This window comes from Puma concolor, chromosome A3, assembly GCF_028749965.1.
Source record: "Puma concolor isolate L17-30 chromosome A3, mPumCon1.1.hap2, whole genome shotgun sequence".
Taxonomy (NCBI): Eukaryota; Metazoa; Chordata; class Mammalia; order Carnivora; family Felidae; genus Puma; species Puma concolor.
The window spans coordinates 113253729-113323882 of NC_141669.1; the positions used below are offsets into that span (position 1 = coordinate 113253729).

General features: G+C 55.1%; 1 protein-coding gene across 2 annotated transcripts; it reads left to right on the forward strand.

Annotated features, from left to right (window-relative positions):
* Positions 1-20952: 20952 nt before the first annotated feature.
* ANGPT4 (angiopoietin 4) lies at positions 20953-60459 on the forward strand. Of its 2 annotated transcripts, XM_086701879.1 has the most exons (9): positions 20957-21435; positions 43322-43477; positions 44682-44803; positions 47592-47824; positions 49889-50004; positions 52707-52808; positions 54313-54479; positions 58959-59089; positions 59933-60459. In XM_086701879.1, exons 1-9 carry the CDS (start codon positions 21124-21126, stop codon positions 60091-60093), a joined length of 1500 nt encoding a protein of 499 aa, XP_086558005.1. In that variant the 5' UTR covers positions 20957-21123; the 3' UTR covers positions 60094-60459. The 2 variants fall into 2 exon arrangements, with proteins under 2 accessions (XP_086558006.1, XP_086558005.1); XM_086701880.1 differs by lacking the exon at positions 43322-43477 and having other exon boundaries at positions 20953-21435.
* Positions 60460-70154: the final 9695 nt, after the last annotated feature.

Genomic DNA, 70154 nt, shown 5'->3' on the forward strand with positions numbered 1-70154 from the left:
GGTAAAATGATGGTAATGGCAGTGACCGCTAGCAGTTATGAGCACCAGCTGCGTGCGGTACCTCTGGTCCACACCATAACCCCGGGACTGGGCCATCTTCACTGTGCAGATGAGGAAACTGAGGCACAGGAGGTTAAGTAGCTTGTCCAAGGACAGCGAGCTGGAAAGCAGGGGAGCCAGACCAGCCCCTTCCTCAAACAGAAGAGAAAAGGGAGGCCCAGAGACGGGCCGGGACCAGCCCCAGGTCACACAGCAAATTCGAGGCAGGGCAGGGGCTTGCACGGGGCCCTTTCTCTCAGCGCTGTCTGTCCCTTGCCTCTGCTCCACGTCAGGCTCTCCAGGAGGGCAGGGGCGTGCCTCCATCCTTCCAAGGGCCTGTGGACTCAAGCCTGGGCCTCATTCTCCCAAGGGATACAGCCTCCCCTTGTGCCAAAGAAAAGAGAGTGACAAGACGAGCGAGGAGAAGCACGGGAGTTAAATTTGGGCTGAGACCCTGTCTTCTTTCCTCCTTTGGACACTCTGCCCTGGTGCCCTCAGAACTGGCGCCCGGATGAATCCTGGTAAGGAAGTCCTCCTCCCCTCCCGCCGTTGCCCACCCAAACCTGTCCTTTGTCCCATCCCGGTCCCCTCTGCAGCCCTCACGCCCCGCCCCTCCCCCCTGTCCTGCCCTGCTCCGTTCCCGGATGACAAGCTCATTCCAGCCGCGGCACCTTTGTACTCACACTTGGCACATGCTATGCCCTCTGCCAGGAGCAGCCTTCGTCAGACCCTCGTGTGGCTCACTCCTTCCCCTCTCAGCTCAGCGTCGGGGGGGGGGGTTCCTCCGACACCCCAATTCAAGGCACCACCCGGTCCCCTGGCCCACCCGCAGCGTCCTGACTTACTGTCTTCACGTTACTGGTCCTCATCTGAACCCCTCGTGTTTATGTGCCCACGTGTCCGGTGCCCACGTTCCCCGCTTGAACATCAGCTCCACGAGGCTGGGGACTTCCTCCTCCTCTGTTGGCCGCTGTGCCTGCAGCCCCCACCGTGATGCCAGGCGCATAGTGACATATGAAGGCACAGCCCAAGAAACGGCAGAGGTTGTTCTCAGGGAAAGGCTGTTCCCCCAAAGATTCTGCCCTCGGGGCGCCTGGGTGGCCCAGTCCGTTAGGCCGCGCGACTTCGGCTCAGGTCATGATCTCACGGTCTGTGGGTTCGAGCCCCGCGTCGGGCTCTGTGCTGACAGCTCGGAGCCTGGAGCCTGCTTCGGATGCTGTGTCTCCCTCTCTCTCTGCCCCTCCCCTGCTCTCATTCTGTCTCTCTCTCTCTCCCTTAAAAAAGTAAAATAAACATTTAAAAAATTAAGAAAAAAAAAAAAAAAGAAATGAGGCACCACCTCCTTTGGATGCGTCTGGAGTCTTGGGAAGCCTGACCACCCTATGTCCTCCTGCAAATGGAACCTTGAGGGCTTGTTTGGAGATTCTACGGGGGAAGCATGCACTCTCTCTCTCTCTCATAAATATACATTAAAAAAAAAAAAAAAAGATTCCACCCTTTGGGAAGCATCCTCAGTTTTCTCATCCGTAAAATGGGGCCGAAACCAGCAGTGCCTTCCTGGCTGGGTCATCATGAGGATTCGGTGAGAGAGACCAGGCCTCTGCAGGGATCAGCCCGGTGCCTGCCAAGTGGTAAGTGCTCTTGAATATTAGCAGCAACTCGCATTATTATTATCGCTTGTTAAACCTTTTTTAATGTTTATTTATTTTGACAGAGAGAGAGAGAGAGAGAGAGAATGCACGTGTAAGTGTGGGGAAGGGCAGAGAGAGACGGAGAGAGAGAATCTGAAGCAGGCTCCAGGCTCAGCCTGGAGCCCGACGTGGGGCTCGATCTCACGACCCACTGTGAGATCACGACCTGAGCCAGAATCAAGAGTCAGACGCTTAACCGACGGAGCCACCCAGGCGCCCCCGTTAGGATTATTGTTGTCATTAGTCTCTTACCCTGACCCCAGGATTGATGTCACGGCCGCCGTCTGGTGGTCCAATGAGGAGGGCTCCAGGACAGTATCCTCACCCCCCACCGTCTGCCTTTGCTGACGCCCATATGGAGTGCCTTCCCTGGCCGGACATCCCTTACCCATCCTGTGAGCCACCCCCGGGCAATGGTTAAGTTAGGGCAACGTTAGCAAGCCCAAAAGGTGAACGCACCCAACACCATAGAAGTTCGCTCCTCGCTCACCCAAAGTCCGACACAGGGGCGCTCAGGAAGTGAGAAGCTCGCTTCTCAAGCAATGATCCCAAGACCCAAGCTCCTTCCATCCCACAGCCCTGCCATCTTGCCCTGTGGCTCCGAGACCTCCACGCCTGTGTGCGCCAAGCCCAGGGAAGAGGGAGGTGCGCCGCGGAGTGGAACTCGATCACGTGACCACTCCTACCCGCCGGGGAGGCTGAGGACTATGGCCCAGCCGCACGTCTGGGTTCGCTCACCACCGGCTGGTTCGCGCTCAGGTGGGAGCGGACTTTCTACCTGGGATCCTCGGATCATCCGGGAAGGGTTTGCAGAGAAGGTGTGGGCCAGATGCTTGGCCCGCTCTTTCTTGCACCGTCCTCCCCCGTGGAGGGTCCTTGTGTCCTCTCTGTTAGAGACGCAGGCGTAGGGAACCAAGATAACAGTCTGAAGCCGCCCACCTGCTTGACGGGTCGGAGGTGGGTTCCAACTCAAACTTGTGCGGAGCCAAAGTCTTACAGGAGAGGAGAGGACGGAGAAGGGGGAGGAGAGGTCTGCCTTCCTGTTCAGGGCGGCGAGGACTGAGAGGTGACAGGATGAGCTTAGGCAAGCTCGTGGCCTCAAGGACCCTGTGCACCCTGCATTTAAAGCAGTCTTTGCGGCTTGTCCCTGATGCCCAGGAAGGTCCCCTAGCTGGACAGTTCCCCAAGCCTCCCCTCCGCCTCCCCCGTGAAAAGCCCAAACGATGAACAAGGCAAATGACAATGTGGTGCCTCCACAGGGTTTTCATGGGGACTTGACAGAGATGTGTAGAAGCAGGAATGTTTTCGGCTACAAGTAACGCGAGAGTGAATGCCTGGGCTTGAACAGCAGAGGCTTATTTTTCTCTCTTAGGAAGGAGTCCAAAGATGGGGGTTCAGCAGCTTCCCCGGGTCAGGGATGATGACCCCCACCCCACCGCACCCCCCGCTCCCTCGTGGTTTGCAAGACTCTCCACCACCATGCTGTGTTCAAGACGAGATGAAGTGAGGAGAGGGGCAGTTCCAGCCACAGCCGGAACGAAACTCTCCTGCCAGACGACTTTAGTTTGTCTCCTCAGCTAGCGCTGGGTCAGGAGTCCCCCTTCCCCGGCTGTAGAAGAGCCTGCAATTTCGGTCAGTATTTGGCCAATTGCGGGAGGAGGCTGATGCAAATGGGCGCTGGATTAGGCAACCCCAAGGCCTGCATTAGGACATTCTTTTTGCCCTCAAGACTTGGTTCTTTGAGGCTAATGGGGAGGGGAGGGCAGGCATTAAAGGCAACCTCTTGCCACCATGACTTGAGAGGTCCTCTGGTCATGGAGCCAATTCTACGATGTTGCTTGAGATCCTAGATCCAGCAGTGCCTGAAGGCTGCTGATCTTCTTGGATATAGCTCATACATGAGCAAATAATAATAATAATAATAAACTGTTCCATTTATATTTTACATTTTGTATAACTATAAAACGTTAAATGCAACTATATATTGTATTAAATACTTGATGGAGTATCTTATATATACAATGTCTATAATTTTATTTTATACAAAGCTATAGATATAGATTTTTGTCTGGGCCCCCCTAGGCCAGACTGAACTTCTTTCTCTTGAGCAAGAGGGGCCTCATGGAAGAGGAAATAGAACTCAGCTTAGTATCGGGCCGCCCAGGTTCCCATCCTGCTGCCGCCACGAGTTTGATTTGGGGGCGAGGCATCTCACCCTATGATTCATCTGCAAAATGGGCTCTTGTGAGGACCGAGCCAGATGTGAGATGCGAAAGGTCCTATCACGGCGTAGGCCCTCCACACACACTCACTGCCTCCCTCCTTCCTTCCGCTCACGTACGTGAAGTTTGAAGAAGCCAGACGCAGACTCCCCAGTGATGGCTTGCTGTGGCTTTGGTCAAAACCTCTCCTTCCTTTATGCCGAGTGCTCTTTGAGGCCAAGGACGGTGTCTGATTTATTTCCATATCCACAGCTCACAGACCATAGGTGCTCAGGAAACGTCTGAGTTAGGGCGTAGAGCACTTCACTCATCCACTTGAGTACTTATTGAGCACCTTCTGTGTGCCAGGTACGTTTTAGGCAACGGGGATGTGAATGGCTTGGAGACCGTCAGTGCCCTCAGGGGCTCACGATCTAATGGGAGAGACAGAGAGCGCACAGGCACCTTTAAAACACAATGTCAGGGGGCGCCTGGGTGGCGCAGTCGGTTAAGCGTCCGACTTCAGCCAGGTCACGATCTCGCGGTCCGTGAGTTCGAGCCCCGCGTCGGGCTCTGGGCTGATGGCTCGGAGCCTGGAGCCTGTTTCCGATTCTGTGTCTCCCTCTCTCTCTGCCCCTCCCCCGTTCATGCTCTGTCTCTCTCTGTCCCAAAAATAAATAAAACGTTGAAAATACATAAATAAATAAATAAATAATAAAAAAATAAATAAAACACAATGTCAGATAGTCAAAGCGCCACGAAGAAACCACAGTGGGGAAGGGGATAGAGTTTATTTTACAGGGTGCCCAGGGAAGACCTCTCTGAGGGCAGGTGTTTGAGCCTAGCTAGAATGCTAAGAAGGTGGCCACCGGGGGGAACAGTGATCCAGACGGAGGGAACAGCAAATACAAAGACCCTCAGCTCAGGCTGGCCTTACGTGACCCGTGTGCGGGAAATGCCTGAATAAATGAATGAGCCGAATACAGCAACTCCTAGGCCAAGAACATTCCTCTCACACCAGTGTGAAATGAAAAAATACCCCACTTAGAAAACTAGGCCGATTTGAGATTTTTCTGTCACCCGTCGAACTTCATCTTGCTGCCAACCCTCTGCGAAAGGTTTCTGCCAAGGATGTGAAATCGGGGGCCGGGGGGCGGGTAGGGAAACGTGCTTGCCCTCCAGAACTTCCAGGCTTGGCCTTCTTGCCTCTACCTGCCCTGTCAGCTCCACGGGGCACTAGGCCTTGGGCTCTGGCTTCCCCCCAACCCCCGGTTCCTCATCGATGCCCCCATGGCCCCTGTGGGGCAGGGACTATGTATGATCTCGGCTTCCAAAGGCAGACGCTGAGCTCAAGAAGGTGAAGTGGCTGGCCCAGTATCTCTCGGTGGGAAGGAGGAATGAGCCCTGGAGGTCCAAGGCCACAGCCCGGCGAGCCTGGCGCCCCTCCCCCACCGTCAGTGTGCACAGCCGTGCACCCTCGGGGGCTCAGAGTCCGCTCGGTGAGGGCCCAGGCCTCGGTGTCCCCGCATCTTCAATTCACTGCTAGCTTTGCCTGCCCCACCTGTGGGACCTGGAGCCCATCACGTGGCTTTGCTGACACTCCGTTGTCCCAACCTGCAAAAAGGGCGCCAGAACACCTTGTCGTTGGTGTGGTCCCAGAGGCAGCGGCCTGGCCTTGGGGTGAGTCCTTGCTCAATGGCCCTTGTAGCAGCAACAGGAAGAATAGTGACAATTCATGCCCCGGATTAAGCCCTTGCTCTGAGCGCTAAGGATGATGTGTGTTGGTCTGAGATCATCCCCCAGCAACTGCATGAAGTAGGTCGATGCCATATTAAACCCATTTTGCAGATGAGGAAACTGAGGCTCAGAGAGGCCGGATGCAACTAACTCCAGAGTCTGTTTCCCACGCCTCTCAATCTCCCTGCCAATGTCACGATTACTGGAGAGAGGGTGCTGCAGAGAGGGGGTCACGTACGGCCTCTTGAAGGAGATCCCCCTGCTCACCACCTCCTGGTCAGCTGCTGCCCCCACCCCCCATCACAAAGGCAGCAGCATCACAGGGCCAATGAACTTGTGAAAAGCAGGTTTCCGGCCAAGGGCAGCTGCCAAGTTTACCTGAGCCGGAGGCAGGAAGCTCCGTGTCAGGAAGTACAACATAGCCTTGGGCGTGAGGAAGGCCTCAGACAAAAGGGATTTGAATTGGGCTGTTCAGAGGTCTGGACAGGTTTCTAAGGGAAAGTTTCAGTTTTCAGTGTGGGGCGGTGGGGGAGGCCAGGGCCTAGGAAAGGGGGGGTGAGGTGGGGTCTCCTGTGGCCAAGATGACCAAACACCTGTGGCTTGCAGTCCAGGCTGGGCTCCCCCTGCTCTCAACCCCAGCTCCCGCACCAGGAGGGAAAGTCATTCATGCAAGGCGAACAGAGCTGGAAGAGACTGTGCAGCCAGCAAAGTGTTCCTTCTCCATGGCCCTTCCCTGCTCCGGGCCTTTGCCTGTGCCATGACCCTGGGCCTGAGTGACTCCGCACCACCCCTGAGGGCCACCTCAAACGGTCCTTTACCAAGGAAGGGTCTCCTGACCCTGACTGGCTTAAGACCCTGTTACACTGGCCCATGGTTCCCTGGAGCCCCCTTCCCAGCATTTGTCACACTGGAATTCATCTTCTGTCTACTGTTTGCTTGGTATCCTTTTCTTGCCCTGAAATGTAAGCCCACAGGATAGTACTTCTTCTTCTCTATTGCTGAATTCATAGGGTGGAGCACAGTGCTGATCACATAGACAGGTGCTGGATGCGTGGATGGGTGCGTGGATGGGTGCTTGGGTGCGTGGATGGATGAATGGGTGCGTGGATGGGCGCGTGGATGGATGGATGGATGGGTGCCTGGATGGGTGCGTGGATGGGTGCTTGGGTGGTGGATGGATGAATGGGTGCGTGGATGGGTGCATGGATGGGTGCATGGGTGAATGGATGGGTGCATGGATGGATGAATGGGTGCGTGGATGGGTGCATGGATGGGTGCATGGGTGAATGGATGGGTGCATGGATGGATGAATGGGTGCGTGGATGGGTGCATGGATGGGTGCATGGGTGAATGGATGGGTGCATGGATGGATGAATGGGTGCATGGATGGGTGCATGGGTGCATGGGTGCATGGATGGATGAATGGGTGCGTGGATGAGTGCATGGATGGATGCATGGATGCACGGATGGGTGCGTGGATGAATTCTCAGTAGATGGAGAGAGGATGCTAAGACCGCTTAAGGAAACTTACCCTTCTTTATGATTATTAAAAGTAACAATCATTACCGTCATGTACTATGATCTTTTGGGGTCTCTCTCTGAATCACTTCTAATGCTCACAAGGGACCGCACAATGAGGCGGGTGGTGATTCTTACTTGGTGAGGAGGTATAATGACTTGGACCTAGTCTTACAGGCAGGCAGTGGTCTGACACTTTGGTGCTCACCAAGAGTCAACCATTTCCCTGAGACCTGATGTTGTTGCTGTTGTTTTAAAGTTTTTATTTCTTTATTTTGAGAGAGGGAGAGAGAGAGGGAGGGAGGGAGAATCCCAAGCAGGCTCCACACGGATCGCGTAGAGCCGACGTGGGGCTTGAACCCATGGAAACTCAAGATCATGACCTGCTCCAAAATCAAGAGTCGGATCGTTTAACTGACTGAGGGGCCCCAGATCTGTTATTGTTTTAATCAGTTTAATCTGTTATTGTCGTACTGAATACAATATAATTCATCCATTTTATGTTTATAATTTGTTGCATTGTAACAAAGTTAACACACCCGTGTAGCTACCCCTCTGGTCCGGCAGAGAACGCTGGCTTCCGTCACCCTCCAAAAACTTCCTTTGTGTCTCTTCCCAGTCAAACCCTTCCCTTCAGCTTCCCGGCCCAGGTACCCACTGGTCTGCCCTCTGTCTCTATAGATTAGATTTGCCTCTTCTAGAGTTTCGTATGATGGAACCACTCAGGAGGAACTCGTTTGCTTCCTTTACTTAGTATAAGGTTTTTGAGACTCATCTGTGTTGTTCTTTGCATCTATCACTCACTCCTTTTTACGGCTGAGTAGTATTCCATCCACTTTGTTTATCCATTCACCTGTCAATGGGCATTTGGGTTGTTTCCTGTTTGGGGCAATTAGGAACAACGCTGTTCATTAAGAATGTGCGCACACATACAGGTGGACGTACATCTTTCATTTCTTTTCGATAAATACCTAGGAAGAGAATCACTGAGTTGTATGGTAAATATACGTTTAATTTCATAAGACACTGCCACACGGGTTTCCAAAATGGCTGTAGCATTCTGTATTCCCACCCGCCACGAATGAGAGTTCTAGTTGCTTCGAATCCTCACGGCACTCGTTGTCAATCTTTCTTATCATAGTCATTTCGGTGAATGTTGCTATCTCACTGCTTTTACATCTCCCTGACGACCGGTGATTCTGAATACCTTTTCGTGTGCTTCTGTGGCATTTCTGTCTTTTCTTATTTTTTTTTTAATTTTTTAATGTTTATTTATTTTTTGAGAGACAGAGACATGGCACGGGTGGGGGAGGGGCAGAGAGAGAGGGAGACACAGAATCCGAAGCGGGCCCCAGGCGCTGAGCTGTCAGCAACAGAGCCCGACGCGGGGCTCGAACCCACGAACCGTGAGATCATGACCTGAGCCGAAGTTGGACGCTCAGCCGACTGAGTCACCCAGGCGCCCCTTCTGTCTTTTCTTTTGGTGAGAATTGATTCACAATTTTTGCCCATGTTTTTATTGGGTAATTTGAGAGCTTCTCTATATATCGTGGATAGAAGTCCTTGGTTAGATATGCATATTTTTTAAAGATTTTTATTATTTTTTTTCAACTTTTTTTTTTTTTTGAGGGACAGAGAGAGACAGAGCATGAACGGGGGAGGGGCAGAGAGAGAGGGAGACACAGAATCGGAAACAGGCTCCAGGCTCTGAGCCATCAGCCCAGAGCCCGATGCGGGGCTCGAACTCACGGACCGCGAGATCGTGACCTGGCTGAAGTCGGACGCTTAACCGACTGCGCCACCCAGGCGCCCTGAGATTTTTATTATTTTTAAGTAATGTCTACATCCAACATGAGGCTCAAACTCACAACCCCGAGACCAAGAGTAGCACGCTCCTCAGACGGAGCCAGTCAGGGGCCCCTAGATACGTTTTGCAGACATTTTCTCCTAGTCTGTGACTTGCCTTCTCATTATCTTTTTTTTTTTTTTAATATAATTTATTGTCAAGTTGGCTAACATACAGTGTATACAGTGTGATCTTGATTTTGGGGGTAGATTCCCATGATTCATCGCTCCCATACACACCCAGTGCGTATCCCAACAAGTGCCCTCCTCACTGCCCATCACCCATTTCCCCCCCTCCCCCGCTCACCTCCCATCAACCCTCAGTTTGTTCTCTGCGTTTAAGAGCCTTCTCATTATCTTAATCGTGCCTTTGGAAGAATAAAGGCCATACATCTCGATGAAGTTCAATTTGCCAGTATTTTCTCTTACGATTTCTGTATTGTGTCCTCTCTGAGAAATCTTGGCTAAAGCTGTTTTTTTTTTATTTTTTTTAATGTTTATTTATTTTTGAGACAGAGAGAGGCAGAGCATGAATGGGGGAGGGTCAGAGAGAGAGGGAGACACAGAATCTGAAGCAGGCTCCAGGCTCTGGGCTGTCGGCACAGAGCCCGACGCGGGGCTCGAACTCATGAACCGTGAGATCATGACCTGAGCCGAAGTCGGACGCTTAACCGACTGAGCCAACCAGGCGCCCCTAAAGCTTTTTTTTTTTAACTCAACAACATATCACAAATCTCTTCCCCCTGCAATTTCATTTTTAATAGCGCCTTGATTTTCCAGCCCATGAACTTGGGTACTTGGGACTTGGTTTCCCATTCCCCTTCTGGAAGAGGAGTCCAGGCAGAGGGCCACTAAATCTTCAAGGCTGGACCTGTGGGGCCTCCTTCCGGTCTCTGTCCAAATTCCACCTTCTCGGTAAAGCCAAACACACATCCACGTGGCCATCCTGCTCAGTGTCTATCCCTCTAGCCCCGCCAGCCTGCCAGGGGGGCATTTGGTTCCCTGTGCTTCCCCGGGGCTTTAGAGGAAAGTGCCGGGGCACGTGGTTGGAACCCAATAAAGTAGAGGTAAACGATAAAGAACAAAAATGAGTGAAACGATATTGCACGTGGAGCGCTGGGCATTGAGCCTGGTGCATGCAGAGTGTCACTAAACGACACCGGGGTGACCGAAAGAGGTCGCCGTGGTCGACTGTTGCATCAGCCAAGGTACAGTCAGGGTATTCGTTTCCTGGGGCTGCCGTCGCCAAGCCCGGAAGACTGGGTGGCTCACAACAACAGAAATGGATTCTCTCACAGCTCCGGAGGCATCGGCGTGGGCATGTGCCCTCTGAGACTCTGGGTAGAAGGCTCCCTTGGCCCTCCCTGGCTTCTGGTGATCGCCCCCAATCTTGCAGCTCCTTGGCTCGTGCCTGCATTGCTCCCATGCCTGCCTCTGTCCTCACATGGCGCTCTGCCCTCGAATCATCATGCCTTCCTCCTGCAAGGACACCAAGCGTGTTGGATGGTCTCAGCTTAACTAATTACCCTTTCTCCAGACAAGGCCGCATTCTGGGGGTTAGGATTTCCGCATGTGTTTGGGAACAGAGCTCAACCCAGAACAGTGGGGCTCTGCTGCTGTGACAATGGCCAGCACGATACAAGACGGAAAGTTTTTTCTTTCTCATGCATCTAGTCCAACGTGAGTCATCAGGGAAGCCCATCGAAACTTCACGGGGGACCCAGAATTTCGGGACCACGTGACGTTGCCACGCTCTTAGCACGAAGCTCCGGGTTCTCTGCGGTAGGGGAGGGAAGCACACGGCGCCACGCGACCGTTCTTCAAAGTTACCGTTCACGGGGCACCTGGGTGGCGCAGTCGGTTAAGCGTCCGACTTCAGCCAGGTCACGATCTCGCGGTCCGGGAGTTCGAGCCCTGTGTCAGGCTCTGGGCTGATGGCTCAGAGCCTGGAGCCTGTTTCCAATTCTGTGTCTCCCTCTCTCTCTGCCCCTCCCCTGTTCATGCTCTGTCTCTCTCTGTCCCAAAAATAAATAAAAAACGTTGAAAAAAAAGTTAAAAAAAAAAAAGTTACCGTTCACATTTGAGTGGTCAAAACGAGTCACGTGGCCATGCCTGACTTCAAGAAGGAGTGTCTGGAGGGACCAGAGACCTGGAATCCAAGCACTAGAGATCTTCACACAACTGCCATTACATACTTGAGTCCGCACGATTATGTTTACATTTAAATGCTGATAGTTCCAGAAAACCTGAAGGATGAGTCCACTTGGGATACGGAGGGACGGTAGGGAGAACCAAGGGGAAACAGGATAAGTCACAAGTCACATTGCGACCACCAGGATGTGAAAGGGGATCCCCTGGATATTGAGTCCTGCCTGGGATGCTGACATAACATCTCCTTGCATCTTCGCAATGACTTTGAGGGATAAATAGCCCAACGTTCGTAGCAATTAGCTGAGCGAAAGAAAAGAGCCGACCTGAAGCTGCATCAGCTCTTCCTGTGTAACAAACCATTCTCGAGCTTCAGTGGCTTCAAGCAGCAAACCTGGATTATTCCCCATCTTTCGGTGGGTCGACCAGATGATTCTTCTCCTTTGGGCTGGGTGGTCCAGGATGGCCTGACCAGGCATCCGCGGTTGCTCCCACGTCAGCTGGAATGCCAGGATGACACGACCACCTGGCTCATCACCCCGTAGGCTAGCAAGGCTTGTTCCCACCCGGGTCCCCCAGGGTCCCAGGTGAGCCAGAGAGCAAGCCCCAGCCCACAGCCCCTTTCCAGCTGCCTCACATGGGAAAGGGTTGCATTGGCCAAAGCAAGTCACATGGGCAAACCCAGATTCAAGAGACTGAGAAATAGACTCCGCCTCTTTGTGGGAGGAGCTGCAAAGTCACATTGCAAAGGAGCGTGCTCGCTCCTGGGGTGGGAGGAATCTACAGTCAGTTTTGCAATCTACCGTGAAAACAAAGCCCAGCGTCCCAACAACAAGGAATCGGTTAAGAAAATCCTGGCAGCGCTCCAGCAGCGGCTTTTGCTACCATTAAACATGTGCTTCTAAGAGAAATGTCTGCAGAGGAAAGTCGTTCATACTGTGCTGTTAGGTAGGAAAAGCCGGCTATAAAACAGGAGTATCATTTCACAGCCCTCGGATTCTACAGAGTGAAGCCTCATGACACCAAGGGGTGGCAAGAGTGTGGAGCAAAGAAACCCTCATGTCCTGCGAGCGGGGAGGTAACCCGGTGCAGCGGATTGAAAGCACAATTTGGCCATCTCTTCGTAGGCACACGGGCTGGTGGATAAGATAGCGTCAGGAGACTGGTTAGGAGTGACAGAGAATTGAATGGACCCACATGTCCATCCGCCAAGGGCTGGGGAAATAAAAAGTGATACAATTCTAGGGACGCCTGGGTGGCGCAGTCGGTTAAGCGGCCGACTTCAGCCCGTGAGTTCGAGCCCCGCGTTAGGCTCTGGGCTGATGGCTCGGAGCCTGTTTCCGATTCTGTGTCTCCCTTTCTCTCTGCCCCTCCCCCGTTCATGCTCTGTCTCTCTCTGTCCCAAAAATAAATAAATAAACGTTGAAAAAAAATTAAAAAAAAAAGTGATACAATTCTAGGCTGCAAAGCTGCATAGCAGTGAAAAGAAAATGACCTAGTCACAAGATCTGTATGTGTAATTTAATTTGGATAGATCTGGAAACCATAAGGTGCAGGCGGAAGACTACGTACATCTTACTGCCATATATTTTAATTCTGAAGGCACAGAAAGAGTGTATATTATTTCTGGACACGTATATATGTGCTGTCAGCATGGAGTCAGATGCGAGGCTCGAACTCAGAAACCGTGGGATTATGACCTGAGCGGAAATCAAGACCCAGATGCTTAACCGCCTGAGCCACCGAGGCGCCCTAATATTTTACTTCTTTAAAAAATCCAGAACTGGGGCGCTTGGGTGGCTCAGTCGGTTAAGCGTCCGACTTCAGCTCAGGTCATGATCTCGCAGTCCGTGAGTTCGAGCCCCGTGTCAGGCTCTGGGCTGATGGCTCAGAGCCTGGAGCCTGCTTCTAATTCTGTGTCTGCCTCTCTCTCTGCCCCTCCCCTGTTCATGCTCTGTCTCTCTCTGTCTCAAAAATAAATAAACGTTAAAAAAAATTATTTTTTTTAAATAAAATAAAAAATCCGGAACAAACACGCAAAATGCTGGCATGTGCCCACTCCGAGTGATGGATAGATGGGGTTGTATTATATTGCCCTGTGCACATTTCTGATTTCTTTTTTCAAAAGATAAATCCAAAATAAGTAAAATACAATGAAACACAATTTAAAGAAGATTCCAGTGTGTGTGTGTGTGTGTGTGTGTGTGTGTGTGTGTGTGTGCGTGTGTCTGTGCTAGAAAACCCACCCCCAAAATACACGCATCTATGTGGAGAGGGAAATGGTAAGTGGGAAATACTCCAAAACGTGAGCTATGGTTTTTGCCTCTAGCTGATGACCGCACAAGCTGTTTATTTTTTTCCTTTTGCTAACATGTATTTTCTGACTTTTCTGTAAAGGGCGTGCTGTGCTTGTCTGGTAAAAACAAACAAAATATATAGGGGCCTGTTGGTTCTCTGGGTCACAGGCTTTTCTGGACCTCCGCGGGGTCCCAGGTTCAAAAATAGATCTGCCCTCTGACCTGGCAGGCTCATTCTTCACATCCTGGAGCAAGTGCCAGATGCGGGCTCAGAGGCAGCCTGAGAAAAGACGGGCAGGGTGGTGGCCCCGGCTGAGCAGCGCGGCCACAAGGAGGCCTGTCCTCTACCCTGGGCCCGTCAGCCTCTGGGGCGGCCGAACCAGGACACTCCCCTTGTTCAGAGGGGAAACTGAGGCCCGGGTGGTTGCCCCCCGGGAGGGACAAGCGTTGCTAACCGCAGATGTAGTTGTATCTGACCCCATCTTGCCAGGACCACGCTAGGTGACTTTGGACAAATCCTGAAACATGTCTGGGCCAATTTCTTTGGCCGCCTCAATGGAAATAATCCATAAATATATATATTTAAAGTTTATTTATTTTGAGACAGAGAGAGAGAAAGGACGGGAGAGGGACAGAGAGAGAGGGAGAGAGAGAGAATCCCAAGCAGGCTCCTCACTGTCAGGGCAGAGCCCGATGCTGGGCTCGAACTCACAAACCCCGAAATCGGGAGTCGGCCGCTGTGAGCCATCAGAGGGTCTAAAGGACATTTTCATGCCAAGAGATGCTGGATCTTTCCAATGATAGCAAGGATGATAACAGCTACCAACACTTGGGCACTGACGTGCCAATTACTTAAATGGCATTTTCTCATCCTACCCCTGCAGCTGCTGTCGAATGGAGTCGAGTCAAGCCGTCCCCACTGAACCCGCCCAAAATTGTACATACATGAGGGGCGCCTGGGTGACTTGGCCGGTTAAGCATCTGACTCTTGACTTGGGCTCAAGGTCATGATCTCGCGGTTTGCGGGATTGAGCTCCTCGTCAGGCTCTGCGACGACAGTATAGACAGAGCCTGCTTGGGATTCTCTCTCTCTCCCTCTCTCTCTCTCTGCCCCTCCCCTGCTCTCTCACACACACACTCTCTCTCTCTCAAAATTAAGTCACTGTAAAAAAATGTACATATGTGAATAAAATCGCACTGCCATTGTTTAAAACCGCAAAGTGTTAGCTGCGTGGTTAGAAACTGCTGGTAACTGGAACACAGCCTCGGCCCCGCCCCCAAACCACCCCCACCTTGCTAAGGAGGGACTGTTCTCCCTTTTCAAAGATGGGGAAACGGAGTCTCTCAAACGAAAGTGGAATCAAGATCCAGTACCAGGAGTGAGGGGCTCGTAACTGATAGGCCTGGGTCACAGGAGTGACCTCAAAACCCAGCCTCAGGTCCCTTCCGATTCATCAGTTGTGTTGTGGTTCTGGGTCCGGGGTGGCAGAAAGCGGAGGCAGGAAGCAACTGACAGACAGACCATTGTCTTGAGTGGAAAGTCTCATGGAGACACCGCGATTCTTGCTGCACGAGATTTGCCCCTCGACCCCTGGGGACGCTGACAGGCCACCCCCGAGGTAGCCAGCAGCCCCCGAGCCCCCTGCCAGGACTTGCCGCACTGCCATAGTGGCCCCCACCAGGCGCCCAGGTGATGTCCTTGGGGCTGTGCACAGCACAGTGCGAGAGGCTTCGGGGGCGCCCCCAGGCTGCCCCGCTTGCCACCCTCGGTTATCACCCTGGGCGTTGACATGCAGGGAGCAGAAAAGGAAGGGGGCTGGGAAAGAGCTGGGTTGTGGGGATGAGGCCCAGAGTGGGAGACTCGGGCTGGTGGCTTCATCTTCTTCGGATCCGAGCCCTCGGGGAGCCCCAATTCGGCACGTGATTCTCCAGGAATGATCTCGTTCCCCCTGTCTTTGTTCCCAGGAGCGGGAAGATCAGTGCTTCCAGGAAAAGAGATTCCAGGGCTCGACTTGGGGCAAGTTGCCTCCTCCTCTGGGTGTGTTTTCTCACAAACTAAATGGGAGGTAAGGACGGGGGGGTGGGGGGGGGGGGACAGTGGCGGCAGAGGAAACCAGTTCACTGGGCGAGTGGCCAGCACCTGCCTCCTTCTAGTCCCTCTACCCCAGAGTCCTTTGAGAAGCACCCTACCCCTCCCTCAATCCCTTTCGGTCCCATGAGGTTGACCCCACCCAAGGGCACCAGGGCTGGGCACATGGCCCAGCCTGACCAACCAGAGCATCTCAACCCTCTGGCTACAGTATTTGGTTCAGGAATGTCTGTGTGACCCAAGCCAGAACTTTCCCAAGAGCTATCAGGAAAGGGGCATTCTGCCTCAGGGCAGAGGGATTGCTAAATTGAGAGACTGGAACTGTTGCCACCAATGACGGGGGTAAAGGTGGTGGGAACTGTCAGAGGATTAAGCCAACAGGAAAACAAGGGCTTAGAGCTGAGGAAGAAGAAAAAAGGAGGATTCCTAATAACATCTGAGCATCTGGATCCAGCTATGCCTGAAGCTAGAAACCCCTGCGCTTTTCAGTTACGTCGGCCAACAAGTTCTCTTTTTGCCTAAGCCATTTGAGCAAAAGCCAAATTCTCCAGGTGGGTTGAAGGATTTTCTCCATGCTCTGGCTCCATGATGACAACAGGTTAGCAGAGGGAAAATAAACTGGGGAGAGGGGGTGGTTGTTGCACATATTTGGAGACAAGACCCAAACAGACGTACCCGAGACAGAAACTTCCTGTTGCCCCTGCCCTGGAAAGGGTGACTTCCTTAGCCTCCACTTTGGGACTCCAGCTCCAGCCCCCACCCTAGAGTGGTGACTATTCATTCAACAAACGCTCGTGAGAACCCACTATGAACCTGACCCTAGGCCAGGCAACAGACACAGAAATGGAAAGGTGGTCAGTGATCTGGAAGGGTTTTCAGACTAGAGGGGGACAAAAGTCTGCAAACAAGCCTTCATAATGCAGGATGACGCTTTGACGGGGGACACACAGGCAAGGAGCATGGGGATCCCAGAGGTAGAGGGCCTATTCCTAGTGACGTAGGGAGGCCATGAAGGAAGGCTTCCCGGAGGAGGTGGTGAAGCCTGAGATAAGACCCAAAAGACAGGCAGAAGGAAAACCAGCGACTAAAGGTGGAAAGGATTGTCCAAGCAGAGGCAACCTGGAGAGTGACGGCGGGGACATGATGACATTACTGGGCTGCCACGGATGGAGCACTTAGCATGTGCCAGGCTCCGTGTTAAGTCTTTTGCGGGGATCAGCTTTTTCGTCCTTTTGACAACCCTATCGGGTTACTAGCATCCACCCCATTTGACGGGAGCAGAAACTGAGCGACAGGCAGATCAAGCACACGTTTGGAGGCGAGAAAGCCAACATTCCAACCGAGACAGGCTGGCTCTGGAATGTCCAGAATAGCGAAGAGGGGGCAGGGGGAGAGAGAGTTACAGGATCACACTGGAAGAGCAAGTGTGATTGGTGGGGAGGGAGAGGGAGTGAGGGGGGGGGCAGGGGTTACGGGAGGCTCCTGTCCCCCCGGCGAGACTGGCTACCTAGTTTGAGGGGTCCAGCGCAGAACAAAAGTGCCAGATCCTTCGTTCAGAATTTCCTAAGAATCTCCAGACAGTGACAGCAGAACATTACACAGAACATTACCCTTCCAAGCGTGGGCCCTGTGTGACCGCTGGGGTCACACGCCCACGAAGCCAGCCCTGCTCCCGGGTTTCCGTCCTGGGTGCCTGGCGAAGATTGGGCGGTTACCAGTGACCGAAGAGTCCAGAAGTCCGTTTGGGGCACCGTGGGGGGGCAATAGAAAATGGGGAGTTCTGTTTGAGGCCTTGAGGTCCAAGTCCAGAAGGCGGATGGCTCGGGGTCTGGCGCTCACAGGTGAGGTGGGGGCCACGGGTCCGCGCGCAGTGCGCCCAGGATACCAAAGGCCCCTCCGGCTACAAAGTTCCGTGCTGCCTTCAGCAGCAGCACTTGCCAACGGACCCCGGATGATGTCTTTCCGGTTCCCTTTCTGGGTCCTGCCACCAGCTCCCTCCTGCAGCCACCCTGGCACCAGCTGCTTCTCCCGGGGATGGAAGGCTCCCGTTTTCCTGAGGGCTGGGGGTTCCTTTTGTAGGCCCTCGGCCTCCAGGCTAGATTTGTGTCCAACCTCCCTCAGACACCGGCCTTGGGGACCTGTGTTGAAAGATCCTCAGCAGCCTGGCAGTGTGTAAGCTTTCCCTGGAGCTCACCTCTGCGAGATCTCCGGGAGACGCGGGTAGGGTCTGTTGCAGGCTCTCACCGCGAGGAGGAATCTGCAGCCCAAAGTGGTCAGCCACCTGCCCCCATGTCCGTGTCAGGCGGGCTTGCTGTGTCAGCGCAGCCCCGCGGAGGCTCCCCAGCGTCCCAGCCTCCTGCTCCACGTCGGCCGGACCCGGAGAACCCGGCCCAAGCACTGCCTTCGTTCATTCACTCACCCTGTTCCTTCATTCGGCAGATTATTTCCTAAGAACATACTACGTAACAAACACTGGGGGCGAACAGAGAGAGATGAGTGGTTAGTGACGCAAGTAATTAACCTCTTAGAACCTTGAGAAGGGCTAAGACAAAGGGTGGGACGGTGAAAGGGGGCTCAGGGGCCGGGGTGGGGAGCGTGTGGCAGTCCCCTTGGCTGTAGCGTTTCCCAGCCGTGGCTACATCAATGCACCTCCCGTCCTGTGTGCTCTTCTTGGGACAGTGACCTCCGTCGAAGGGTGTGGTCTATGTTCCCTGCCTTGAACTGGACAGACACTGACTGACAGAATACGCCAGAAGCTCCGCTCAATGACTTACCCAAGCCTAGGTCTTGTAGTGCAATGTGACTTCCACCTGGCCCTCTGGGGACAAGCGCCTTTGTAGCCCTGAGTGGCCATGTCATGCTTTGGGTCATGAGAGACCCAAGCAGACGGCCCAGCTGAGCTGGTCCTGAATTCCTGACCCATAGAAACCCTGAGAGGTAATAAATGTTTGCGGTTTTTTTTTTTTTTTTGACGTTTATTTATTATTGAGAGACAGAGAGACACAGAGCATGAGCAGGGGAGGGGTAGAGAGAGGGGGAGACACAGACTCTGAAGCAGGCTCCAGGCTCTGAGCTGTCAGCACAGAGCCCGACGCGGGGCTCGAACTCACAAACTGCGAGATCATGACCTGAGCCGCAAGTCAGTCGCTTAACTGACTGAGCCACCCAGGCACACCCCCCCCCATTGTTATTTTTGTTTTAAGCCACTGAGTGTTGGTGTAATTGGTTGAGGGCCACAGTAACTGGAACACTGCTGAAAGGTGGGGGTGAGGGTGGGTGGACAGAGACAGCAGCATGTGCAAAGGCCCCGAGGTGAGAAGGAAGCACTGAAATGAAGGTGCAGAGGCTGCCAGGGCCATCTCCCAAGCTTTCCAGACTCTTCCTTTGATCCTACCCACATTTCTCCAGTAAACAGGTAATCCTGTTTCCTCTTCTGTACAGAGATCCATGAGCGTAATAACGGGACCATGGGAAGAAAATTACATCTCATGCAGTCATTCATTCTCTCCATCAGGAAGATTAAATGCACGAGCCTGCCCTCCTGCCCCAGCTCCAGGCCACGCATCTCCACGCTGTGTGACTTCGGGCAAACCACTCTCCTGCTCTGTAAAATGGGGACGATCGCGGCACCGGCCTTGTTGGGCTCGCACCGCGGGGCTCCACCAGCACAAGACAGTCGCCCTGCACTCTGGGCTCGCCGGTGCCAGACGCCAGGATAAACCCGTGGCCGGCATTGACATGCGTCTCCCTCGCAAGGTCGGGGGTGGTGTGACCCCATTTACAGCCGAGACAACTGAGGCAGAGGTGGGCAAGCAGGGTCTGGAGCACGCAGGAAGTTCAGCGAATGCTGGTGGCTGATAACCAGCTGCCTTTCCTTTTCCTGCCAAAGCCCCACACACCTGGTTTAATGTCCTCAGTCCCCCGGATGCGCCCCTGGTTCCCCCTGCCCCCAAGCAGCCTGCCCCATTCAAAACTCCCTAGGATTTGGGAAAACAAAGGGGAAAAAACAATAGCAAACAGCTGGGGTGGGGGGGGGGTCCACTCTGGGAAAAGCAGCAGAGAAAGGCGGAAGGCGGTGCCCTGGAGAGAGATGCAGCCACTGCTGGGTACCTCTTGCCCTCCGCCACCCCCCACCCCCGCCACGTCCCCACAAAACAAGTCCTGTCCTGCTCTCATGGGCGGTACATGCTGGTGGGTTGGGGGAGGGGAAGTACACAGTAACTATGAGGCTGATAACAGCTATAGAAAGTATTTATGTAGCGCTCACCCTCCGCCATCCCTACTCAAACTCACTTAATTTTCACACTCTGTGAAGTGGGTGGTGTTATTTTCCTCGGTTGGCCAAGAGGAAACAGAAGCACAGAGAGGTTAAGCGACTCGCCCGAAGTCACACAGCTGGTCTAGCCAGGATTTAAACCAGGAAACAGGTAAACAAGCGAATCAGAAGGTCCTCAGTTTCCAGGCTGAGGACTCACATACATTCAAGAGATGGGGTCTACCCCGCTGGGGCAGGATGTGGACGCATAACATCATAACATCGTCAGCCGGCCACCCAGGAGCCGGGGCGGGGGAGTCAGCCACCTCTGACCCCAGGGCTAGGAGCGACACTTCTTCACCAGAAGCTATTCTCCAAGCAATCCATTTCCTCCCCTCCAGCCAGAGGCAGTCCTAGAACAGTGTGCCCCGGGACAGGACAACCCCTCACTGCTGTCACATCTGCTGAGCAGGGCCACCCCAGGGCACAACATCCCCCAGGCCCCACGGGAGAAGGGAGGAAGGGAGCCAGCTCCCTGCTGGGAGCGCCGACTTCCCTGGCCTCGCAAGGAATTTCTCTTTCTCTAGAAACAGATTGGACTCTCTGCCTCCTTCCAAGCCTCACCCCTCTGCCCCCCTCCTTTTGCTCTCTCCGGGGGTCACTTTGCTCATGTTCCAAGCACTAACATGGAATCGGAGTGTGTGGGTGGGGGGCGGGGGGGGGGGGGGGGGGGAAGGTAGAGGGGGAGAGGGAAGGGGGAAGGGGAGCTGAAACTTGAGATCCCAGCCTTGGGGAGGGGGGGGGGAGGTTGGAGAGAGACAGAGAGACAGACAGAGACAGGAAGAGAGGGTTCACCCGGGTTTGGTTTTCCGAAGCAGGCAGCTTTGGGGGTTTGGTGTTTGTGTCTGTGCGTGTGTGTGTGTGTGTGTGTGTGCGTGTGTGTGTGTGTGTGTGTGTGTGTTGTTTTCTTTCTCACAGGGAGGCCAGGCCTCCCCTGGATAGTAGATAACTCAGAGGCGAGGCCAAGCGGGGAGAGCAGGCCCGGTGCACGGGACCGGGCAGCCTCGGGCAGGAGTGAGGAGGAAGGAAGGGAAAGGGTTAGGGGGTGTCTGCGGGGGCGGGGAGCAGAGGCGGTGGGAGGAAGCCGCAAGTATAAATAGCTGCCCTGGACAGAGCTCGGCCAAAACAGGGGTTTGCAGCTGCGGAGGCTCGGTGGGAAGGCATCCCGGGCCCGGAGCCGGGCGGAGCGCCGGGGTGGGGGGGGGCCCTGACCCGACACCCGTCACCATCGCCGCATCTCCGGATGCTCTCCCGGCCGGCCATGCTGCTGGGCGGCCTCCTCCTCGCCGTGGCCGCCGTGACTGTGGCCCAGCGGAGGGGGCAGGAGGCGGCCGGGCGCCGCCGGGCGCACCGCGTCCAGCACGGCCAGTGCAGCTACACCTTCGTGCTGCCCGAGCCTGAACCCTGCCCACCCGAACCCGAGGCCTTCGGGGGCTCCAACAGCCTCCAGAGGGACTCGCCCGCTGCCGCTGCACTGAACCTAGGGGACTGGCCGGCCCAGCGAGTGCGACAGCTGGAGAAGGTGCTGGAGAACAACACGCAGTGGCTGCAGAAGGTAAGGGCGGGGCCTACCCAGGGGGCGGTGGGCGGCACGGGGGCCTGTCCCCACGGACGGGGGGAACGTCCTCCCCGGAGGCCTTCCCGGCACAAAGGCCAGGCCCAGGCAGCCATTGTCTCTGAAGTGTACAGATTGGGGTAGTGAGGAACAGAGAGGGGCAGGGATGGCCCTGGTGCCGCACAGCATGGCTAGGCAGGGTCAGGGCTGGAAACCTGGCTCCCTCACAGCCATTCATTCGCTCATCCAATAGAAATCCACGGAGCTCCGATCACAGGCCTGGCCCATCCTGGGTGCCAGGCATGTAACAGTAAACAGAACAATACGTCCCCTGCTGGACTGGTGGGGGAAAGAGGCCAGAAAGAGATGTGCAATAAAAATCTGCTATGTGAGACGGTGAAGGAAAATGAAGGAGGGAAGACGGCAAGCAGTGGTGGGGTGGCTATTTGAGGCCAGGTAATTCGAGAGGACTTCTCGGAGGAGGTGGCGTTTGAACCCAGAAAGCAAAGTAAGGTAACGGAGCGGCCCATGCAGGTACCTGCGGGGAGGGCGTTTGCTACAAAGGGAGCAGCAAAGGCTGTGAGGTGGGAATGCTGTCAGGGTGCCTGGGGAACCGGGGGGACCAGTGCTGCTGGAGCAGAGAAGGATGGGAGAAAGGGGTGCACCAGGAGATCTGAGAGGGGAGGGGAGGCAGGTCGTGTCGGGCCTTGGGAGCCACGGGGGGGGGGGGACTCTGGCCCTCTCTTGCTCTGAGCATCAGAGCCAAGTGCATGGCTTTGAGCAGGGGAGACACCCCTGACTTGCTTTGAACAAAATACACTGTAGGGGGCAGGGGGCAGGGTGCATGCGGAGGAGAAGGCTGCTTAGCCACCGGGCAAGAGGTAAGAGGGGCCTGGAGCCGGACTGGGCCGGGAAGATGAGGATTTATTCTGACGGAGGAACATCGGTCCTGCTGATGAATTGGGTACTGGGTGGCAGAGCGTGAGGACCTGCGGACACCCCTCGCTGTTTTGGCCCAAGGTCAGGGCCACTCTAGGGCCTTTTGCCTTCGTGCTTTCTGTCGACACTCAGCACCCGCCATGTGCCAAGCCTTCAACAAGGCACCGAGTACAGAGGCAAATGAGGCAGGTTTGGCCCTGCACAGGCATGGGGGCGGGAAAGGCGTCCGTGGGTTCCAAGATCAGGTTGGCAGGAGCCTCTAAGTGGCGGCAAGGAAGGGAGAGAATGAGCCCCGGGCCGCAGGTGCAGAAGACGGTCTGAGCAGTGGCACGGGGTGGAGGGAGGTAGACTGCTTCCTAGAGCCTTCAGACGGATTCAACAGTACACGGTGCCTCTCCAAGCATCAGTGCCTTCTTACTCCTTGGTGTCTAAGTTGCTCAAAGCATGTGCCCAAGCAGCAAACAATGTCCACTCCCCTGATACGTGCATATTTACTTAATATTTTTGCGCACGTACCCATATTAATATACGTCCAGGGCATAAAACAAAATGAAATGGAACCTTCCATTTGCAAAAAGATGATGTACGAAATCACGTTCATTGAAGTTCTGATAGTTTCCCCTGCTTTCCGAAGGATTGCCTTGAGCACACCCTGGGTTTATCTATCCCCAAGGTGGAGAGACTACCCTACACGTATCCAACCAAACTGCTTTGTGCATACTCACATATACACTCGTGTGCACCCACACTTAACCTCCTGTCTTATTCTTGCCCTAACCATCTAGCTCCTCAGCCCCCAACTCACCATCTTCTCCTTGTCCCTTGCCCACTTGCCCTCCCTCTCGCCTGCCCTGTCGGCTTGCCACATCTCACCCCTAGATCCCTCCTGAGGGAGTTCTTGGCCTCACGCACTGGAGCCAACCCAGTGGGGGCTCCGTGCTGCTCTGAAATCTGTGTGTTTCTGGTTCCACGAGGGCCATTTCAAACCTCACCTCCTCCTCAAGCCTCCGTTTTTATTGTCCCCCACCCTCCCACCAGACCAATGGCTCCCTGCTTCAATGAGAAATGAGGACAAAGGGAGAGCCACTCTTCAGTTGCCTGCCCCACAGCTGCAGATTCACCCGTACGTCCACCAGTCCCCAGAGCCTTTCTCCAGCTCAGAGGGTAGGGGTTCCTCTATGGGCCAAGGTCACTCTTCCTTTCTAGGATGTAGATCCCATCCCCCTGCAGCCCCTGAACCTCCCCAAGCCAGCTGTCCCCTTCTGTACTCCCCCTCTGCTGATTCTTCCCCCTTCAGTGTTTAGTCCCATATAAGTATCTTCCATGGGAAAAAAAAAAGAGAGAGAGAGAGAGAGAGAAGGAAGAGTAGAGCAAACAAGCCTCTTATCCAACCTACACTATCTGACTTCTGGCCTGGGTCTCAGAAGTCCACACAGTCTGCCTCCACTTCCTCACATCCCACTTACTCCTTCCCCCAAAAGTCACCTCCCACATCCAATGGCCATGGCTCGGTCTTCATCATACTTGATCTCCTGACAAATTCAATGTTGCTGGCCAGCACCATCCTTCCAGAAACTGTCTCCATCAGCAAGCCCTCATCCACCAAGCATGCCTGCTCTGACCTACCTCCCTACCCCTTCCCCTACCTTGCCCCACTCTGGACCACCTCCATCTCCTACCTGGGCGGTCATCATGGCAGCCACCCTGGGCTCCCTGTTTCCACCCTGGCCCCCACAGTTCATTCATTCAGCAGACAGAGGGGTCCTAAGTTAGATCCTGTCCCTCCTCTGCTTAAAACCATCCTGGGACTCCCATCTCTTTGGAATAAAAAGAAAATCCTTAGTCTCTGGAACACTCCTCTCCCAGATGCCCACATGGCTCACCCAACCTCCCTCAGGTCTCTCCTTAAATGTCACCTCTTTAGAGAGGCCCTCCCTGTCCACCCCATTTAAAATAACCCTCTGTCACTCTGTATCCCCTCAACCTGGCTTTGGTGTTCTCTCTTAGCACTTATCACTACCCATTCTTAGAGCATTCCTGTTGGTCTGTGCCCTCCAGGAGGGCAAGGATCACATCTGCTTTGTTCACTACTGAGTTCCCAGAGCCCAGAACAGTGCCTGGCAGAGGGTAGGTGTTCCAAACGGCTGCGGAATGAATGAACATATGGGTGTGTGACCGTCCCTGAGTCCCTCCAGTCGCTCGGGCCCTCCCCCACCCTGAAATGCCAGTGTCTCCCAGGACTCTGTCCCTGCCTCCTTTCCACTCACACTTCATGGCACTGCCCCCAGGGCTCCTGCAGCACCCTTTCCCACCTGCCCCATGATGATGCCAAACCGGCATCTGATGGGTTCCTGAGCCCCAAATCCGTGACCCTGACCCTGCAGATGTCTCCCCTCCGAGAGCCCATGGTGCCTCAACCCTGAAGCTGCCTGACACTCAGCTCTTCCCTCCCTGCCCACCTGTCTCTGTTTAAGGCCTCCTGTGGCCCCGGGGGATGCCCACCGGCCCCTAGGCAGAAGGACCCGTCCATCCTGTGGCCTCTGCTTCTCTCCTCATGGTGTATCCTCCTATCTTCCCAGCTGCCTCCCTACCTCGTGCAACCCCATCCCCTCCCTCCGGCTTCTCTACCCCAAGCCTCACCCTCCCATCCACCTTTGACTCCCCCGGGTGCCTGGTGCTCAGGCATCACTGGCTGAGCCAAAGGAAGCATTTAAACCGGTGACTTTCAGATCAGAAGGGCACCCAGCCCACCTCTTCCACCTGTGGCACAACGCCCTCTCCAGACGTCCATGGGGCGCCGTGGGGCAAAGAGCGCTGTTGCAGGAGGCAGGCTGACCTGAGTTCACATCCCGGTTTGGCATTTACTTGGCTGTGGATGAGCAAGCCTCAGTTTCCCCATCTGCAAAATGGGAACGTGTCCGGGGATGGCTGGGACGACCACGGCGACCGCTCCCACGCCGCTCTCAGCCTGCTGCCCGACTAGAGCACGTGGTTCGTGAGGACACGGGGTAGCTTACCTGCGCCGGGATGCAGTGGACCGATGGGCTTTTATTTAACTCACTCGTATCTCCAGTGTGAGCCCCGCACTGCTGGGGGAGGGCAGCGCACTTGGGGACGAGTCAGTCCAATGGTCCCCGTCCGATAGCCTTGGGGCTGGGAACATCACTTGTCCATGCTGGTGGGCCCCAGGAGGCCCCCAGTCCTGCCTGGTCTCTGCTGGGGTCCAAGCAGGTATCTGCTCTGCCCTCCCCTGGGTAAGGGCTCCTTGGGTTGAATGCCCCCTTCATGCCCCTTGGGCTGGGTGTATCTCAGAGTCTTTGAAACTCAAAGGCCTCTTCTTGGCTTCTGCGGTAACATCCCAGGAGTGGGAAAAAAAAAAAAAAAAAAAAAAAACGAGTCTCAAAATATTCTGATCTAGAAGCATCACTAATTACCACTACCGCCATTAGGGATTCCTGGGGATGAGCAGAGATGACCGGCTTCCCCAGACGGAGCTCTCGGCCAGATTCCCATCATCGGGGTGGCCGCAGAGGAGACCCTCTTTGCTGCAAGCGGCCAGCGGCCAGCCCCTGCTCAGTCCATGCCCCTGACTCCTGCCCCTGTCCCCCCAGTGCACAGGTGAGGACACAGGCCAGGGAGGGGAAGGGACCTGCCAGAGTCACCCAGCCGTGACAGCCAGCCCAGGCCCTCCAAGCTCCAGGTCCTTTCTCCTGACTCTGGAGGGTGTCAAGGAAGTGAGGGAGGCAAGGATTCCCGAATCCCAGACACCCAGTTGTCTTCTCCCAGCATGGAGCTGGCCAGCTGGCCCGTGTCCTCCTAAACTCAGAGCGCAGGGGGTGGGGGGGGGGTGGCGGGTGTTTGCGGGAAGGTCTGCTCCCTCTCCCCCTTCCTCGCTTTTCCACCCCCCCTACCCCACCCCTCTCCCTCTTTCTACTCTTCTCCCCTTCCTCCACCTCTCTCCCCTCCCCTCCTCCCCCCTCCCCCTGGAAAGCCTCTGCACTAATGACTCACGTCTGGAGTCTGCTATCTGTGGGCCGCTCCTGGCTCTGCCCCACCCCCTCATCTGGGTGGAAAGCTGCAGCCAGGACTGTTGAGGGGGCGGGCAGACAGGCGGACAGAGCCAGCGGGGGGGGGGGGGGGGGGGGGCAGGGGCAGGCTCCCCAGCAGGCCGTGCAGCACGGCGGTGAGTTGTGTGGCCTGTGTGACCCGGTGTGTGTGATGCGCTCAGGGCCTCGTCTGTGTGATGAGAGAGTTTGACGTGGGCTTCAGAGCGGCAGAACCGGGCAAGCATCTGCCCCCAGCAGGTGCCCAGCGAAGGGTCACTCTGGGCTGCTGTCACCCCGTGAGCGGTGGCCCCAGTCCCCACCAGGAGGTGCCCTACTCTGCCGTCTCCCACCCAGGACCCATTCTACAGATGAGGCGAGTAGGAAACCCCGGGGCCACAGGCAAGCTCGCAGGCTCCTCGACCCACCCCCGGCACCTGAGGGCAGCCCAGCTTCAAACCCCAGAAACCTGGGACCCTCCATTCTCCCTCCTGTACCAGTGACAGTCGGCCGTTTCTGCCCATCTCCCCACGTGTCTCTGCCTCCCCCTTTCTTTTTTTTTTTTTAATTTTTTTTTTCCAACGTTTATTTATTTTTGGGACAGAGAGAGACAGAGCATGAACAGGGGAGGGGCAGAGAGAGAGGGAGACACAGAATCGGAAACAGGCTCCAGGCTCTGAGCCATCAGCCCAGAGCCCGACGCGGGGCTCGAACTCACGGACCGCGAGATCGTGACCTGGCTGAAGTCGGACGCTTAACCGACTGCGCCACCCAGGCGCCCCTCTGCCTCCCCCTTTCTATCTCTGTGTCTCTCTGCCGCTGTGACTCTCTCTCCTGTCTGGCGGCATGTCCCTGAGGTCTCTCCCTGTCTGTCCCCAACCCCCCCCTGCCCTGCCCCGGCCCCGGGCCGGCCAGCCCTCCCATATCTACCTCCCTGGTTGTCCACACACTCTGTCCACCCCAGACAACTCAGGACACACAAGTCAGATGCCCAGGGCCCACCCCCCAGCCGGGGTGCTCAGCCGGGGCCCCTCTCTCTTCCCTTTCTTCACCCAAAGCCAAGCCAGCAGGGGTGAGGGGCCGGATAGGATCCTCTCAACCTGGCCCTGCCCCCAGCCTCTGCTGCTCCCTCCAGGCCCCTGACGCCAGACCTCAGAACAACTCAAGCCCTCAGCCCAGCGGTTGGATGCGGGTCAACAGCGCATCCAGCGGAGCGCAGCGTGGGGTCCTGGCCCAGCCCGGGACCCTCCCAAACTGGCCCGGGACTCCCAGCTGCCCCAGCCCCCCCCCCCCCCCCAGGGCTGCCCGTAAATTCTTGGCATTTTCAGCCTTCGGCTATCCAAACAAGAAATGAATCTCAGTTGCCGAACAGAACGTCTTGGGGTTTGATTTCCTAACCTCACCGCTGGCTGCTTTCTAAGCAGTTTGGGGCTGAGGGGGTTGGGTGGGGAGAAGAGCATATGCTTCTTAGAGAAATGGGGTTATTTTCCCAAGAAAGGAGCCTAGAAATGGCCGGCACAGATGCCCTTGACCTAGGGATGACCCTAGGAGCCCCAGGGCCAGCAGCCCCGCAAGCGGCATCCCCCAGAGGGACGGGTTTATTTTTTCAAGCACTTCGGCCAGGCCAGCCCATGGGGGCAGGGCCCTGAGTTTCTGGTTCTTTCTTCCTAGGCCCCACAGCTCAGCTGGGCTGGGATGTACCCAGACCCTCTCCTCCTTGTGTCCTAGGGCAGGAAATGTGAGAAAACAGACCCCAGGCCTGCCCCCTAAGTCTGCACCTCCACCCAGACTCTGGCCTCGGAGCGTTTGCTTAACCTCAGAGTCAGCTCTGAAATTTCTGGAATGGACCCAGAGTCGGGGGGGGGGGGGGGTCACGTCCCAGCGGTGCCACTGACCAGCTGGGGAAGCCACCTGCGTCAACTGGTTCCTCTGTAAAGCGGAACTCAAAACGCTCGCTGCCTCCTAGAGAGCGTGTAGGATAAAAGAAAGATAGGTCTCATGGCCAGAAAGGGGGAGGTGAGGTTTATTCTCAGGCTGGCTGCTGCCAGAACCCACGCTCTCAGCCCTGAGGCCAGTCTCCTGGCGAATAAGCAAGACGTGTCCCGTGTGGCCTAGTCCCTGGAGACCCAGCCGGGACCTGCAGAACAGACAGAGCGCTGGCCAGTGAAAGGGAAACTCACGGAGGCTAGATTTTTCCCTTCCCCCACGGGGCCTTTAGCCAATGAGCCTTCTTGAAGGCTCTTCCGCCAGCATGGGCAGCTCTTGAAAAGTTGAGGGGAGGGGCGCCTGGGTGGCGCAGTCGGTTAAGCGTCCGACTTCAGCCAGGTCACGATCTCGCGGTCCGTGAGTTCGAGCCCCGCGTCGGGCTCTGGGCTGATGGCTCGGAGCCTGGAGCCTGTTTCCGATTCTGTGTCTCCCTCTCTCTCTGCCCCTCCCCCGTTCATGCTCTGTCTCTCTCTGTCCCAAAAATAAATAAAAACATTGAAAAAAAAATTTAAAAAAAAAAAAAAAAAGTTGAGGGGACCCAGAGCCCCCACTTGAGTGTCCTCATCATTATGTTCCCGCCCCCCCGCCCTTGGCCAGGGCCTGGGGTGAATCCCACAGAGGCACAGCACGGGCCGTGGAGCCCACCCGACTCAACTCGACTCCCAGCGTCTCCGCTGCTCGTGGGCTGTGTGGCCTCAACCGCTGGGCCGCTCCGTGCCTCGGTTTTCTTATCTGAGAGGCGAGGAAAGTGATAGAAGCCGCTTTGCAGGTTAGGGTGATTCGACGAGTTAGTGCGCGCAGGGCGGGGCACAGCGTCCGGCTGAGTGTCAGGGAGGGATGGCATACTTGGGACGCATGGCCCAGCAAGGGAATCCGCCGTGGTGGCAGCCCGGGAATTCGACAGCGGCTTCTCCACACCTTGCCTCGTGTGAGCTCAGCAAAGTCCCTTTGCCTCCTGCCCCGGCCTCAGTGTCCCCATCTGCAAAATAGGGACCATGGAAACAACGACCTCGGATGAGGACAAAATAGGGCAAAACGTATGCAGTGATGTGGTGGGCGAGGGGGTGCCCACAGACCCTGCAGGAGGCTCCCCTCCCCTCCCCTCCCCTCTCCTCCCCTACAGAGGAGAAGAGCTTCTGAAGCTTAAGCCGGCAGAGCCTCGTGACCCTTCATTCCCGTCTCCAGTCCATCACTCTTGGGTCTTTCCCGACGTTTGGTGCAAACGCTGGGAATTGGGGAAGCGCGTGAAGAGGCGGAGGGGGAAAAAAAATCAGTGGTCTTCCCAGTTCCCTGGTCATCTCCCAGTTAACTTCCTTGCAATTCGTTCTATGCATTTTATTTTATTATTTTTTTTTAATCTTGCCTTCCTTTCTTTATTTACCTGTTTTCAGAGAGAGAGTGAGAAAGTACAGGCACAAGCAGGAGCGGGAGCAGGGGGAGGGGCAGACAGAGAGAGGGAGGGAGAGAGAGAATCCCAAGCAGGCTCCGCACCGTCAGTGCGGCGTCCGATGCGGGGCTCGAACCCACGAACCTCGAGGTCGTGACCTGAGCGGAATCCAAGAGTCGGACGCGTAACTGACCGAGCCACCCAGGCGCCCCCGTTCTGTGCGTTTTAAAATTTTACTGAAATGGTTTGGAAGTATGAAGAGATAGAAACAAACCTAATAAAATTCCTTGTTCCCACAACCCAGCTGAAGAGACCGCTTAGCTCCTGCCCCTCTCCTGTTTCCTTCCCCCAGGGGAGACAGCTACCGTGAGTTCGGTGTTGGTAACCTTTTACCCCGTGTCTATTCCTCCCCAACCAATGCATAATATTGGTTTCCTATATAAACAGTGTCATGCCATTTTCATTTTTCTGCGGTTTGCTTCTGTTCACCCAATCTTATAGCTGTGAGGTTTGTAGCTCTGCAAAGGCGGGAAAGGCCGGAGCCTCAGCTTTTCCCTCTGTAAACTGGGGACAGAGGTACGCTCATGCCTGGGTTGGCCGTGAGGCCCAAATGACGAGCGCCCGCCAAGGTCTGCGCGTGTATCTGGTGCTGCTTCAACTCACGGGGAAGTAGGAGGTGCCGTTTCGGTTTCTTCTCTCTTCTGGGGTGAACGTGCTGCTGGGGCTTTCTGTGTGCCAGGCACTGCTGTGCATGTCCTACAAACATCGGTCCCTGAGATTTCACAACATCCTAAAAGGTGAGGACTGTTGCGATCCCCTTTTGTTATGGGGAAACTGAGGCCCAGAGAGTTCACGGGGCTAGGAAGCGAGGGAGGTGGCTTCGAACCCAGGCAGGGGCTGGGTCCAGACCTCATACTTAACCACCACACGGATTGCCTCTCTGCGCCCCTTCCCGATTGTACAGACGGGTACCCTGACCCTGGGCACGGGGAGTGACTCAACTACATTCACCCCAGAGCCCGTGGCAGGGGTCGGGTCAGAACTCGGGCTTCCTGAATCCCAGCTGAAGGCATCTGTGTCTCCTCCCCTGTAGCAACAGGATGCACCGTGTGTCACGAACCTCGTGGAAAATTAACGCATCCTTACGGTTATTAAGTTCTGGGGTTGCATGCAGGCAGCTACGAGCAGGTGCACGCACACACACACACACACACACACCCTCAGACAAGGTGAGGCTCAGAGGGTAAGACAGCCACAAACGTTCCACAGATAACGGTGCACCTACTATGTGCCGGGCACTGCGCTAGGCCCCGGGGCTACGCCAGTGAACAAGACGGAAGAATCCCAGCCCCCGGGGAAGCACAGATTCCAGCAGTCGCTTCCTTTATGGCCCTGGCCCCTGTGCCAAGAGAAACCAATGCGCCCCGTTTTCCATCGAGGCCCCCGAGGCCCAGAGAAGCCCCATCACTGGCACAGAAAGGGAGTGGCAACGCTGTGACCGAACCAGTGCCTGACTCAGGGCTGCCGCTGAGGTTGGGAGAAGCCCGGCCTGTGCCGGGAATCGTGGGCCGAGCTGAGAGCTGAACGGCACACCCCTCCACAATAGCCCGCTGGTCCCTGACACGCTCCACCCCTGGCTCCCTGCCCACTCGCTCGGCTCTCTCTGAGCCCTGACCCAGAAGGAGAGCAACAGCGGGGCAAAGAGCCAGGAAGGCTGGGCCTAGCAGCTCAGAGCCGCGGGGTCAGGGCCTGGGTGGGCCCGGAGGGGGTGGGAAGGGGGCTGGGACCAGGCAGAGGAGGAAGGGCCAACCCTTGGCCATGGGGCTCGAGGCCACAGAGTCAGCCCCGTTGGAGAGGTGGGGAAACTGAGGCATGGGGATGGTGTGGCAGGGATGCGGTGTGTCTGGGGGAGGGGGGCGGGACCTGGAAGCAAGAGGGTCTGGCCTCTGTAACCCCCACAAAAGTCTTATCTGCTGTGGCATAACAAATGACCCCAGAACATTTAGCAGCTTCTAATAGCCACAAACAATTCTGTCTCAGTTTCTGAGAGTCCAGAATTCAGGAGCAGCTTAGCAAGGTAGCTCTGACTCGGGTTTTCTCACGTGGTTGTTCTCGGATATCAGCCGGGGCTGTGGTCGTCTGTAGGCTCCACCCGGGGCTGAAGGATCAGCCTCTCGGCGACCCGCTCCCGGGGCTGGTAGGCAGGTGCTGGCTGGCGGCGGGGGTGACGGGCTCCGTTTCTCTCCCGATGGGCCCCTCTGCAGGGCTGCTCGAGGGTCCTCAGGACGTGGTGGCCAGTTCCTGTCAAGCAAGAGGGCCAAGAGGGGACAAAGCAGGAGCCGAAACGTAATGACGTGGCCATGAAAGTCACACGCCAACATTTCTACGATGTGCCACAGTCACGGTGGCCGATCTCAGCCCAGCGAGGGACAGACTATGGGGACAGACTATGCATGACATGCATACCAGGAGATGGGATCCGTGGGGCCATCTTGGAGTCTGGCTGCCTCAAGGCGCCCACTGAGGGTGAAGGGTGTGGTCTTGGGAGCCCGAAGGCCCGAGTTCCAAGCCGGTCGTGCTCACCAGCTGTGTGACGTGGGCAACAGGCTCAGCTTCTCTGTGCTTCTTTCCCTCATCTGTAAAATGGGGATGATGAGCGAGCCAAGGACTAAATGGGCTACATTTGTAAGGCCCTCAGGGCCATGCCCCTTCGGAAGCGCTGAGCTCGAGCAGGAGCGAAGCCTGCTCTCTCCCCGGGGCCGGGCTACATCTGAGCAAGTCTGTTGAGTGGATGAAGGAGCACTGAGACCCTGTCGTGGTCATTTCTAGCACGTTTCTCCTGAAGACACCCCAGTTTCAACAACTCTTTCCTGAGTACCTCTCCCGCGCCTGGGGCCGCTGGCTCGAGGCCTGGAGGACGTGGCTGAGAACTTGGTGGCCCAGAGCTACCTTGCTAAGCTGCTCCTGAATGGCGGCCCTGCATTCCTGCATTTCTCCTGGGGAGAAAACGGAGGCTTCAGATGGGTGAAGGGCTGTGGGAAAAACAAAACAAAACAAAACAACCCCCCTCCCCCCCCACCCCCCCGCAGTCACAGTGGGAGGAATAGGGCAGGGGGCTTGGTGTCTACCCTCGATGGGGTGGCCAAGGAATGCTTCCCGGGGGAGGTGACGTTCGTGGGGAGATCCAAAAGTCAGAAAGAGGCCGACGAGGTGGTCCTGAGAGCAGGGGTGTGGGTGTGTGTGGGGGGGATTCGGGTAGGCAATGCTCTGGCTCCCGTGGCCCCTGCTGCAGCCCCCAGGGCCCCTCCTCCCAAACCAGTGTGGAAACCGCAGACACATCACGAGGGTACACACCCCTGAACTAGGCAGTTCTGCGTCAAGGGGTTTATCCCTGACGCAGCCTTGCGGGAGAGCTAAGTGACACGTGGGCGAGCATATTCCCAGCAGCCCTGGTGTGATGGCCGTAGCTGGAAATGAGCTCAGCTGTTGGGGACCCGCTGGGCAAAGAGTGACGGCCACAGACAGAATCCCATGTGGCTGTTAAAGCAGCGAGGCCGGTCTGTCGGGCTGAATGTGGAGTGACCTCCAAGGTTGACGCTGCGCGAGAAGCAGCAAGGTGCGGAATGGGGCGCTGACCTCGTGTTAGCCAAAGAAGGGCTGGGGGGAGAAGGGGGGGGGGCGAGCACATTCACTGCTGGCACACGCGTCGTGTCCCTGGAAGTAAACCCAGCACATCCTTCAGTGGCCCGTGGGGACGGGGACCGGGGCAGGTCTGGGTTAGCGCTCCACAGCCTTTGATTCCTTGGACTTCCGAACCATGTGCTCGCGTCACCCATTCCCAAAAAATTCTAAAGTACAAAAATTTACGTCTAAATGGAAACACGCGTGCAAAGCTGTCAGAGTCCTGTTCTTCCAGATTTTCACGGGGCCGGCCACACTGGGCCACCAGCTCCTGTGTGCAGCCTCCTACAAATGGCTTTCCAGATCGGGGTCTCAGTTTCCCCTTGTGGGAAACAGGGCTGGCTGTGTGGTCCCTGCTGGTCTTTTGAGCTCCCATATCCCTCCTGCCCAGGCTTGGGTCCCTGTGGAGGGGAGAGGGGCTGCTTTCCCCTTCACCATCAGGCCAGGCTCTGATTTCCCCCGCCCTGCACCCTGGAGCCTGGTTTCAGCCTGGCTGGCTTTGCCCTAATTCCCACCCCACCTCCAGTGCGGCGCAGTTTGGACCCTGCTCTATGGGGCAGTTTTGCCCGTTTCCCAAGACTTTGTTTTTTCTCTCCTGGAAAGGAATTTACCAAAAAGCCTGGGCTCTAAGTGACAGCAGAGTCTGGAGCAGAAGGTGCTATGACCGGGCTTAGGTGTGCTGGGTTCTCTCTGGCTGCTGTGTGGGGCACGGACTGGGGCTGGGGAGCATGTGCAGAAGCTGAAGGCACAGCAGGGGTGGGGGGTGGCGGGGAGGTGGGGGGCAGCTGGGAAGCCCACAAGAGATGAGGGGGGCTAGGGAGGCTTCGAGGGGTGGAAGTGATGGGGCTGGGGGAGGGAAAGTGGTCAGATTCTGCACATGGCCCCAGAGTAGAGACCACAGATTGGATGTGGGGGAGGGGTGAAGGGGGAGGGAAGAAGGTTTCCAGGGGGTCGGGCCTGAGCCATTAGAAGGATGGTGTTAGCTCAGAGATTAAATCATTTACCCAAAGCCACGGAGCTCGGAGCTGGGGAGCAGAGACCAGAAACCGTGCTCCCTGCTGCCTTGTTGCAGTTTCATGGGGGTTGTTTTGGGGGGAATCCTTGGCCTTTCTGTACCTCGACACCACCCCAGCTCGTGGAAACCCCTGGTTCTCCTTCAGTCTGATTCAGGCACAAGCCTGGGCAGGGGACCCAGAAACTCAGGCAACAGGCAGAAGCCAACATGAGGGCTCACCTGGGCTCGCTCGGTCTCTGGGCTCATGGGCTGGAAGGCTAAAACCCCATCCTGCATGGGGTGACGGGGACACGGTTTCCACCTGCTTAGCTCCTGCCCTGACCCTCCTGTGCCCACTGGATCTGACCTTCTGGTCTCCAAAATCAGCAGACCTGGGTAGGAATCTAGGAATCTGCCAGCTTGATGGGGGACCTCAGGGAAGCGACTCTGTGTCTGAGCCTTCATTTGCTTATCCATAAAATGGGATCAATGGCAGAGCCTCCATGCAGGGGATAAGTGGCTATTTCTTTTTTTCTTTTTTTTTTTAAGTGTTATGTATTTATTTAGTGGGGGGGGGGGGAGGGACAGAGAGAGAAGAAGAGAGAGAATCCCAAGCAGGCTCTGCACCATCAGTGCAGAACCCGGTGCAGGGCTCGAACTCACGAACCACAAGATTGTGACCCAAGCCGAAACCAAGAGTCGGACGCTTAACCGACTGAGCCGCCCGGGGGGCCCCGCTAAGAGGCTATCTCTAAGGCGCCCAAGCACACCTGGCCATCATGGGATGCCATAAGGAGTTACCAGGACAACCGCCATCCCCGAAGGGCCCGCAACGTCTGCCCCCACTCTCACTCCTGGCAAAGTCCCACCAACAAAGGACAGAGGGACCAGAGGCCAGGACAAACGTTCTACGCCAGGACAGAGCCTCGGCTTTCCAAGACGTGCCAGCCCTGGCCTGCGCTGCAGGCGGAGTTGTGTGGCAGAACTTACAGCCGTCCTAGCAGCAACAACAATAACAATTGCCAAAGTTACTGTGCACCCGGCATGCGCCAGGCACGGCCTCACTGAACAGCTGCAGTCCCGTTGAACCCCGCGACAACCTCAAGGAGCAAATGCCTTGAGCTGCAGATACCAAAGTTTTTTCAAACAGGTTGGCAATACAGTCGTGTATTGCTGTGGCATTCATGCATTAAGTAACAAAATCTGACTAAGGGTGGATCTAGTCCCTACTACTGTGCCCATCTTACAGCTGGGGAAACGGAGACTCTGAGAGACCACACCTCCAGGAGGCCTCACAGCTGGGTATAAAACAGAGGCCCTCTCCAGGCCCGCAGAAAACAGGTACCATTAAAGCCAGATGAACTTTCCAGAACCTCTTCAGGGGTGATGCAGGGGACACCTGCTCCGTGCCAGGTGCCCCCCTCTGGATCTTTATCTAAGTGTCCTTTGCACTAATCCCCAAAAGAGTGGGTTCATGTGCCCTGGGGCCCCCCTGGGGCCCCATCTGACAGCTAAGGAAATCGAGGCTTGGAGCAAAGATGCCGGACTTGGGTCCTGCAGCCGGTTAGTGGAGACGTTGGGATTTAAACCCAGAGCCTCGAGTTCTCGTGCTAGAAGCCTTGCCAGCCTCTGGAGAGATTCCTGCCAAGTCTCTTTCTCCTCCGGTGTTCGGTGTTCGTTCTTCCCACCCGGGGGGCCAGGCCCGCACCCTCTTGATGAGGTCCCACCTGCAGTGATCCAGAGCTAGATGCCGTGAAGAGATGCCCTTGACTCCCAGAGGGTCCCACAAATGTGGTGGGGACCCCAGCCACCCTCTCCAGTGTGGCTCCAGCCAACAGGGGTCATGACCGTGGGCTCTGCCCTACTGGCCTCCCCGCCTCCCCCAGCATCCTTGACCGGACACACTCCAAGCACCTCCACCTCCACCCCTTCTCACCTCAACCCCACAGAGTGGCACCGTCACCCCCACCTGTAGATGGGGGAAACGGAGGCACAAAGGCTGCAAGCAACAAGCCCATTCGGCAGCTTGGGCTGGACTTCATTTTTTGTAAGCGCGTTTCTTTCCTCACCTGTTGCTCTGTTTCCCAGCGGCTGCAGCATAGAACCATCTGGTGTCATGTATCTCAAAGCTAATTCTTCCAGGAGGGGAGGTGTTCGAATCCGTCCGTTCGTTCAACGAAACGAATATCCGTGGAGCACCTGAGAATCGCCAGACACCCTTCCAGCCTCCAGAAGAAAAGGCAGGCGAGGCCCCCGCCCTCTTGGAGCGGATGGTCCACCGAGGGGGCACCAGTGAGGAGGGATTTTCAGAGGCCTGCACCCTCTGTCTCTCCGGCATCCGTCAAAGCTCTGGAGCCTCTCTCAGAAGAAAGATTATTTCAAACAAGGAATTAAATGCACGGATTTGCAAAGGAGGCTAACGCCTTGAGCACAGACCCGGACATGGGGCTCGAACTCACGGACCACAAGATCATGACCCGAGCCGAAGACAGACGTTTCACCGACTGAGCCACCCAGGCGCCCCTAGATTCCGAGTTTTTTAAAAAACGGATATGCGATGCAATCGCATAGTGTTCCTGCGTTAATACATTAAATAACAGCATCTCAGGCGCTTTACGGACAGATAGCGCCAGGAACCTTCCCTGCGACCCAGAGATAGGAGCCATGATCACCCCCATTCTAGAGAACAGGCCCAGACAGGTAGAGGTATCCGCCCAAGGTCACACAGCCCCTAAGCTAAGAGTTTTGATGCGAACCCAGGCTCGTCTGATACAATACACTAACTACTCTTCCCTCGTTGGTTTCTATCCGTAGTTGACAAAACGCTCTTTCCAAATATGAACCATACGCGCCATTTTCCAAGGAAGAGACAGGCAGGGCCTATCACCGGTATTGATCTTCTCAATATATTGCTCAATATATATCAGCTCAGGCAGCTCCCTCCGGTGAGGGTCTCCCTGCCACTCTGGCCACACTTGCCCCCGACCCCACTCACTACGGTGTCTCATTTCCCTGCGTGGCACTCATCACTATTGGAATTTAACTAATGAGTTCGTGGAACTGCCCTGGAATCAGAAAACTTGCCAATTCTGTTCACTCTCGATTTCCCAGTCCCTAGTACAGCGCCTAGCGCATAATAGGTGCTCAAGAAATTCCTGAGTGGGGTGGGGGTGGGGCGCGCCTGGGTGGCTCAGTCAGTGAAGCGTCCAACTCTGGATTTCAGCTCAGGTCATGCTCTCACAGGTCATGAGATCAAGCCCCACGCTGAGCTCTAGAGTGACAGCCCAGAGCCTGCTTGGAATGCTCTCTCTTCTCTCTGCCTCTCTCTCTGCCCCTCTGTCTCTCTGTCTCAAAATAAATAAAAATAAACTTAAAAAAAAAAAAAAGAAAGAAAACCCTGAGTGGATACACAAATGACACTCCGAGGGTGAGGGATTAGCGTGAGAAAATATACTTGTCATTATAATACATACTTTTATACGGGCTATTTTATAGAATCTGGTTTTGGAGGGTTTGTTTTTTACTGTGTGTGTTTTTTACTTCTAACCTACAGGGTTTGTTGGTTTTTTTTTTTTAACGTTTATTTACGCTTGTTATTTATTTATTTTGAGAGAGAGAGGAGCAGGAGCAAGAGGGAGATTGAGCAGGGGAGGGGCGGGGAGAGGGAGAGGGAGAATCCCAAGCAGGCTCCACACCGCCAGCCCAGAGCCCGGTGCCGGGCTCGATCTCGTGAACCCTGAGATCACGACCGGGGCTGAAACCGAGAGTCAGGCGCTCAATGGACTGAGCCACCCGGGGCGTTTCTGTGAGCACTGACAAACATACACGCTCAGTCATGACACAGAACGTTGCCAACACCCCCAGAAAGTTCCCCTGTGACCCTTCACTGTCCATTCCCACCACAGACCCAGTCCTTGGCAACACCATGGAGTCTGGCTTTTCCAGAAGGTCACATAAATGGAATCCTGCAGACTCTCTTTGAGTCTTATTATTGTGTGGATCACTAACTCCTTTCTTTTCTTTGTTGAGTAGAGTCCACTGGATGGACGGACCATGGTTGCTTATTCATTCCCCAGCTGCAGTCTTTTTTTATGTAAACGATGTGGGAGAAAAGCGGGCTTGAGGGGACCTCCTGGGCCACGAAGACTGTTCATCCGTTTCGATGCTCATCTGTGGTCTGTCCAGAATACCCTCCTTCCTCAACCGGCCCCCTGCCCGTCTAAACTCCTTTCCTTTCCCTCGAGTCCCTTTTCAGCCGCCCTCTCCCCAACAAGGAGCCAGGTTTCCTGTCCTCGTGTCACAGATCAATAAAGTGAGGCTCAGAGGCACGTAGCCCTCGAGTACTAAAGACCCACAGTTGGGGGCGCCTGGGTGGCGCAGTCGGTTAAGCGTCCGACTTCAGCCAGGTCACGATCTCGCGGTCCGTGAGTTCGAGCCCCGCATCAGGCTCTGGGCTGATGGCTCAGAGCCTGGAGCCTGTTTCCGATTCTGTGTCTCCCTCTCTCTCTGCTCCTCCCCCGTTCATGCTCTGTCTCTCTCTGTCCCAAAAATAAATAAACGTTGAAGAAAAAAAAAAATTAAAAAAAATAAAAATAAAAAATAAAAAAAAAAGACCCACAGTTGGAGTGTCATAGAGCCAAAACTCAAACCCGGGGCCAAAGGGAGAGGGTTGATACCCCCCCAAAGGCCAGAGATCAGCCCCTTTGCAGGCTGAAGAGGTGGTGGCAGGTCAGGCCCCTGCCCCCCCATCTCAACCCTGAGAATCTGCAGCATGAGGGTGACAAGGAAGGGGCAGGTCCAATCCTATGGGGGGACGTGGGGGGGCTCCTTCATTGGGACCCCTCCCCCATCCTTCCAGCCTGTGCCTGGGCCCTAGACCAGACCCAGCCCCCACCACACATGCCAACATTACTCACCAGAGTCCAGCGTGGCCATAATGGGCCCATCTGGCCCACATTACCCATCCTAGGACCCATGCTGGTGGGCGGATGTGGTAAATTGGGTGATGGGCCCCAGCTGTGGGTGGCCTTTGCCCCACCCAGCCACTCGCAGCCACAGGACAAGTGTGGGACCAGTGCGGGTACTTAGGGAACTCCTGTCACTTGAGATGACCCCAAGCTACTGTGGGTCCCCAGCTCAGCTCTGCAGGCCCGAAGAAGGCCCTGGGCCAGGAGTCAGGGAACCTAGACCACCAGGTAGTGACCTTGGGCCAGTCTTCCGGGCCTCAGTTTGTCCGTCTGCAAATGAGAGGCTTGAGGGGAGACTCCCGAGAAAGTCTGAACTGGCTCTTTATCTGCCTGGAGCTGAAGCTCAGGGTCTGGTCGTCTGCGTTTGAAACCAGGGTCCCCGAGGTCTGTGACTCGTGGGAGAGTGAGTGTGAGAGCAGCCTCAGGATAGCTCGGCCTCGTCTACGCACTCTGGGGTGCCCCAGCAGCCATGTATCAGCAATCCCAGGCAATAGAGGCAAGGCGGGGAAGCTGACCGGTGGGGAAGCGAGCAGATTCCAAACTCGCATTGGGATCGCGGTAGCCAGAACCCACTAGGGGACTGACTGCAGCAGACGAGAAAAAGAAGCGAGGAGGAGGAGGTCTGGGTTTGAGGCCAACTGCCAAGATGGGAAAGATGGCGAAGGGGGGCGGGGGCGGGGGGGGTCGCTTGCAGAGGGGAGTGGTGGGGGATGCCGAGACAGGGCAGTGGGGGCTGAGGGACCGAGGGTTCCATGGCGGGTGTTTTTGCTTGAGATGCTCGTTAGAAGCCCGCGTGGGGACGGTGAGCTGGTGGCACACGGAGGGGAGAAGTCTGGGGGGGAGACGGAGCCAGTGTCGTCGGCACATCACTGTCCCGGGCCCAGCCAGAGCACCTGCAGCAGGCACTGAGGCTCCTGGGGCCCCGTCTGCTTTGACATCTGGTCTTGGGTGAAGCTAACGGATCCCTTTTCAGAGCGATACTTTATTTATTTATTTATTTTATTATTTTTTTTTTAATTTTTTTTTTTAATGTTTATTTAGTTTTGAGAGAGACAGAGACAGAGCATGAGCAGGGGAGGGGCAGAGAGAGAGGGAGACACAGACTCCGAAGCAGGCTCCAGGCTCTGGGCCATCAGCACAGAGCCCGACGCGGGGCTCGAACTCACAGACCGTGAGATCATGACCTGCGCTGAAGTCGGACGCTCAACCGACTGAGCCACCCAGGCGCCCCCAGAGCGATACTTTTAAATGCATAAAATAAAAGTGTCCGAACGCCCAACGATCTTGCCATTGCGGTCAAAATAATATTAGATCTGTGCTACGGTTGTAGCTTTGTCCAGTGGTGGGTCCGAGGATGTCCGTCATTCTGAGGTCCCGATGAGCAGAAACAGAATAAGATACTGTACCGCCTGCACTGTGGTATGGAAATACTGGTGATTTCTAGGGGTTAATGGAGGGGCGGGATGAGCTAAGAGTGCTATGGTTTGTGGCCCACGTTCGTCATCGAAGGAAATGCCAAATTTTACTTACAGGTTAGCAAAGTTCGTGGGCCCCCCTGAATTCTCTTTGCAGACCCTGTGGTCCCCACTAAGGACCCCTGACCTAGGGAGAGAACATGCAGAGAGACTAAGGCCCAGAACTGGGCTGAGAGCCCCCAACATGTAGAAGCCTGGTAAAGGAGGGGGCAGGGCGGGGGTGACCACGGATAGGAGGACAGCTAGGAGAAAGGAGCATCTGGAAAGTGTTTCCAGGACGCGGGTGTGGCCATCTGGGCTAACTGCTGCTGAGGGGGAGAGTCAGAGGCCATGGAAGGGTCCCTCCATCCAGGAGACGATGACCAGGCGGGTTAAGGAGGGAAGGGGGAGGGAGGGCAGAGAGCACCGAATTCTACAGTCTGGGTTATATTTGTTTTTCTTGAACATGGCAAATACACAGACTGCCTTATATTATTCCTTAAGCTTTCTTGTATGCACACCATAATAACATTGTTAATGTTTTTAGAGGCGAGGGTGGTCATGGAGGCAAGGAAACGGAGGAGCTTGTTGAAGAAGTTTTGCTGTTGAGGGGACCGGAGAAATTGGAGACGCAGTTGGAGGGACTGTGGGGTCAAGAATTTGTTTTTAGATGGAAGCGGTTGGATCACGCTTGTGTGTTACAGGGAACAGTGGGGCGGGGCGGGGTGGGGGTGGGGTGCTGATGATGCAGGGAAGGAAGGAACGGGCCAATATGACGAAGACTTGAGAGGCTCCCATGTCTCCCTGGTCCTCAGTCCCTTTTGTGACTGCCACCCCAGTTCTCACACTTGAGCAGCAGATTCACCTGGGCGGCTGGGCGCCACCCCAGAGTGTCTGCCTCGGTAGGTCTGGGGTGGGACCTAGAAATTTGCATTTTTAACAAGCTCCAAGGGCCACACTTTGAGAAGCCCTGCTGTAGTCAATACCAGCACCACCCACATGCGCCCCCTCCAGGATCTGATGTTGCACTACAAGGGCACACACTCCAAATGATCACAGTGGGGAGGGGGGGATTGGGAAGGGGGGACAGCAGGAGAGGGGGCGGCAGGGGGCTGGGGGCAGGGAAAGGGGCAGACTGTTAAGATGCAAGAGGGGAGAAGAGACCGAGGAGGAAGCAGCCAGAGCCTGCCTGCCCCCACTCCAGCCAAGGTCACCACCCCTCCCTGGGGAATGCCTGTCTTCCCAGGGATCCTGGGAGCTGCCCTGCCAGACCTCCTGGAAGACTAAGTGAGAGGGCAAGGGACGGAGCCAGGGCCAGGGGGTAGGGATGATGGCCAGAGGCCAGGATGTGTGCAGAATGGAGAGAGAATAGAGGAGGGGCGCCAGCTCTCTGCCTGCGGGCACCGAGCCCTGAGAACACGCTGTACACCTTTGCAACTCGATCCTGGTCTCATGCCAGACCAGCTTCAACTGCTCTTGGGAAAGAGATTAGCCCGTGGGATCCCAGAACATCCTAGCTGAGAGAACCCTTGGAGACTGTCCGGTTCAGCCCATTTGGCAGATGGAGGGGAGCAGAAAATAGAAAAGTCCAGCTTGATGGATAGACCTGCAGACTCTCCTGCAGGGAAGGATACATCCCCACTCCCTGATGGCTGGGTAATGGGCATGACATTGGGGGCTATTCTCTGACCCTTGTAGCTCCCCTTTTTCTATCAATTCATTGAACTCATATTTATTGAGCGCCTACTGTGCGCTAAGCATTGTGCTAGACACAGAGATAATGGTTGAGGAAGACCAAGTCTCCAGCTTCATGGAATTGACATTCCAAGGGTAAAGCAGACAACTGACAGATAAATATGTAATACAAAGTCAGGGAGTCGTAAGTGGTAGGAAGAGACCTGAAATGACACGAGGGAGTGAGGCATGCAGATGGGGATGAGATGGAGGGAGTTTCCAGGCAGAGGGAACAGCATGTGCAAAGGCCCTGAAGCAGAGGTATGCTTGCTGTGTTGGAGGGGTGTCACAGAGGCCAGTGATCTGGAGCAGGGTGAGGGAGAGGACTGGGAGACGAAATCAGAGCGGGAACAGAAGGCTGGATCATGGAGGAAGCTGAAGTCATAGGGAGGACTTTGGCTTTTCCTCTAAGATAGGAATTCTGAGAGGGTTTCTTTCTAGCAGAGGAGGATTTCGATTTGACTTAGGTTTAACAAGATGCCTCTGGCTGCTGAGTAGAGGATGGCTTGTGCATGGGACCAGGGTGGAGGCAGAGAGGCCAGGGAGGAAGCTACTGGGATGGTCCAGGTGAGAGGTTAGGGTGGCCCGGCCTGGCAGAGAGGCCTTCCCTGGTTGCTTTTTGCCCTTCATGGAGATGCAGGAAAGGACAGGAGCCTTCCTCCAGCCCTTACCCATGACCCCGGCCCACGGTCTCCCCACAGCTAGAAAGGTACATCCAGATGAACTTGAGGTCAGAGCTGGCACAGGTCCAACAGCACATGGTCCAGAACCAGACGGCCACCATGCTGGAGCTAGGCACCAGCCTCTTGAACCAGACCACGGCCCAGACCCGCAAGCTGACTGATGTGGAGGCTCAGGTATGGAGGGCGAGCAGGTGGCGTGGGGGGGAGGGGGAGGGGGGAGGCTGTGGCCAGCCGGGCCGGCTCACAGCCCAGGTCATCTTGCCTCAGCCTCTATCCCTGGCTCAGGTCTGGACCTCCTCTGGGCCTGTAGCACCCTGGGCCCCTTCCCTGATGACCCGATTACATGAGCACCAGGCCACGAGCCCTGGGGGCAGACACCGGGTGTGGTGCTTCTGCCTCTGTGACTCCAGGGACACTCCAGGTCTGCGCTGGGCACTGGAATGAGCCCTCAGGGGGCTCAGAGGGCTCCCGGGGAGAGATGGCTAATAAACAATTCACTCAACCTCAAGAGCAACGGAAGGGGAGGGAGGGAGCAAACACATAAACGAACGGGAGGGTGAGTAAGTGAATGGATAAAAAGATCGAATGACAAATAGGCATGTGTCCGTTGAATCCCTACTATGTGCAGGCACTGTTGGAGATGCCCGGTTCCGGGTTATAGCAGTAAATGAAACAGGCATGCATCCCGACCCTTGTGGACCTCCCTTTCCAATGACCACCAGGGAAATGAACAGGAAGAATAACTTGCACGTGTCAGGGGGTGACCGTGTCCAGGAGAAAACAGCCTGGGCAGGGGAGAGGGAGGGCGCACTAGGGTGCAGGGATGGCTTGCGAGTTTAGACGGTGAAGCCAGGAAGGCACTGCGGAGAAGGTAGGATGGGAGCCAGGCTTACTCAGAGTAGGCCCAGTGGTGGGACTGGGCCGGCAAGCTCCAGGAACATCAGGGTGGTCAGTGTGGCTGGAACGACCAGGGCGAGAGGGGTGGGCAAGGGTGCAGAGAGAGGCACTGGGGGCAGACGACAGCGCGGGGCACTGAAGGCCATGATGGCCATCTGGAAGGTGGATCTGACAGGACTTGGTGATAGATTAGATTGGGGTGGGGAGGGGGTGCTCAAGGGCGACTCCTCCTGGGGCCTGAGCAGCCAGAAGAACGGAACTGTCATGCGCAGTGATGGGGAAGAGCAAACTCAGAAGGCAGATCATAAACTCAGGGCCTGTGAGTGAGCGAGTGAGCGACCGTAGAAACTAACTGCAGCGAGGATAGAAATAAGTCAGCGAGTTTCTGGAATGGCAGAGCCCCCGGGCAGGTGGACGGCGGCCGAGGCGCGTTCCCGCAGGGCTCGCGCAGCCCCCTACCCCTTCCTGTTTGCCGGGACAGGTCCTGAACCAGACGTCGCGCATGGAGATCCAGCTCCTGGAGACTTCGCTGTCCACCAACAAGCTGGAGAAACAGCTGCTACTGCAGGGTCACGAGCTGCACCGGCTGCAGGGCCGCAACAAGTGGGCACCAGCATCCTGGCACGGGGCCGGGGACAGGGCTGGGGAGCGAGGGCCAGCCCGGGACCCACGTGGGGTTGGGACCCAGGGTGGGCGCCGGGGCCGGGGCCGGGGCCGGGGCGGGGGCCGGGGTTGGAAGCTGGACTTGGGCTAGTACCTTGGACAGGGGCGGGGGCCAGAGCTGGGGCCCCGGGGTTAGGGCTGACATGAGGGAACACTTGGGAGGCTCAGGCTGGAGCCAGAGCTGGGGTAAGGACGGAAACCAGGGTTGGAGTCCAGACTGAAGCTGGGAGAAAAGGTGGGTCCTGGGGCTGGGCTGAGGTTGGGCTGGGGGCCCAGCAAGCACCCCTGGGTGGAGACGGGAGACAGGCATATCCCTGGGGGTTCAGGACGCCCTGATTCTTTCTCCGTTCCTTCCTTTTTTTCCTTTCCTTCTCCCTTCCTTCCTTCCTTCCTTCCTTAGGCAGAGAAACTGGCATCTGAGGCTGATTTCATCTTGGTTTCGAGCTGAGTGGAGAAAAACTGTCAAGGTCAGGGTGCCGGAGGAGGCAAAACCCACACACTGACGCAGCCACCCCCTTCTGTACAGGGGGAGATGTTACAGTGTTACAGTTGCTCGCACTCCGGTCACAATAAGGACCTAAGGCTCATCCGGGTCTCTCTGATCCGCGTACAGCTAATGCTAGTTTGTCCACCTTCTTATTCCTACTCCGCCACTCCAAGGTGGGGCAGGCCAGGGACTGGGACAGTCTGAATCGGCACTGTCTAGAAATCTGTGTAGAGGGAGGTTATCACCAATATGCTATTGGCCCATGGAGACAGCTAAATTTCTAGAACCCAAGTGTGCCCCTGTTTTTTTTCTCTTCCTATGGCATACTTTGGGGTTCGGGGGGGGGGAATTCCTTCTGCCTCGGCTAGACTCATTGTGCTAGTCTGGAGAATGGGTTGGCGTAACCTTACAGATAGGAGAACGTCTCCCTCCTATCCCCATCCCTTAGCCAGCCACCCACCCACGGCAGAGGTAACCGCTCTCCCTGGCTTTGTGTGTGTGTGTGTGTGTGTGTGTGTGTGTGTGTGTGTGTGCATCCTTTCATTCATTCAATCACCAATCGTTTTTTTGAGCTCTTACCACATGTGACACGCTGTTTGAGACACTGGGGGGGTACAGAAGTGAACACCAGACAGAAATCCCTGTCCCCCAGCGGACATTCTGTAAGCTGACGTTCAGGGGTTTCTTATGCATATGTAAACAAACATGTCCCTTTTTTTATCCTTCTTGATCCCAAATGGAGCGTCCAGCTTTTTTTCCCAAGTATCCCAGAAGCCATTCCGTCATTGCATGTTGCTCGTTCTTTTCTCCAACTGGATAACCTTCCACCCCATGGCTGTGCCCACCCTAATTTTCCCGGCGTCCCCAGCGAACGGGCAGTAAGGTTGTTGTTTCCTGTCTTTCTCTACTCTTCAACGTGAGGCGGTGAATAATGTCCCCGTACCTCGCTGCACACACACACGTGAGCCAGCCTGCAGGCGAAAATGCCAGAAGTGGAAGAGTTGAGTCAAAGCGTTTTTCTTTTTTTAAAACTCTTTTTTTTTTTTAAACTCGTGCCAAAAACGCTCCGCGCTTATTATATCGCCAGACAATAGAGACCCGTATAAAATGAAAGGGAAAGTCGGTTCCCCCCACCCGCCTCCCCTCTTCCTCCTGTCCATCACCATCCACTCCAGCCCGCTCGTACGCTTGCTCGATCGCTCGGCAGGAATAACAACGCTTCGTGGATTTTCTTTCACTTTCTCTGCAAACACAGGCACCACCGTGTCCTTCCACGTGCCTCTCTAAGCCTTTTCCTAGAAGTTCACGGGTCTCCCTCTGCATTTACAGCAATACCTTTTTCCTTCCTCTGTTTGGTCACCCACACGTGGGGCTGGACGAGAGGCACTCGTGTCCAGAGCGCAGTCCCGCTCAGGTCCTGGGCATCTTTCCAATTCCGCCCAGATGCGCTCTGCCCCCAGAGCATTTCCAGGGACGCGGAGACAGCACAGCCTCAGCCGGCCCTGGCTGCTGGGCATTCAGGCCCTTCCTTTTTCTCTATTATAACCGATCCCCCAAGGGGCACTCCTGCCCATGCTCCCTAGAGGTTATCTCCTGGGAGCGGACTGCTAGGTCAAAGGGCAGGCATACTGTGGACTTGATAAGGACATCCTTATCAAGGCTGGCATTGATATCAAAAGCTTTGATATCAAAGCTATTATTCCTGGCACATCCTTCCACCCCCACCTCTCTCTCTCTCTCTTTATTTCAATTTTATTTCGTATTTATTTATTTTGAGAGAGAGAGCAGGGGAGGGGCAGACAGACAGGGAGAGAGAGGGAATCCCAAGCAGGCTCCAGCGCAGTGCAGAGCCCCACGAGGGGCTGGATCCCAGGAACCCGGTGATCCTGACCTGAGCAGAGATCAAGAGTCAGGGGCTTAAGGACTGAGCCACCCAGGCGCCCCCGCCACCACCACCCCTTTCTTCTATGGACCCCGATCCATCCATCTTCTTCCAGAGCCAGGCCGGTCTCTCTTGCCTCCCCTCCTCGCTCTCTGCTGCCGGGGGACACGCCCCCCCCCCCCCGACCTCCCCGGGGCTGTGTAACTCTGGGCAGGCGCCCCACCTCTCTGAGCCTCCTTACCGATCTGTTAGGGGAGTGCCCCCCGCCCCCGGGGCCCCGGGGACGAGCCCTCGAGTGTGACTTTGTGGTGGGGACAGCGGGCTGACGCGCGTGCGCCCCCCCCTCCCCCGCCCCGCAGCGCGCTGGAGACGAGGGTGCAGGCCCTGGAGACGCAACAGCAGGCGGAGCTGGCTTCTCTCCGCGGCGAGAAGGAGCGGCTGCGGCGGCTGCTGGGCCGCCAGAGCGGCGCCCTCGCGGGCCTGGAGCGCAGCCTGCGCGCCGCCAGCAGCAACTCCAGCCTCCTGCAGCGCCAACAGCGCCAACTGCTGGAGTCCGTGCAGCGCCTGGTGCGCGTCGTGGCCCAGGGCCCGGGTGAGCGAGGGCGCGCCTGGTGCGGTGCGGGAGGAGGGCAGGGGAGGGGAGGGAGATCCTGCTTACCCTCCCGCTTCGCTGGAAGCCACTGCGGGCAAGGCCCGTCCCCTCTCCCGGCACCTGGGAGATAGAAACGACAACGAAGACTAACAACGAGGAGGACGAGCGTCCTAGGAGGAGCCAATGCAGGCGCCACCCCCTAACTCCATGAGTGACCTTGGGCATGTCCCTCTCTTGGCCTCAGTTTCGCCATCTATTTGTGAAAGTGATAACAATAAGGAGTCCCCCCCCCCCCCGGCCCAGACGCATAAGTTTGGGTTCCAGGACCCACCCGACACCCTCCCTTGCTTCGGCTTGCCCCACCCTTCCCCCAGCCTCAGTGTCCCTATCTGTAGAGTGGAGAGATTGGACTCAGTGTTCCCCAAGGTCTTCTCTCGCCCTGTTGCCCTCGTCCCTAAACCCAGGAGAGTCCCACAGAAGTGAGGAGGCATCTCTGGCCCTGGATGCTGAGAGGGGAGATCAAGGCCGGGGTCGGTTCTCACGGACTCCTTCTGAGGGGGCCCGCTTGGGGTGGCCGAGGCCTTGCTGGTTTCAGCTTGAGTCAGTCAGCAGAACCCTAACTGAGCACCCACTGTGTGCCAGCAATGCAGCTGATATTTCCAGACCACAGAAGACCTAAAAGGCAGGGCTGAGGAGAAAGAACACCAACCTGAGGACAGTCAGGAGCGGTGGGAAGGTTTTTACACCCAGCGGGACTGTGTTTTGGGAAGCTCAGTTGGAACCGGGCAGTGGAGAACGGCTGGGTGGGAGGGAAAGACGGAGGAACGTGTTTCTACTCCTTGCAAGATCAGCACGGCAGGAGGCCGGGAAGCCTTTAAGGCACAAGGAATCCAGCCGGAGTGACGCGTTCCAGGCACTAAGGCTGGCAGCGATTTAGGGCCAGAGGATGGCACCAGGGCTCTAAGTGGGGCAGGCCCTGCTGGGTTTGAGGGATGTGAGGCCCCAAGGAAGCCACGGGCAGAAGTGGAGTCCTTCCAAACCATGAGATATGGAGGGACCCGAACGCATCACTGGCTTGTGCCATAGCCCTGGCAGTGACACTGCCTGAATTAGTCCCATGTGTGGGTCTGTTGTAGCTCAGCCCCAGATGCAGGCCCGGGCCCGGCGCCTCTGCCCGCAGGCTCACCGCTAACCCAGTCTCCAGCTGTGATCCCGTGTCTGCTCGCCAGGCTGGGTAGGAGGTTGTGCTGGGCGCCTGGCCTCAGGCACCCTTTGCCCAAACGCCCCGTGCCCCTGCCCTGCTGTCACCAGGGAAGGGCACCGTGGGGTTGTGCCTCCTACCGAAGGGTGCTCTAAGGACTCCTTCGTAAGACCTAGAGACAGGGAAGGCTCTGCCCATGCCCCCAGCTATGTGCCCTTGACCCAGCCCTCGGTTGAGGGGGACGTGCCTCACCGGGGTTCCGACCCCAGTTACCTCTCCCGGAAGACCCTAGCAGCCTCATCTGCGGCCTCCCTGGTTGGAGTCTTATCCCCTGCAGTCTCCATTCCACGCTTTAGCCGGAGCCCTCTTCCTCCGCACAGTCTGGGTTCCTTCCTCACCCTGGCGTCCGAGGCTGACCTGGCATCTGCTGAAACTCAACCTCATTTCTGGTTCCTCTCTGAACGTCCCTGTGCCAGCCTCGCCCTGCTCCCGTCAAGTTCGTCAGACAGCCAGAGCTCGCTCTGGCTCAGCTCTGGTCTCATGGTGTGGGTCATTTCGCCTCCCTGGCCTCCACCACTTTCCCACACCACCCCATCCCTGGCACACGCCAGGACTGTTCCCACCTTGGAGCCCCCACACGCGCTGTTCCCTCTGCCTGGAACATTTTCCCCTTCTCCTAGGTGATCCTGCTCCTTATCCAGACCCCAGCTCGCTCACCTCCTCTAGGAAACTTTCTCAGGTCTGATACCTCTCCCTGTCCCCAGCATCTCCCAACCCGGAACCCGGCAGGAAGTAGGGCTCACCTGGCCCCTTACCTCTCTCCTTAGCTTACCTCCAATTGCTTTTGCGTTGTCACATTGCAGCCTCCGTGAGGGCAGCTGAGCAGGTGTTCCAGGACTGTGCAGAGATCCAACGCTTCGGGGCCAACGCCAGTGGCGTCTACACCATCCACGTGGCCAATATGACGGAGCCCAGGAAGGTTAGGGGACTCCCTGGGGGCTGAGGCTAGCGGAGGGTGTTGAGCCAAGGGGCTTCCCGACAGGTCACCGCCTCCCCCCGCCCCAGTCAGCTTCAGGCCTTGTCCAACATCTGAGATACCAGAGAAGGTGGGATGACCCTACCTTCGGGAGCCTCCAAGGGAGTCAGAGGTCAGAATGTGGGGGTTAAAGCAGAAGTTCCCAGAGCTGGAAGTACATCCTTCTGCATCTTCTCCAGAGATGCTTTTAGTTGGAATGACAGAAAACAGTTCTGTGTTGGTTAAGGTCATGCTGGCTGTGGGGCGCCTGGGTGGCTCAGCTGGTCATAAGCATCCGACTTCAGCTCAGGTCATGATCTCACAGTTCTGAGTTCAAGCCCCACGTCGGGCTCTGTGCGGACAGCTCGGAGCCTGGAGCCTGCTTCGGATTCTGTGTCTCCCTCTCTCTCTCTGCCACGTCCCCGTTCGCACTCTGTCCCTCTCTCTCTCTCAAAAATAAACAAACATCAAAAAAAATTTTAATTGAAAAAAAAAAGGTAATGCTGGCTGAAACAGCAAACAAACGTTGAAAATCCAGGGGCTTAACACAAAGAAGTTTATTTCTAGTTCAAAAAAAATTTTTTTAATGTTTATTTTTGAGAGAGAGAGCGAGAGTGAGCAGGGATGGGGGAGGGGGAGACAGCGAGGGAGACACAGAATCCGAAGCAGGCTCCAGGCTCTGAGCTGTCCGCACAGAGCCCGAGGTGGGGCTCAAACCCACAAACCGTGAGATCATGACCTGAGCGGAAGTCGGGCGCTTAACTGACTGAGTCACCCAAGCGCCCCACAAAGAGGTTTATTTCTAATTTACATATAGTCCAGTTGAATGCAGGTGTGGGGGCTCTGCTGCACATGGGAAATGAGGGACCAGGGCCAATAGAGACCCCACCATCTCCAGTGAGTGTCTTCAGTGAATGTTGCCCTGGGCTTTGGAGGTCCACTTATGAGATGGATGAGGGGTCGAGGGGAAGTGTGGGTATCAGGAGGGAGGGTTTGGAGGCCAGGCCCAGAAGTAAGAGTATGGAGAACAAGTATCCAGTCTTTGCTCTTCCTAATTCCCTTTTCAATTTTCTTTGACTTCCTATAATATATATAATATATATATATTAAATATAAATATATATTATATTATAATATATAATATAATATATAATATAATATATAATAATATAATATAATATAATATAATATATAATATAAATATAAATATATATTAAATATAAATATATATATAAATATAAAATATATTTATATATGTTTGTTTCCAGGCCGTCTTTAACACTTCACACACACCTGCTAAACTCCTCTTTTAACAAAGAGATCAGGCCCTCGATGTCTAGCTAGAATTTCATGTTTTCGTTACATTTATTTTTACAATTATTTGACTAAAAGCAAGTGTTACTAGTGTTCGACTTGTGGTACTGGTAAGATTTCCTTCTAAAATACATTTCACCTAAGTATTTAAGTGTTGTTTTTTTTTAAGGGACACCACTTTTTAAGTAAATATTCTATATGCAATTAGGTTCACTCTATAGGAAATTCAGCTATGGTGAAATTCTGTGAGGCAAAAGAGCTGGGCTCAGACCTCAGCGTAATTTAGTGTCACTTGCCTCGAGAAAGCCCCTTCTCCTCTCTGGACCTCAGTTTCCCTTACTGTACCCTCTGCTACTCCCGCAACAAATGCCACTGTCTCCTCTCCCTGAGCAGTCTTCTGCTTTCTCAGAGCCGCTCCCTCCACTGCCATTTCCACTTGTCTGCCTGTCACATCATCATCCAAAGCCCTGTTCCAATGCTACCTCCTCTGAGAAGCCTTCCGGGGTTGCCCAGTGACTCCTTCTTAGGAGCTCTTCTTGGCTGCCCGAATGTTCATAACCAATAGTCTGCCTGCCCCATGATAGCAGCCAGGCATATCCTCCAGACCAAGCCAGCCCTGAGGGTTGATTGATCTCTGACGTGTCTCTGTCACCTACTATGGGACCAGGGACCAAGTGTGTCTTCACTGAACATTGAACATGTACTGAACCGGCTGGAAGAATAGTACGAACAAAGATTAGGCTGAAAGAAGAGATTATGATGGATGGTGAGCTCTTTGAGAGAAAGACTCTTTCTGTCTTATCCATACTGGCACCTCCCATACTTTGAATGGAGCTTGGTATATAGCAGGTGCTCAGAAAACATTTGCCCGCTGAATGTAATAACATTTCCTGAGTCTACGCCGTGCGCCAAGCATGTTACCCCTGTCAGCATTTAGTCCTTACCACAACCTCGCAATAACAGCGGGGGAAAAGCCTCCATTTACTTAGTTTCCCAATATGCCCAGACTCTTTTCTTTGGATGACTCATTATACATAGTTCTTGCGTCGAGCCAACTTGCAGGTGAGAAACTGAGGCACAAAGAGGTTAAGGTTTTAACACTTACATTTTACAAACGAGGAAAGGAAGGCTCTGAGAGGACATCACTTGTCCACGACTTTAGAAAAAATGATGACACTAAGTGGGAAATGTGAACCTGGATATTTCTGATGCCCTTGACCACCAGGCTCACCTGTTGCTCTGTGAAACTGTCAGCCAAATCAAAATGGGGCTGGTCTAGAGCTGCTTCTGACATCTTCCAAGGGCTTCCAACTCCCCCCCCCCCCCCACCACTACCACCCAATTCCTTCCAGGTGTTCTGTGACATGGAGGCCAATGGAGGCGGGTGGACTCTCATCCAGCGCCGTGAGAATGGCAGTGTGAATTTCCAGCGGAACTGGAGAGATTACAAACAGGTAACACTGCTGAAGGGGCTTTTCAGCCCTTAAACTGGGGCAGGGGGCTTGTAGGCAGGGCACTCGTTTGCCTTCAACCCTCCCCGGGGGGGGGGGGGGGGGGAATCAACCCACCTAAAACCAACCACCTTCAAACAGATTTTCCTAGTGCACATTCACTGTCAGGGACTCCCTCACCTGAAATTGAACCTTCTTTTTGCAGGTTCTGACATCTATCCTAAAAATAAAAGTTTAACTTTATTTTTTTTATTTGTGTAAAGATTATACATACAAATTTTTTTTAAGAATACAAAAATGGAACAGAAAAAAGTAGTCTCCCCTGCCTACCCCAGACTGCGTTGCTTAAATGAATGTCCTTATCTTTGCACACATATATAATCACATTTTCAGGAGAGATTCTTTAATGTGGAATTGCTGGCTCAAAGACCCAGTGCATTTTACAAGATGAGAAGTAGTGCCCTAGTGTCTTCCAAGTTGTAAATTAACTTTTGAGTAAAGAACTTTTGGCAAAGCTGGCTTAAAAGCTCTTAAAGTTTCCACAAGCAAAAGAAATAGAAGAAGGTATGTGGAAATGCAACAATATCATTAGTTGTGGCTGCGTACTGTTCATTCGACCAACACTTAAAAATAAATACCAAATTAAGATATGAGTGTCCTTGAGCCAACTGAGTTTTAAACAAGTATTAAAATGGCAAAAAAGAAAGGGGATGCTCAGACACAGAAATACACAAGAGCACTGAATACTAACAGACTAATCGGCAGCGAGGCAGGACCGAAGTGGGGAGTGGGGTTTAGGTGCGCCCCTGTCCTTGGTGCTGAATTATTATTCGGGCTGAGGACAGGTTTCTCATCACCCTGGGACACTAACGCGCTTAGCTTTGCATTTCTGTGTTGTTGAAATTTTGCAGGAGTTGCCATGCCACCCAACAAAGGTCGCTCTACAATTTATGCCCCCGATTAAAATCTTTTCATGTTTTGTTGCGGCCCAACACACATGCAGCTAAGTGCACAAATCTTAGAAGCGGAAGATACTCAGTGGGTTTTTACCTATGTGTTCACCGACATGCCCACCATTCAAAGCTGGATATACAGCACTGCCAGCACCGCAGAAGCCCCTCTGGTGCCCCCCTGTGCCTCCTCGTGCCCCAGTCAATACTCCCCCAAAAGGTAGTTGCCATTCTGACTTCTAGCACGACGGATTCATTTTGCCTGTTCTGAAACTCCACAGAAATGTGATTTCAATTATTTTTAAAAGAATTTACCCAGTTTTACAAAAATCTTGGTTTTTTTTTTTTTTTTTTTTTTTTGTTGTTGTTGTTTTTGCTCTAGGAGGTGGAGAACTCCCATCCCCAGGCCTGCCCACACTGTACTTTATGGGCTTGGTCATTAGGCAAAGTGGTTTTGGATTAAGTGGCCCTGGAGCCCAGCCCAGCCCAGCTCCTCAGCCAGGGGCACGGCCTCCCATCGCAGCATGAAGCCCACCCCCACCCTTCTCTCCCCACAGGGCTTCGGCGACCCGGCAGGGGAGCACTGGCTGGGCAATGAGGTGATGCACCAGCTCACCGGCCGGACAGCCTACTCCCTGCGTGTGGAGCTGCAAGACTGGGAAGGCAACGAGGCCTACGCTCAGTATGAGCATTTCCAGCTGGGCAGCGAGGGGCAGCTGTACAGGTGGGCTCGGGGCCCAGGCTGGTGGGCGGGCTGGGGTCCCGGGCTAGTGGCTGTAGAGTCCGCACCAAGGGTCAATCCCTGGGCGTCTCCTGTTCCTACCATCTGTCCCCCATTTGGGCGCACGTCACAGGATCTGGAGGCGGCCGGTTAACACTCAGCACGTCCCGGCCACTGGGTGGGGTGGAGAGACTGTCGCTGACGCTGCCATCCCAGGAGCAGGAAAGGGCCTTCTCAGGTCAGTCACCCCGAGGCAGCCATATTCCTGAGGCCCAGAGCGGGGAGCCCAGCCTGTCCCATGCCGTGGGGTAAGGTAGAAAGGTCCCTGGGCTACGAATCAGGGAACCTGAGCTCCTTCTGGCTCTGTTCCAGCTCGCTTTGTCAATTTGGGCAAGTCAATGTTCTGGCTTGTCTGGACTTCCGCTTCTTAACTGCGGGATGGGCTTAAATATGAGCGTAATGTGAAATCATCAAGGTCTCCCACACCTCCCTCGGCTTGGTTCTTGGCTCTATTTCGGAAGAGAAATGAGCACTTACTGAGCACCTACTCTGTTCCAGGCATATTACTCCATTTAATCCTCCCACAACATGCTGAGGTAAGCATTGCCGCACCTGCTTTACTGATGTGGAAACTGAGGCACACAGTTTAAGTATCCTGCCCCAAGTTACAAGTTAGGTAGAGCTTAGATTTGAACTCAGGTCTCTCTGCTACCGACACCCAGGGTGTTTCTACTACATGATGTTGCCTCTCTGAGAAACTCAAGGTTCTTGAATATACGACTGGGTCCTGGCTATCTTTGAACCAGGACAGGATTGAAATCATAGACTCCCACTCACAAGTCTGCAAAGGACGTCACCTGTCGCCTGGGGCTTCATGTGATGCTAGCACATATGCCCCAGCCACCAGCCAGCCAGGCTGGGATGCCTCCACTGACAGGGAAGTCACTTCCTCCAAAGGAATCGGATGATTCTCCGTCTTCCTGCACTTTAGGTCTAATTCCATCTCAGGGAGCTTTTCGATACTATGCTCCACCCACTCCTTTCTCTTCTTATTAGACGCCCTGGATCCTCCAGCTAAGTTGTTCTGACATCCTCCTTACGGGACCCACCCCAATCTGATAATAGTCCTCCTTAAACAGCCAGGTTCAGAGCTGAATGAACCATGCCCTGGGTCTGGGCGAGGCAAGGGCTAAGCTGGATGGTCCCCTCCCCGCTACTCCTCGAGCTGACCAGGGAGTAACCACAACACGCTGCCGACTCCTAGTCAAGCCACTAAAGCCAAGGCTTAAGTCCTGACTCCATCCCTATCTCCTTCAGTGATCCCGAAGAAATGCCTCCACTTTCTCATCTGTAAAATGGGTGCCCTAGGTGTACCTACCTTATTCAAAGTGCTATGAAGTTCAAATGAGACACTGCACACCGAGCATTAACACAGTGCCTGGTACTTAGTAAATGCTCAGCAAAGAATATAATTGCTGACCCCGAGGCAGCTGTTCACACACTTGGCTCGCCTGCTCTGTGTGAGTTCACTGCTGTTCCTATCCCCGTTGCTTCGTTCACAGTCGTGGGTCCTGTGCGTCTGGGGGTGAGCACGTCCACAGGCAGTCCCACACTCCCGGGAAGACAGTAGCCGCCTGTGGGGAGCACACAGGGGCATAGAGATGCTTGTGCGAACAGGGAGGACTCCTTGGAGGAGGTAATGCCTATAAAGGGTGGGCATCCTCCAGACAAAGAGAGAATAGGAAGGGCACCCCCAGGCAGTGGGGATGTTTTGAAAAAAGGCAGAGAGGGGGTTCCTTCCATCCAGCTGGCCACGGATACCCCAAACCTGAGCAAGTCTCTTTCAAGATCATAAGGAAGAGTCCCTGCTCTTTCAGGAAAGGCTTGGGAGTCTGGGGGGGGGGGGGAGCAAAGGTGGGGGGGCGCAGCACGGAGATCCTAGAAAACAGAGGGAGATGTGGAAACTGCCAGAGAAGAGCCAAAGGGAGAGTGACAGAACAGATGCTGGTCCCCGTGTCCCCACCGTAGGGTCAGCTGGCGGCTGAGGTGGGGAGGATCCCCACAGGGAAGCCCAGAGGCAGGGAAGCATAGGCATCAGGGGCGGGAAGGCCACCCTTATTTGTCAGACACAATAATGAGGGCCTTCTAGAGCCTGACTAAGGCACATGCATAAGCCTACAAGAGAAAGTGGCCCACAGGGAGGGAGGAAGCAGGAGGCACGGCCAAGGCACAGGCACATGCCCCCCAGAGGTGCCCACACACCCAGATCTGATTACAAGTGCGAGATACACACAGAGATACGCAAGGGCGGGCACAGACATACGTGCACATGTGGAGGGGCTCGCCACACCTCTGGGGCACACACGTAGGCCTACAGAGCACACAGACTCACACAAGCGCATCGCTACACAAGCAAGCACAGACACACGTGCAGCGGTGCTTTGCAGAAGCCCTCACAGGTAACACACGCGCAATTCCAGACACAAAGGCAGATTCCACCATAGATACTGAAACACAGACTCAGAACACACGCACACATATGCGCGCAGGCACGAACAACGGCATCCAAACGCTCGCAACTGTAGATGCACAGACCCACCCACAGATCCACGGACACGTGGAAAACACACCTTGTGTGCCTAACTTGGGGATACCCGGAGGCCTGTGTGTTTGGGTTCCCCAGGCTTGAGCCATGCACATGTTCGAGATGTGTCTCAGCATTGAGTCACGTGGGGCATCCTGGTCCCCGACTTGAGAGTTCCCCGGGGGTCACAAGATCCCCATTCTGGCACCCACGGGGGAGGGGAAGGGAGGCAGAGACTGAGCTGAGGACTTGGAGACAGTAGGGAGGCCAGTGCTGCTGGAGTAACCCCCGTGAGGCCCATCGGCTTTGTCCAGCCCTGATTCGACCCAGCTCAGACTGAATGTCACCCCGAACGTCAGCCAGAGCCCCAAGCCTGACCTTGAACTGACATCGCTGAAGCCTCAAGGGGAGCCTATAATAGCCACAAAGAGAAGCTGGGACTATATGAAGCCATGGGCCAACCTGTCTGTCCCCACCCCCGAGAGCCCTGGCCAGATGGGCCTCTTTCCGGGGTGGGGGGTGGGGGGGCTACAACACCAGTCAGGCGAGCCCTGGGTTGCATGTTTAAGGGCACAGTTAGAGCTTCACGGTTAGAGCATCTGGCCCCGAGGGCCATGCCCCTGCCTCACCACAGACAGGCAGAGCCCATGGTGGGAGGTGCAGGGACCGAGCCAGGCCACGTGCCCAAGCCCCACATTTCCTCCTGATCCCACAGGGGGGCATCTCCCAGGCCCTGCCCTGGGGGAACCAGAGCTTCCCTGAGCTTCCCTGGCCGCCTCTGGCATCCATTTTCCTTCACCCGTAGGACCTTCTTCATCGTCCTCAGACCAGGTCCCCACCTGCGTTGCCTGTGCTACAAGCACGCAATACTCTCTCCAACCAGGCTGAGCAGGAGCCCGCGCCAGCCACATGCCAAGGGCTGGGAACGCAGGGACACATGACAGCCAGCCCTCAACGTGCTGACTATTTACTGCGTGCCCGCCCTGCTCTGCACTCATCACACGCCGAAGTCATGGGACCGCAATAACCAGACCAGGGCGCCACGGTTAATATTACCGTTATTAGCATTTTAGCAGATGACGAAGCTGAAGCTGACAGGTGACGCAGGCTGCCCGAGGTCATGCCGCCGGAGAATGACAGAGCGGGGATTCGAACCTAGGCATTCTGTCCCCCAGAGCTCATGGTCGTAATCACCATGCAGGCCTGGACATGCCCAAGAGGATCTCACAGCCTGGCAGAGAAATAGAAACCCTCCCCAGCGGGCTGCGGGTGCGCAAGTCACAGGGCTGGGGCTGCCCCGGGGCACAGAGCCGTGTGGGCTGGTGTGGTCAGGGAAGGCTTCCTGAAGGTGGCAGGGCGGTCAGCTGGCGAGGGAAATGCACGCAGCTCCCAAGGCAGGCCACACCGGGCTGGCATCTGGCTCTCACCCTCTTCCGTTCTGAGGCCCGGGGCAGGCTCCTCAGGTTCTTGGGCTCTGTTTCTTCGTCTGTAAACTGGAACCAATAGGGTGTTGCGAGGACTGAGCAAGAATGAATTAACCCACGTGAAGCGCTTGGAACGATGCCCAGGGCATAGTAGCCGTTCAAAAAAAACGTTAGCCATCACCTTCATTCTCGTCGTTATTTTGATCCCTCTCACTCTTGTCCGAGACTCGGGGTCGGTGAGGTGAGGGAGGCCTGGCCCACAGTGGGTGCTCTGTTCCCGGGGAGGCAGCAGGCAGGGAGGGTAATCCAGGGGCAGGGATGGCCGAAGCACCCTAGGCTGGGGCGCCCCTCACCCCAGAACAACCGGAGAGGTGCCCCCGCCTAGGACCAAGCCTCATGGGGGAGGTCGTTCTTTAACCAGCCCCATCCTCACTCTGGACCCCTCTCCCATCACCACCTCCCGGTGGCCTCCAGGCTTTCTCTGAGCGGATACAGCGGCTCAGCAGGGCGCCAGAGCAGCCTGGTCCTGCAAGGCACCAACTTCAGCACCCGTGATGCAGACAATGACAACTGCCTCTGCAAGTGTGCCCAGATGCTGTCTGGAGGTGGGTGCCAGTGGGCCGAAGCCCCGCTCACCCACAGGCTCACTTGGCTGGACACCCCCATTTCCTCCCCACCCCTGGGCGGGCCTGGCTGTGCCCTATCCGCCCCTTCCCCCGCCAAGTCCTCAAGGTTCCCTCAGGGTCTTGCCTCATCCTGACACAGGCACCACCAGTTTTCGCCTGAGATTGGGGGCTGGGGTCCCAACCCCAGGCCTGAGAACCCACCCCCCACCCAGGCCGAGCAGGACCAAGATGGGGAGACGTGGGCAGAGGGACAAGAGGGGCAGCTCCCCACCAATGCCCGGCTCAGGCAGTGCTCCTGGGCGTGGGGGACACAGGTCAGAAAGCAGGAGATGGGGTGAGTAGGAGGGGCAGAGAGAGGAGGAGAGACCTCCTGGGACGCAGAGACAGAGACAAGAGAGACATCAGGACATAGAGACACAGAGCAGTGAACACAGAGAGTCCCACGGGAACAGAAGTCCAGAGGGAGAGATGGAGAGACGATGTGCAGACCACAGAAAGACAGACGGACACGCTGTGTGAGAGACAGACCCCGAAAGGCAGGGCAACAGAGACCAAAGGGAGAGAGACAGAGACACCAGAGCCCCGCAGAGAGACGGACACAAGCTCAGGGACCATCAAGGTGCCGTCCGCCAGAGGCCACGGGCTGAGCGGAAGGTCCGGGACTCTCCCTCCCACCCCGGTGCCCCTCCCGCCCTGTCCATCTCCTGCCAGCTGGCTCCCTGGAGGAGGCAGCGGCCCTGATCGGTCCCCGGGGTAGAGGGCTGCCCTCGGGCCCCTGGCTGGCCCCTACCTCCCCAAAGCGTCTTCCTCTCCCTCCACCAGGATGGTGGTTTGATGCCTGCGGCCTCTCAAATCTCAATGGTATCTACTACGCGGCTCACCATCACGTGCGCAAGCTCAACGGCATCCGCTGGCACTACTTTCAAGGCCCCAGCTACTCGCTGCGGGCCACCCGCATGATGGTGCGTCCCGTGGGCGTCTAATAAGCAGCGACACCCGGACGCTGGACCCACAGGAAGAGCCGGGACTCGGTATTCCCTGAACGAGCTGGATCCAAACACGGGACACAGTGCCAGGGTATGGTCCTGGACACCCGGGCCCCCCCTGGGCCAGGCCTCCTTGCCCAGGAGTCCAGAGGATCTGCTGCCTCCCTGTTCCCCTCAAGTTGTGACACGGTGGGTGGCGGCGGGGTGGGGGTGGGGGGATCTGACTCTATAGTATCCCTCTTTCCTCTTCCCTTCTGTCTCCGGCAGGGGTCCCCTGCCAGCTTGAGGGTCACAATACCCTGAATGAGCGGAGAGCAAACTTAACTTAGGTCCTCAAAGAAATATACAAGCAGAGTCCACTTCTCCCAGACCCCAGCATCTGAAGGCCAGACCTGGCCTCTCGGGGGCTTCAGAAGATCTAAGGGGCATTCCTTTACCGCCAGCATGTCCTCGAATATGTTCCAAAGAGAATATCTCAGGCGCCCCTCAAAAAGTACCTGGGGTCAAGGGAGGGAGGGAAACACCCAGTTAAATCAACGTGAACAGGCATGCTTAGCTGCAGGACCCGTCAGGGCCTTTAATGTGGTCACATGCCTTTTGACTGCCTGTGAAGGAGTTAGCATGGGCAGCTTTCTCCAAATGTCCTTATTTGAAAACAGGCCCTGTTGATCCCAGAGCATCTCTCGGGGCTGCGGATACCCTTGGGAAAAGTTGGTCAAACGTGACAGGATGGAGACCCTGAGCTCCACCGCTGCACCCCCGCCTGCACCCACTCTTTCTGGCTACAAGAGCCACGGCGATGGCCCCGAACAGCCCTTAAAAACAACCGGAAGCAGCTTTGGGTCAAAGAAGACACACTCCACCCCCGAAGAAGGGTCTAGAACAAAGTTTCCGATCTGTGCTCTGGGCCGGGGTCCTGCCAGGCTCCGTCTGGTCCTTGAAAAGCCAGATTTCTGCCTGGAGGCTGCCCTCTCAGCACTCCCTGTCACCCTAGCTCACCTCAGCTCACATTCAGGGGCTGTTGGGGACCGTCCACTCCGCCTCGAGCGGGACCCCAATCTTCAGGTCCAGATCCTTCCAGCCTCCAAGCTGAGACCCTAACCCTCTCCTCCCACCTGGTCCAACAGTGTTGCCACCCGCAGCTAGGGGGTGGCGGGAGGTGGGGGTGGGGGGCAGAGCAAGCCTTCGCCTGGGTCCGGGAGACCAGGGGCTCCTCGTGAACTTCCTTCGGAGGACAGGGTCAGAGAGGGGGTGGGGAAGGACGGCGGGCAGGGTGCTGCTCAGAAGCCTCACGTGGCCTTACACAGCATTTGCTCTGTAGGCCTTTGTTTAACATCCGCTGTGGGCAGGGCCCTGGAGTGGGAGGGACCTGCTCCAGCTCTTGGACTTGAGGCCAGTGGCTCAGCCTCTCGAGGCCTCGGTTGTCTTGTCTGTGAAACGGAGATGAAGCTCCCTCCTGGCTGGGCTGTGGCAAGGAGGCGATGAAAGGATGTACGTCAACTTTGTAACAGAGCCTGGCACGAGCAGGTGCCTAATAAACGTTAGTTCCCAGAGAGGTAAACGGGGTGAGGAAATCCACCCCTAGGGTGGGCCCCCGCTCCTTCCGGGCCCAGGCAAGGTGAGCATGTGTTCCTGAATCCATGGCATTTATTTGTGTACTGCTGAGCTTAGCGGCTAGGTGTGCTGGAGACGGGGTGGAGGCAAAGCTGTGAGCCCCACGGACAGACTCTGGGGTGGTGAAGGCCCACATCGCCGTCTACACTCGCTTTCTGAAAAAGGCCAGGCTGATTTAGGTTACCCTCAGATAGCCGTTCTTAAATATTCATGCTTCCTTCCTACCTTCCTCCCTCCTCCATGCCAGCTGTCTGTTCAGCCCTGCACCGTTGACTTCACTCTCAGTCAGGTTTTCTCCTGACAGGTGGCTCCGGCAGCCCTGGGCTGGTGGCCTCCCAGCTGAGCATCCCTAAGACAGAGAGTTGCCCTGTCCCCGTGATTCCAGCAAGGGCATGATTTTCTCCAGCCAGGACTGGTCCTTTCGTGCCCATCTTTGTACTTATCACTGTGAGTCTGATTGACCAGACCTGGGGCACCCAATCAGGCCTGGAACCAGGGCTGGGGTCAGTGCCACCCCAGGCATGCGGACTAGCAGTTTCCAGGCACTGTTTCCGGAAGCAGCGATGCTGGACAGGCCGGAAGCAGCGATCGCTTTTCCACCACCCATCTCTCTGACTCCCATTTGCCTTCTCTCCATCTCTGCCCCCCTCCTGGCCCCCCTCCCCCCAACGCCTGGTCCCAGGCTCCATCTCATCCCCGGATTGGCCCAGGACACAGCTGTGTCCCGCCCGGGGTTGTCAGACCCTGGTTCGCTGTCCTGGCCGTGTCCCTGGAGCAGAGTCTCTGGCCCTCTCTGAGCCTCCGTTTCCCATTTGTACAATAAGGACAGAGGACCTGCCGACCTCCAGAAGTCCCCTGACAGCGATGCTGACCCACGGTGTCCTGTCCTGCAGACGGGACCAATGGAAGGACACTGGGCAGCCCAAGGGCCCTATGGGGGCATGGCTGGTGTGGCCCTGGCCCTGGCTGGATCTCCTGGGGGCCACCACTCATAGGAACTGGCTTCGGGGATACCTGAATCTGCATTCATAGGTCCCTTGAATTCAGATTCTGATCCTATGCAGAATCATATCCAGAATCACCTCTTCCTACATCAGATCGGCATTCTCCCCATCTTAGTCATGAGGAAATTAGAGCCCAGAGAGGGAAAGGATTTCATCCAAGGTGGCACAGCCAATCACCACCTCCAGTGCACCTTCCATCTATGAGCTGCCTCCCTCATCCAGGCCTCTCTGAGGCATCCTGACACCAACCACAAAACTGCTGGGGGAGTGTCCCCTCCACTTATGTCAAGCACCAAAGGAACTTTCTGGAAAGCTCTCCAAGACAAGAGCTTTTATCACTGGTACCTGATAGGTCCCGGTGGAGCCAGACAGGCAGATCGCATTGTTCCCAAGATCTCTGCATGTCCCCGGCGAAAGCAGTTTCCACGCTGAGGGAGAGAGTTGACTGGGCACCCCCAGAGACGACAGCCATGGCCGAGGTAAAAGGTGGCCCTTTGCAGGGAGGAAGGGAGCAGCTAGCATCAGGATGGTTTGTCTTGGTGGCTGGGGGGACTGACCCCATTTTCCAGATCCCCACCCCCACCCCCCGCCCCGGTGTCTGTGTGAGTCTTCACCTCTTGCATTTAAAGATGCTTCGGAAAGCTAACGGCATTGCGTTGGCAACAACGACATGGGCATCTTTTGATGGAGCGGTGCTTTGGAGAATGGAGTCTGGTCCAGGCCACGTCCAGGATAAATGTGTCACTTCCCTGTGATAGATTCACAAGGAGTTGCTCAACTGAGGTTCTCGTGGGTCCTGAGGTCAGGGATGTCCAATGGCCTTTAGCATCGGACACATTCCTGCCTTACCCCGTGAGATCTCCTGGAGCCTCCCTTTCTCCCATCTGCACAGTGGGGAGAGTGGAGTCGGGTACACAGGGAAATCGTGCAAATTCCATGTGATGGTGGACATCCAGGCCTGGAACATTCGCTCACGTGTTTATCCACTCATGTATAGATTCATTTATGCACACAGCGCGTATGGGTCAAGGCCAGGCTGCGTGATGGGGGTGGACCAAACAAGACGGTCACGTGCTCACAGAACTGAACAGCCTAGAGAGAGAGACGGGCCCAAACCCCAATTTTTTTTTTTTAGTTTGTAAAACTAAATTGACAATCGATGGCAAGTAAAGAAAATAAACAGGAGGCAGAAACAGATCGCAGAGGGTCCAGCTTCCGGCGATCAGGGAAAGCCCTCTCTGAAGAGGTAGTGCCTAAAGTGGGGACTAACTAACACAGTGAGAAAGAGGCAGCCAGGGAACAGTAAGTTCACTAGGGGGAACAGTCATTGCAAAGGCCCTGAGGTGACCATGAGGAACTGCAAGGGAGCCAGGGTGGCTGAGACCACAGTGAGCAAGGGGGAGCGGGGTGGGGCTGAGTCCCCCCCCCCCACCCGGCACTTACATCAGAGATGACTCCTCCCCCCAGTGCCCACCAAGGACTGAACCCAGCCACCACTCTGCCTGAGTCTCTGTGGAGCTGGGGCAAATTCCTGCCTCTCTCTAGACCTCAGTTTCCCAGTCTGTGAAATACAGGAGAGGGATCACCTCTGTCTGAAAGTCACCCAGACCCAGTTATTGTATAAATCTGAGTCAAGGGTCTGGTTGTGTCCACTGCCCTGCACGGGGTGCCAGTGGGGGGGTCAGAAGAAGGAAGAGAAAATAAGGGACTTGCCCTCAGGCTCCACGGGAACTTGGGAGTGTCTCCCACACAGGGTCAACCAGGGGGAACTTGGGTGGGAGCACAGGACGCTGACTGCCTGCCCCCTCCATGCTGGTTTTACATGCACCATCTCTGAATCTTGGTGGGTTCTAGTATTACCCCATTTTACAGATGTGGAAACAGAGACCCACGGAAGTAAAATGCCTTGCCTATGGTCACACGGTGACTTAGGGTACAAGCCAGGCTGATGTAGCAGAAAGACCCCAAAATTCAGTGAGTTACATATTTTTCCTCCCTGTGAGTCTGGAGCTGATCGGTCCATGGCCGGGGGGTCAGCTCTGCCAACCTCAACCACAGCTTCCCTCTCTGGCCAGGGGAGCTTCACCCAAAGGTGCAGGAAGGGAAACCATCTGTCCAGCACCGCTTCCCCTCCAGAACCTCCCCCTCTCACCCCAGACTTCTCTTTTGCTCAGAATATCCCAGCGGTCTCCCTATAGGGCTCCATCTCCCGGTTTGCTTCCTCCTGGCCTGCAGTCATGCCATTTCCCCTGCCTGAAACCTTCGGTAGCTCCCCAGTACCCTGTGCTCACGGCTGGTCACCACCTAGCTCAGTCCTTCTCCAGCTCCGCCTCTGCTCTGTTCTTAGGAGTTCGGAGGCTTTGGGCCTGATGAATTCCTTCTGAGCAAAGGGTCTCAGGTGGCCATCAGTCTTCCTGGAGGAATTGCCCATGTCCAGTGGACTTTTATGTCCCTGTGGCCTGGAACTCAGGGCCCAGCTTGTGGTGGCTACTCTCTGTAAGTCACATAGCGTATTGGTTCAGCCCTCTGGTTCTGCAGAGAGCCAGGCCCTTCTGCTGCTTACAAGGATAATGTAAGAGCTCCAAAGTCCCTGTGAGGGCCCAGTACATTGCAAGTCACCTAGGACAGAGCCTGTCCATGGTAAGTTGTCTGTGATGTTGTCTCCGATTATTTCCCTATACCAGGCCCCTTAGATTATCCAAAGAAGCCCCTTAATGACCTTATGGGTCATTAAGTACCAATAGGTACCATTATCATCTCTCCCTTTTCCAAACCGGGGAACGGAGACCCGGGAAGTAAAGTCACTTGGCCAAAGTCACACAGTAAGATTTTACAGAGGTGGCTTTGGACCCAGATCACCTGCCCCACAACATGCTTCACCTGGATCTTATGGTCCCTGTGACCAAGGTTAAAGGAAAATTCATAAAAACATAAGCAGTTGCCACGCTGAAGCCAGCCGGTGCTTGAATCCGACACAGGACAATAAAGGCCCGCCGTCCCTGCTCGACCCCCTCCAGGGCCGGGACAGGACCTTCCTTCCTGCTTCTGACTTCCCAACTCCATGTCCTGGCTTCCGAACACTTGGCCACAGGCTCACCGCCCCCAAATCTTTTCTGAGTAGGACTTCGCTTTCTTCCTTGTCAACATCCCTGGCCTCCCCACTGTGGCCTGGGCAGGGGAGGGACAGGGACAGGGCACTTTAATCTGAGCAGCCTGGAAGCCTCCTGGCGGGCTGAGGCCTCTTCCTTCCACCTTCACCTGCCCCTTGGTGTCTGGGAGAGGTGTCAGGACCACATCCGCTCGGGTCTGCCTGTGTCCACAAATCAGAAGACTTGTCCTCTCTGGACCTCACTCTCCTCAACCATAAAATGGCAATGAGCCTCCCGGCCCTGCTTGCTTCACAAAGTTGCCATCAGACTCGAGTAAGATGGTCCCTTCCCTCAACAAGTATTTAGTAACTACTATGTGCCAGGCACTGGGAACACGGCCATGAACAAGACAGAACGACACTTGCTCTAAGGTGCTTATAGTCGGGGTGGGTGGAAAGACAGAAATTCAATAAAAATTAACCAAACAACCTAAAGTACAATGAATGTGGGTTGCAACGACACCAACTAGTTGGGGAAGGCATCCTTATAGGACGAGGAGGAGTTAGGTGAAGAAGAAGAAGAAGGTTCCAGGCAGAGGCAACAGCACATGCAAAGGCCCTGGGGGTGGCCCAGGGGAAAGCTCCAGAGCATTCAGGAAGGGGAAGAAGCCAGAGGTCTGGTAGGGACTGAGGTAGGCGGGCCCTTGAGGGCCAGACGGAGACAAGTGACGACACAGAAGATAATGGTCTAAACAGCAGGAAGCCAGTGCCGTGGAGTAACCCAGAGCTCATAGGCTTCCCCATCCTCCAATGTGAGTGTTAACCTTAAGCGAGCTGTTTCCCCTCTCAGAACCTGGGTCTTCCCTCCCAAGGAGATTGGGATCGCGATACCTATCTTGCAAGGCATTTGAAGTTCAGAGAAAATCTATGTCCCGTACGTGAAAGATCTGTCCCTACACAAAAGACTACTCCACAAAGGACGTCCACTATTATTCGCAATGCAGCCTATGGCATTTACACGTTTTCCCATTATTTCTTGAACACTTGTCACTGCTGCAGCTTGACAGCAGACAAGTGGGGGTGGACCCCAAAGGTTGGGGTTAACTGACAGAAGCCAAGCCATGCATTTGGTCTTTTCTTACTGTTTGAGAAAGGCCCCCAGGGCTACACAGGAACCTAGTCTGAGAACAATAGCCCAACAGAAACGCCAAGGAGCATCTAACGAACCTGACATCCGTGCGACAGGTTCTGTTGACTAGCACAGAGGTCAAGCAGTAGAGAACATGTTAGCCCCCAACTGGAAAGGACAGGAGAAGAATGGGTGAAGAGGGGTGAATTCATATGTGGAAGGGAGGATTCCCTGGGAAGGGGCACCAGGGCAGCTTTCAGGGGACTAGGACTGTTTTCTTGACCCACGTGAGGGTTAGTTTGTGACAATGCATCAGGCTGTGCCTTGCTGGGTGCATTTTTCTCTCTCTGTGCTTCTCTACGTGCATAGGTGTGTCAGGGAGGGGAGATTTTACATGTACAAATGCGCTGCAAATTCAGAGCTATGTGGAGGGAAAATAAGAATTTAGAGAGGAATTTGGCGGAAGCTAACAGAATTACATACGCAGTCGCCCTTCGACACAGGAATCTTTCCTTTCTACGAATCTGTCCTGAATATACATAATACATGTACAAAGTTATTCACTGAAGCTTCATTTGTACGAACAAAAAGATGGGAAAAAACCCAAATGAATAAAGCTGTGGCACAGTTATTTCTGCATTTCAAACTACCCCCAATCTTAGTGACAGAAAAACGACAGCCATGGACTTCACGGCTGGCTGGACCATCCACCCGGGCCCTTTCCATATGGCTCGGGCTTCCTCACAATATGGCGGCTGGATTCCGAGAGGAAGCATCCTGATGGCAAGCATTCCAAACAGGACCAGGAATACGATTTGCAGGGTGCAGTGCGAAATGAAAACGTGGAGGCCCTCGCTCAAAAATTAGGAAAATGTAGGGGCACCTGGGTGGCTCAGTCGGTTGAGCGTCCGACTTTGGCTCAGGTCATGATCTCACAGCTCATGAGTTCGAGCCCCGCGTCGGGCTCTGTGCTGACAGCTCAGAGCCTGGAGCCTGCTTCTGCTTCTGTGTCTCCCCCTCTCTCTGCCCCTAACCCACTCACATTCTGTCTCTGTCTCTCTCGAAAATAAATAAACATTAAAAAAAATTTTTTTTTTAATTAGGAAAACGTACTTCTTCCTTTCTCCTACGGTCTCTCTCTCAACATGCCGTGGTGTGTTTATTCACTACTTAATGTTGTTCTAAAACATTTTTTTTAATTTAAATTACTAGCATGAAATTTACCCTTCACCTTTATGTTGTACGATGACGGTTTTGAATGCAAATGTGACAGCATCGAACTCCTGTGTGGAATCACTGAAATGACAGCATTGGTATTTCAGAGCTCATATGTGTGTGTGTGTATTTCATTCTCCCTGGGACAGTGGAAGAGCTGCACCAAACCAATGAATCACTTGCATGTCACTTCTTACGTGCACACCTTCTACTAACATTCTCTACCTGCTGCTCATCATGAGTAAGGAAACGATGAAAGGAAAGGGAAGTATCGTGTTCCCTGTCTTCTTTCCTTCTAGGTCACCGTTCTTAGTGCAAGGGGTTGGCTAATACAGGGCAGTAACATGGGTAAGAAAGGATATGATCCGGTTCTGGGTCATCTGAGATTTCCTGGAACACCAGTGCCCTTTGTTCCTTACAAAGGCACTTCTGATTGGAACAGAAAGCATGGTCTTTCGGGCTGTACCCCTATTTGCTCAGTCACGGCCATCACATGCTTACCTTGTACCCACTTTGAGTCCCACTGAATGTCCACGTAGTGTGAGTTCACCGGAATTCTATGCTCGCAGGGCACTGTGAACACTATATGTGAATGGTGGACACTCTTATTCCGTGTGTCTCTTCTGCTCACATGCAGACACTGTCCCGTTGGACTTCACTTCCAACACACAAGTTCAAAGATAAAACTAAGAATTTCAAAATGTGACAGCAGAGCATTAAAACGATTAAAAATTTTTAATTTCAATTTAAAAACAGGGGCGCCTGGGTGGCTCAGTCAGTTAAGCATCCGCCACTTGATTTTGGCTCCGGTCATGATCTCACGGTTCATGGGTTCGAGCCCCGTGTCGGGCTCTGCGCTAATAGGGAGGAGCCTTCTTGGGATTCTCTCTCTGCCCCTCCCCCATTCCCTCTCTCTCTCTTTCTCAAAATAAATAAATAAACAAAGAAGAAGAGAAAATTAAAGACAATTTTAACTGTTTTAATGCTCTGCTGAGCCCTTCTGAGCACGGGACCCTACGTAGGAGGTAAGCATGTTAGGGAAGCCGCGTAGCAGGCATCGCCAACACAGATACAAATAGAGTGGCAAAAGGAACCTGTGTTCATATACCCTCTCCACAGACACTTGCTCCATTGTCCCATCAGACCTTACCTACAAAACACAAGTTCAGGGGCGCCTGGGTGTCTCAGTCGGTTGAGCGTCCGACTTCGGCTCAGGTCACGATCTCGGGGTCCGTGAGTTCAAGCCCCGCGTCGGGCTCTGGGCTGACGGCTCGGAGCCTGGAGCCTGGAGCCTGCTTCCGATTCTGTGTCTCCCTCTCTCTCTGCCCCTCCCCCGTTCATGCTCTGTCTCTGTCTCAAAAATAAATAAACGTTAAAAAAAATTTAGAATGGTGTGATGTAAGGATCCAAATTTACTGTTAAAAAAAAAAAAAAAACACAAGTTCAAAGATACATTCCTTAAGAATTTCAAGACTACAAGGGCACCTGGGTGGCTCAGTGGGTTAAGCATCTGACTCTTGGTTTCGGCTCAGGTCATGATCTCCTGGATCGTGGGATTGGGCTTGTGCTGACAGTGCAGAGCCTGCTTGGGATTCTCTCTCTCCCTCTGTCTCTGCCCCTCCCCCACTTGCACGCACACACGCGCACGCTCTCTCTCAAAATAAATAAAGAAGCTTAAAAAAAAAATGTCAAGGCCACAGCAGAGCACAAAAACAAGTGAGCACAGAGCCCTATGCCGCTAAATAAGTCACAAGTCCATGAAGCCTCTCCTGGTTCCAAGCCTAGCAGGCAGAAGCTTCATGGCCTTTTATGACCTAGATGGTAAATCACATTATAAAAGCATCATTTCTGTCTATTCTGTTCAAAGCACTCACAGAGCCCCAGCCCAGATTTGGGGAGTAGTGGGTCATAGACCCCACCTCTCAATGGAAAGAGTGTCAAAATATATACATATCGCTTTTTAAACACACACATACACACACACACACACACACCACTTTGGGTGGTA

Coding starts and splice junctions, on each gene's coding strand:
- ANGPT4 (XM_086701879.1), top strand. CDS start 21,124: ATGCTCTCCCGGCCGGCCATGCTGCTGGGCGGCCTCCTCCTCGCCGTG. Junction 52,809..54,312: donor ACTGGAGAGATTACAAACAG/GTAACACTGCTG, acceptor CTCTCCCCACAG/GGCTTCGGCGACCCGGCAGG. Junction 54,480..58,958: donor AGCGAGGGGCAGCTGTACAG/GTGGGCTCGGGG, acceptor GGTGGCCTCCAG/GCTTTCTCTGAGCGGATACA.